Raw genomic sequence first — 72,089 nt, 5'->3', positions numbered from 1 at the left:
CCAACAGACCAAATGCCACTGGTTACCAAAACAAGATTCATGTTTTTCTCATATTACATGTCCATCACAGTTTGGCAAGGAGCTTGATCATTTCTGACACTTGGAGACCCAGGCTGATAGAGATTCTATATCATGTGTTTTATTATCACTACCAAGGATCAAGTCTGTTTCCCAAAGTTCATGTGTGGGAAACTTAATCCCAAGTGCAGCAGCATTGAAAGTGGACACTTAAAAGGGTGCAGGTCACAAGGGTTCTGCTATCATGAATGTATTAGTGACATTATCATGGACATGGTCTCCTAATAAAAGGATGATCTTGGTTCAGTCTCATCCACTTTCTGTCTCTCTTCTTGTCTTGCATGTGTTTCTGCTACAAAATGACTCAAGAGGAAGGCCCTTTACAAGATGCAAGTCCCTTTATTTTGGATATTTCCAAGCCCATTTTTTATAAATTATACAACATAGGTATTCTATTATTATTGCACAAAACAGACTAGGATAATTACAGAAATAAGGCATATATATCACTGTGACCTATACTAAGGATCTCAAAACTTCTTAATGGAATTCAGTGATGACTCAGTTTCTGCACCAAAGCAAGTGAGATAACTAAGACTAAGTCTGAGGGCCGGGATGTATAATACTCGCACAGGGAAGGACTTAAGAATTTGTGAGCAAGGATTCAGTCTACTACATTAAGACAACATGCAATCTAATGGTAGTTTTCATTAATTCTCATCCAACCTCAATTTACATATCCATTCAGTGAACATCTATTAGTCCTCTATGACTACTACCAATTGTAACTATGAGTAATGATATAGAAATCAAAATATTAATATTTGTTTTGCTGGAAAAGAAACACAAATAAATAGAAAAATGTAAAATAATTTGATCTTCTAAAATTAAGAGCTCTGTATATTCCAGAAACATAAAATCTTTAGGACATAAAAATATAGTGTATTATTGCTGTCTTCACCTCTTGAGAACATATGTATGTCACCTGAAATGTTATGTTGTGGTTATGAATAACAAAAAGGAAACCTCAAATTGTTTGGATCAATAAAAAAGATAACAGTGCTTGATGAACAAAAAACAGTGTTACATGTAAGAGATGCTAATCTGTCATGTCTATTTGTTCAGCTGCTCAATGAAGTCTCTAAGAATCTAGCCTGCTCTGTCTTCCATTCTGCTGTTTGGGTAGTCTGCTTCATTCCAAGATTATTATCTCTGATAGTGAACAAATGCCTACATCAAGGTTCCACTATACATCTGATTACCTCAACAACCACCAAGGGAAAAGATAATTATTTAACTCTAGAATTCCCCAGCATATATATCTTAAAATTTTATTTGGTGGATTTGGGTCACAAGTCTCTTCGGGATCTAATAAATACTGCTGATAGAATTATACTAAATAACTTCGACCTAAAGCAAAGAAACAATTCTATTCTCCTAACCCACATAAGGCTTATGGCAAAAAGGTAAATTGCCAATGAAATTTCAATAGCAAAAGAAAGGAAATCATCACTAAGGCTAATATATTATCATTATTTTTCCACCTAATTTTTATCACATGGTTTTCTTAATGGTATCTAAATGCATTAACTATCTTAGACACATTCGATTCATATCCAAAAATTATAAAACACTAGGACATATTTTATATTTTCAAATAAATGCTGCATTTGCTTCTGAAAATAAGTTATATTCTACGCTAAAATATAGGGAGAAAAAATGATTATATATTTGGCTAGTGAAAACTTGAAATGTAAATACAAAAATCTTACATCTATTGTTTAGATGAGGCTGAACTCCTGTATGATGATGAAGGTGAACAATGAGGGTAAGAATCTACCTAAAGTGCATGGACAGTGAAACAAAAATCATGTATTTTGGAAGAAAGTGGAGAAATGGAAGTATGGAGTGATTTTTTTTTTCCTGTATTGATTGCATTAACCTGAGGGAAGATCATGGTCACAGCATAGAATATGTTAGCTAAATATTTCATATAAAACTGTCATTTCTGGCTTGAAGAACTAAAAAACAGAAACCAAGAAAGTACAATGACTAAAAAATGGTGGTGGAGAGGCTGAAGTGGATGCTGGAAAGGAGAGGGGGAGGGAGAGAGAGAGAGAGAGAGAGAGAGAGAGAGAGAGAGAGAGAGAGAGAGAGGTGTGAGAACCCAAAATTCTGTATATATGCTATTAAATTCTCCAGACAAATTTCTTTGCTACTTAGGTCTGATTGAAAACAACTTGTAGCTAGGAAACAAAACAGAACAAAATAAAATAAAGCTTTCATGTTTGGTTTGCCAACTATCTTAGAAAAAAAGAAAAAAAGCAGAGTATACTTTTGGTTCCTATCAGGTTACTTGCCTCATTAGACAAAAACTAACAACCCTCTTAAGAGGAATGTAACACTATCTGAAATCTAACACATCAATAACAGTAAAGGTACAGCTCAAAGTTATGCAACAAATACATACAAATAAAGTCAAGAATGCCATATGCTCAAAGGAAAAGGAAAATCTCATTCCAAGATGACAGAGTATTGAAATCATTAGAAAAAGGAGTAGTTGGCCGCATTTTAACAAGAAGAAATGTCAGCACAAAGGGTGTTTTAGTCGTCTTTTTTCCCTGTTGTGAACAAAAAGGCAGACAAGAATAATTTTAGAGGAGAGAAAGTCTATTTGGGGGCTCATGGTTTTATATGTCTCAGTCCATAGATGGCCAACTTCATTTCTTAGGGACTGGAAAGAGGCAGAACATCATGGAAGAATAACTATGGAGAAAAGGAGCTAGCAACTTCATCCCAGGAAGCAGACAGAGCTCAGCTCAACAAGGACAAAATATATACCCCAAAATATATCCTGCCTCAGGGACCAAGCTCCTCTAGCCACATCCTACCTGTCAACTACTCAGTTAATCCCTATCAGGGGATTAACACACTGATTAGGCTCAGGCTCATCTAACCCAATCATTTCACCTCTAAACCTTCTTTCATTGTCTCATACATAAACTTTTGGGGGCCACCTCACATCTAAATCATAACAAGGGATGAAAATACTGAAAATCTAAACAAAAAAAATTAGAGTAAAAACAAAGTAGAAATTTCAATACTGCTAGGAAAATGCATTATACACATTTCCATGTTTATTTGAGAGCAGATTTAATGAATTTATTTTTAAATATATTCATATCAATATGTTGTATACACTTATCAAATTTACTGTAAATATAAAATATTTTATTAAAAGTGTCAACTAAGAGCTGGGTATTCACTCAATTTTTAATTTAATTTTATTTAGAAATATATGCAGTAATCAGTTTGTGCAAATAAAAAAATTTGGCATAAAAATTATGTACTTCTTTATATTGTTTGATATTATTCTATAGTGTGTTTTTAAAAAGGGATTTTTGTTTTTCTAAAAGAGCTCTCACAACTACTTTATAAAGTTCAAATCATATACATTTCCAAAACAGTGTTCATGCTTTTATTGGTTATTACTACAGAGTCCATAAAGGGTCTTAGCACCATGGTAGTGTTTTTAGAAAGCAGAGACATGTAATATAATCTATACCTTGGCATTGCCTTGTTCAGAATTTCTGAGCAAAACTTGTTACTGTATTCTGACTTGGTTTCCTTGTCTTTAAAATATAGACAATGTTATCTTTTCTAACCGTACCAACTTAACATGGTTATTAGGATGAGGAAATAAAATAATGCCTGTGAAAATTGATTGGGAATTGAAGACTATAAAAATCAGAATCAGTGAGTGCCCCATTGACTTCTCACAAGGTAATTTTAACCAATATAACTCTAAAAGGAAAACATTTTATGTTACATTCTATACGAGCTGTCATTTTAAATGCTCTAAAAAGAGTAAAGAAGAATGCCTTATTCGCAATGCTCAGCAAATATTGAACTGCTATTTCTCCCACGATACACAGAAGAAATATATAAGTAGTCTAGTGAACACAAGCACAGATAAGTCTTCCCAGGGAATTCACTATTTTATATGGCAAGGAAAGTCAAAGGTGGTGGGAAAACCCAGAACTTAAGAAGCATCTTGAGAAGTTGTGAAGATGAACTAGCAGAAAACTCAGCAGGTAAATGTGAAAGACAAGGGCTAAGACAAGCTATACAAAAGAAAATTGGAGAAAAATTTGGAATAAATCAACTGGAAATAATCTCCAGAGGAAGCAATAATCAATAAGCACACAAAATGTGCTCCACAAACCTTCATTTGTAATGCGCACTGGATAAAACTACCTTGAAACTTCCATTTTTAATCTTCCTCTCACCCTGACTCCAAAGTAATTTTTTTTCTTTTACTGAATGGAAGCTTTATGTTATCAGACTATCACAGAAAGATTTTATATAGGAAAACAAAGCAATAACAACCAACAAAAATTTTCACTCTCTTTTGTCCAGTAGCTTTCCCTACTAATATTGGAGAGTATTCCATCTGAACCTTCCAGGGGAAAATGGGGAAGAATTTATAGATATTTTGTAACTCTCTGAAATATAGTTGAGTGATTATACATGGCCACTATGTCAAAAACCAGTCATCAAATTAAAAGAAAATTATGTTTGCATAAATTATTTTATGTGGTATCTGTTGCATCCCTCTTATTTCTATCTTAATATTTTCCAGTGTTCTTCTTTAGAACTTTTTACATCTATATATTAAGTACTCAAAAACTTACCTGAATTTGGTTAAATATTTTTGGAGTTGTATATATTTTCATATGTTGCCTGAAAATTTAAATACTTTCTGTTAAATAGAAAATAATTAATAAGGGCTGGGGTTATGGCTCGGCTGTAGAGCACTGGTTTAGCATTGTGAGGCCCTGGGGTCAACCCTCAGCACCACATAAAAATAAACAAAATATTGTGTCCAACTACAACTAAAAAATAAATATTAGAAAAAGAAAATAGTTAATAATATCTGTGTTATTAAGTGATGCTTTAAATCTCTCATATTTTTATGGTCACTACAATTATCTAGATTATATAAATGTCTGAAAATTTGTGGACTATTCACACATAATCATGAATTCTACATGGAAAGCATGGTAAATTACTGTCTAAATTAATATTTGAAAGTTTCCTTATATAATCTTTCTTAGCCATTCACTAAAATAATTATTAAAAATCAAATGTCCATAATTTCACAGAAGTACCTCCTTCAGAATGATCTAAAAGACAACTGTAAGAAAGCAAAAGGTAATAAAATAATGTATATGGTGTGTGTGTATTAAGAAATTGAAATGTTATGTTACAACCTGGAAAGTAGAGCTTCTAACCATACTTTTGCCAGGGAACAAAAGAGATGGATACCTTGGATATTTTAGGGGTTACAGTTTAAATGTGGAATTTTATTTATTGCTGTCAAGCTGGTAAGATGTATTTTAAGCTACGTAATTTTGACATATTTTAATAAAAGATAAAATACCCTAAACTTGAGAGATATCCTAAGACATAAAATACATATAAAATTGTTAGACACAGTGTCACATGCCTGTAATCCCAGCAGCTCCAGAGTCTGAGGCAGGAGGATCACAAGTTCAAAGCCAGGCTCAGCAAAGAAAGGCATGGAGGGGAAGCTGGGCATATATTAACAACCATGAGTTCACTCTCTGGTACAAAAAAATAAAATGAAATTGTTAAATGCAATGTTTATGGCTTTAAATACAATGTTAAATAAATAGAATCACCTTAAAATGTAGTTTTATTAAAAATTACATATTCTTAGAAATATATTTATAACATTATCAGCTTTATAAAACATTAAATAACACTCTTAAATTCATAATAATGTTTAAATTATTAATTTTACAATTTTGGGTGAAGGGAACCAGAGACCTTAAACATGGCAAACATATAATTATAATTACTTAACCTTATTTTTAAGTGATATAGAAGGAAATACTTTCAAATGTGTGTATTACTTTGACTAGTGTGGATATCAATATATTCCCACACACATGACACATATGAAAGATACTACTCTTAGAAACACATGGTTAGATATCTTATATATGTAATTTTACACAAATATGTTAATTTATATGAATGTATAGACATAACTATAAATACATATATATGGATACACCCACACACACACATAATACACACAAGAGGACCTCACACACACTTCCCCCAAAATGGTAACTTAATAATGAAAGTACAATAATATTATTTTTTAAGGTAAATTATCAGTTTATTTTAACTAGTATAAGAGTAAATATTACTTATTAAGCATGGATATCAAGAATCAATGTAACATTTTTGACGAAAAAGAGTATCAAAAATTAAATGAATACTTGTTCTTGATCTGAGAAATACATTTGTAAAAATTTGAAAAAAAATAACGCCTTTGTCTTCATAGTTTTAATGAGTTTAAGTAGGCAGAATTGTTTTCTAAATGGCAAATTATTGAAAAGATCAATATTTTTTCTAGAATAAGATGTTGAATATACATGTTGAGTTAGTTTGGCAAAACAATGACTATAAGAAATGATTCAAACATTAAAAAGTTTGGATTTTGGTAGATTTACATTAATAGATTCACATGAGCAGAGTTTTTTCTTTTTCTTTTTTTTTACTATTTTCTTCTGAGATAACTATCCAAGTGTTTTTATTAACACCTTATATAATTCTGTGAAAATTGTGTAACTTCCTGAAAATATTCTCAAAGTTACACATTTTAAAAAACTTATTATAATTTATAATGCAACCTAAGATAATTTAAAATGTTTTCTCTTGTAAATCATCAGCTACTGCACAATTCTGTGAAAGTGCTTCTTTGCATGCAATTAGTTAACTTAATCACAATAAAATTATTCTGCATATCTAAACAACAGATTTATAGAATAAAAACAAATTTAAATTGATATGAATATTAACACAATGTTCTGCTAAGCATACTAAAATTCTTTATTCTTTTAGGCAAAATACATTTAAAAAATGAAAATTAAACAAATAATACATTATTATCCTAAAAGATTCAAATATTTATTGAAATTTTATCCTTTGTAATTTGATAATATGCTATAATTTAATTTTCATTATTCACAATTTATCAATGATAACATCTGCACATTTTTAAAATTTATTATTTTTTTTAAAATAGTAAGTTGAGTATTATGTGTTTGCTTGTTTTTCATTTGATTTACTCTGATGTGTTTTCCAACTAGAAAATAAAACATTAGTAATATTGATAAAAATAAAGCACATATATTAGATTTTGATCCTCCCTGAAGATTTATGCTGTGTTTCATGAAAGCCAACAAAGTACTAGTTTCAGTGATTTTTAAAAGGAATAAAAAATAAAGTATGGTTCTATATTTAATAAACATTAGAAATATAATGGGCATACTTAGAGTTTCTCTGAGAGAAATCTCATGTTTATAGATGAGTTGTTCATTATATTATTTATTGATTAATATGGTATAATGTTATAAATATATTTTTAAAACATTATTTATATTATGCTAGTCAAAATCACTGAGAAAACTCTGAAAATCTAAAAGAAACAGTTTACATTTTCATAGTCATAAAGAGAAGAATCCTATGTGGCCCTTTTGAATCTGCTCCGTCTCTCAATTATCTTTTTTGGTAAAATTAACTTTTAAATAATGCATTTATGCCCTGAAATCAATGAAAGTTCTGCATACTTCATATAAAAATTAAGCAGAAAGTTTTCAGAGGTTTTTCATACTACTCAGTTAAAGGCTGCTTCTGAGGCTTGAAATGATGTGATATTTTTTAGCCATTCATCTGTGATGAAAAGGGATAGAAAGGGAGCCTGGGAGCATTTTTTTTGTGTGTTCATTCTGCAAAGGTTGTGTTCAAAGAAAAACTGAAGTTTTCAGAATCTCTGTATGAATTTTCTAAGCTTCAGTTAAAAGGTTATTCTGAGTTCTCGGCTTAAAATTGAGGTCAGTTAATACACCAGCAGATTTTTTTAAAATGGCACTAATTTTCAGAATATAAAATATATTTAAAAATACAGTGTGGCCCAAGACAAAAACATAAAGCCATAAGTTATATTCCTAGATATGATGTGCCAAAATCATTATTCATTTTATGGATATACCTATCTTTATTTTTAAAAACTCTTTGAATAGTTTAGATAAGTATTCGTATGTGATATTCAAGAAAAAGTTAACAATAATTTCACCTATAGAAAGTCATTAAATATCTATATTACACAATTTTAAGTATGTCAAATTTAAGAAAATTATGGAAAGCGATAGAACTTGTATTAAGAATAAGTAAATGTGGAAAAAATTTCTACATAAAGCCAATTTTTAGTTATGCAAAGTTAATGGACACCAGAAAATAGAAGATTATGGTTTTAATCTAAACTTCACTGTAACTCTGACCCTGAGCAAATAAAGTGTACTGAACCACAGTTTTCCCAATTAGAATAAATTAGAATAGTTAAATTTATCTTGTGATTGTGATGTTTTTCTCCCCTAATACCATTATTAAAGCCTATTGACCAGGCAAAACCAAATTTATTAGACTTATTGAGGTCAGGGTGAGCACCATTTTGACAGAGGTTTAGGAAAATATTAATTTGTGAAAGTAGATGAAGATATTTTTGGAGATTTGGGACCTGAATGTGGTAGATTCAAATTTTGTTTAACTTACACATAAAAATGTTATATATTTATTGTGTTTGTGATGCTTTGAAATACGTATACATTATTGGAGTGTCTAAATCAAGCTTATTAATCTATGCAATAACTAATGCTTATCACCTTTTGTTGGCTGGAAATTTAAAGAAGTATTGTATAAGGAGGAAAACTAGTTGCACTTAGCCAGAATTTATGATGTAATAATTTTGCATTGTTGGCCATAGCAAAGCAAATATCTTACAATCAATCCATCACAATTAGAAAGAAGTTAATCTCGATAAGATTTTTGATTGGTTTGCAGTCATTCCACAGGCAAATACATATTTCTTAAAGAAGACAATGACTAGGTTAATTTTTTGTGGTTACAGGATTATAAAAAATATGAACAGAGAATGCCTGGTCTTGGTATTTTCAATACAAATTTCAGAAATAATATTATTTGCAGATATTATTGTTTTTGGAGAAATTTATATGAGAACACATATACTCAGAAATTTATACAAAACATGATTGATAATAAATGCCAAAAAATTACTAATTTCCCTTTTCTAAGTCCTGACACAGTAAAAATCAGGACTGAATATTTAAAATCTTGGATTTAACATGTGATTTTACTATTAACCATCTATGTGATGTAACAAAAACTTATTTATGTACATAATCACATGAGCTAATTCCTGTATTTTCTCTCTCTCTCTCTCTCCTCATCCCTCCACATTGCAGGAATATATTATATATGTTCATATTCATAAAGTTATTACACCCATAAAACAAGTCAGAAACTGGGCTAGTCAGCTTTTCTTTGCTATGACTAAGATATCTGCCAAGAACTGTATAAAAGGGAAAAATTTTATCTTGGGTTGATGATTTCAGAGTTTCAATCAATGATCAGCTGACGCACTTCCTTTGGTCCTGAGATTAGGTAGAACATCACAGTGGAAGGATACGGAAGAGGAAAACTGATCAAGTTGTGGCAACCAGGAAGAAGAGAGAAAGAGGGTGGAGAGAGAGAGAGGGAGGGGAGAGGGAACTCAGAGCAAGAGTGAGCACACATGCAAGGAGAGAGAGGGAATGTGATCAAGAGTGAGCACACATGCAAGGAGTCAGAGACAGGAAATAATCAAGAAGGGCACAATGCCAGTGACTACTTCTTGCTGTACACTACCCACCTGTGCTTACCATCCAGTAGTTTCTTTAAAGTATTAACTATTAATTAAATTATTAATTCATCAAATGGATTATTTCACAAGTGAGGCTACAGCTCTTAACCTAACCATTGTACTTCTGAACATCTTGTGTTAACATATGAATTTTTTCAGGGACATTTCCAGATGCAAACCATAACAGGGAATATGGATTATATCTATAGGTAGGATTAAGTTAAAATCAATTAATCCTTGACCATTTTAGTGCTATGAATATTCCCATCCCTAAGTATGAATCATTCATTTTCCAAATGGATATAATTTTATTTGTACTGAACAAACTATTGATATGCCTACCATAATCATGTAATATTAGGTGAAATTAGTTTTGTATTACTTTTCTAAATAGAAAAAAACTTGCTTGGTTTTGAAAAGAAAGATAATATATATAATTTCCAAAGTGTAGTTTGTTTTTTTTTTCTTTTCTCACCCCTCTCATTATCTCCTTCTCTTTTTCAACAGTGTTGTTTCAGAGATTTCAATCCATAGACAGCAGATTCCATTTCTCAGGAATCAAGGTGAGACAGAATATTATGGTGAAAGAGTGTGGTGGAGGGAAGCAGCTCACATGATGATCAGGAAGAAGAGAGAGAGAAAATTCACTCTCCAGATATGAAATATATACCTCAATTCCCACCTCCTCCAGCCACACCCTACCACTTCAATTACCACTCAGGGATTAATTCATGGATTAGGTTAAGGGGATAGCCCAATCATTAATCCTCTAAACCCCTTGCCTTATCACACATGTTAGCTTTTGGGGGATACCACATCTGAACCATAACAAGTAGCAATAAGGTATATATGAGCAGTAACACTAGATAATGGAAATGACATGATAAAAATGGCCTATTTTTCCAAACGAACAGTTAAATAATTATACCTAAAAATTTGTAAATAACAGTTCAGCTGGGAGCAGTGGCACACAACTGTAATCCAAGCAGCTCAGGAGGCTGAGGCAAGAAGATAGCAAATTTAAAGCCAGCCTCAGCAAAAGAGAGGCACTAAGCAATTCAGTGAGACCCTGTCTCTAAATGAAATACAAAATAGGGCTGGAAATGTGGTCAAATGCCCCTGAGTTCAATCCTCAGTATGCCCCCCCCCCAAAATAATAGTAATTCAAAAGCCCAAAATGACCTTTTAAAGATGTTTTTCCCTTTGCTTTTGCTACATCAAGTTTTTCTCATTGCTTCACATACTGTGCATTACCATGGGCTCATCAGGTATGCTTCATCTCCACTTATTTTCCATCTTGCTTCTGCATCAAAATTGACTTGTCACTGATACATTCTTTCTAATCTATTCCCCCTTATCCTTTTTCCCTTCAGCACTTACTTTAGATACGTTATATGAGTAGATTTACTAATTAACTTTAGCAATGAAAGACATCACAAATTCCTTATCTGAGAAACATTTTAGAAACAAATACTATTTAGATTTATTCTTTTATTTTATTTTTTTAGTATTCCATGATTTTTCCTAAAATTTGTTCTGGATGATAACTGAAGTTCTATATTGAAATAAAGACATGTAACATATTATTTCACTGTGCCCCCTAATAAAGGGCAAATGTTATATAAGTATGCCATATTAATTAATTAAATATTCAAGTTAATTTAACAAATGTGCTAGTATATGGGAAATTATGATAATGGAATATGAATGAGAGTGACATTACTATAATTAGTTTCCTAGTTAATTACAAAGCAATTAATAACTATTATGACATTATTTTAAAGTTCCATTTTTGTATAATATTAAGGTAAAAATTATTAGAAATGTTGAAACATTTTATGTCAAAATGTTATGGCTACATAACATCAGTAATCTTTCGTTTTTAAGTTCATTTTAGTATTGTTAGTAATTAAAATCATTTTAACTTATGTGAATTAAAATAGAATGTCTAATTTGTTAACAATCACAGTTAAGGTATGTATAAATTACAAAGCACTCTATTTTTCCTTTAGGTTTTTTTTGTTATAATTTTGGTATTCTACTATTTTGTAGATCTCTGTTTCCCTTAAACAATTTTATGTAGTAATTTTGAAAAACTAGATGTTGAAGAAAAAAAAACTAAGAATATTTATTTCTTATTCATCAACTCATTCAGCAAACATTTATGGAGCTTGTAATTTTCAATGCCTATGATGCAGTTACAACTGAGTTAGAGTCATACATTGTCATTGACAAATTAATTTAGAATCATACCTCTATGTAGCAATGGAAAATAATCATAACACTTTAGAATTGGACTGAAAAATTAGTAGGAATGAAAGTTCTCAAAATAGGAGAAGACGCCATCTTTTTTCCTCCTCCGAAATTTCACTGGTCCTTTCTTATATTGCTTAGGGATCTGACAATCATGTTTTGCACTGAAAACATTTAAGCTGGTGATTTTCTTGCTTGGATTCTAAAACTGGCTATTCATCTATATTTATGGATAAAATGAGTCAAACGTATCAAAATTTCTACACAAAATATAATGAACAGTTTCAGATAGTAATAACTTTTATTAAAAGAGTAATTCGTTGGCAAATATTTAAATAACTAGTATTAATTATTTACAGTTCTTCACTAGTTATTAATATATAATTCTTAGTATTTGTTTCAATTAAGACAATGAACATACATTTTTTACTTTAAATCCTCAAATATCTGTGTATTGGCTAACATTTTCATGGGAGTTAGTTGTTATTATACACATTTTGGGTGAAAGGAACAAATCTTAGCATTGTCTGTCTCATCAGAATTACCACACTATTTGATTATAAAACCCATGATTTCTCTAGAAGAAAATTTTGGTAAGCAGCAGCCAGCAAAGAATGGAGTCAGATGTGTAGATTATTGGATATGTTGTTTTTATGAATCATGGAAAATAGCTGTTGGAAATGCATTCATATTCCAAGAAGGTTCAATGGGTTAAGACAAAAGCAGGCAAAATACTGTGATAGGAAAATAATTCTGAAACTAAGAATGAGTCCCTAGTTTGTAATCTCAGCATATGTACTAGGAAGAATAAGATATTTCTTTGTTTTTATTTTAAAAACCTGATGGGAAATGGTATTGGGGAATGATAGTTTTAACTATGGACTGAACTATCAATTTGTAAATATGTAAACATTATTATGATTATGGTTCCTTACAAAAATAGAATGCATTTAGCAATATTGGTCACTTGCTACTTAAGATCCTGGATTTCTCTAGCCTTCTAGAAACAATGGACCCTTCTTCCTATGTTCGCAATCACTCCTTCCCCTACCCTTGATTCAAGTTCTTCTTACATTACGTTTAAGGTTCTCATTACAATCACCTCACAGATTTATACTGGATAAACTCCTTTATGTACCTCTCTTCCCTTCACTTCTTATTAACATGGTAATAAAATATTTAAGCTTTCTGCATCTTAAGTGCCAGTCTCAATAGGTTTTGTCTTTGTATATCATGTAGCATAAACATTTCAACAATCATCCTTTCTCACAAACTTGCTCAGTTACCACAGCAAGTCTTGGCATTCAAGAAATTATGCATGATCAGTGATAACATCACCATATATGCTGCCATAAAATATCAACATATTAATGAAACAACACAGATAAGATGTCTCTCTTACCATGAATATCAGAATATTGATTTTGCAATGAAATTAAACTTCTGATGTAATCTTTAATTAAAATTATTTCTCATAGTTTACATGTTTAAAGTGTATATCAATATTGAAATAAATCATAAGAGAAAAATGTTGCAATGATTAATGCACACTGGGAAACTGTCAGATTTATAAACAAAAACAATAATTAATGTCTTTCAAATAAATACAAAGGTACAGTATATATTCATAATGAATTCAAGTATTTGGAGGGTGATAGGTGAATATTTTTAGGTAAGTTGTTACATTCATTTTGTGAGAACAAGTTTAAAAATGTAAATGCAATTATAAAATGAATACAAAGGATTTTGAATATAAGAATTTAGATTATATTGAATTATTCAGAGCATTAGTATTCATGACACTCTTCAAAATAACCATTACGATTCATGTAGAGTCATTTAATTGCATGTGTGTCAGCATGTGTTTTACAAGAAACTAAAGATTATTATTTATTATTATTGGATAGAGGTAGTTAATAGATATCTTTCTCTAGTATAGGTCACAGTGGGATACAGGCATCCACTTAGGATTAAAAACATATACTAACATAAATATAACCTACAGTGAGGATAGGATAAACTTATGACAAATGTTATGAGAATTTATTACCCCTGTATCATACCTTAACATCGTAACATTTTAGACTTCTTCTAAATATTACTTCAAAATATGCCTAAAACAGAATTTCAGATCTGTGCATGTCTCTCTCCATGATGATAAATTTGGGACTTAGAAGATTTTATGGTTTGGATCTGAAACGACCCACCAAAGCTCATGTATTGAATGCTTAGGGCCAACCTGGTAGTGCTAACACAAATGAACACTGATGTTCATTCTTTGGGCATTTGGCTTTTGGTTGAAATGTTAATTCTCTATATCTCTATTATATACTAGCACAGTACCCCATTCTTAACAATAACGAGACTTATATTTGCAAAATTCGTCAATTAAGAACAAGTCTAGCCTGGGCACAATGGTGTACTCCTATAATCCCATGCGCTCAAGAGACTGAGGCTGGAGGACCACAAGTTCAAAGCCAGCCTCAGCAAAAGTGAGGCGTTAAGCAAGTCAGTGACAACCTGTCTTTAAATGAAATATAAAATAGGGCTAGGGATGTGGTTCTGTGGTCGAGTGCCCCTGAGTTCAATCTCAGGTATTCTCAACCCTTGAAACAAAAAGAACAAGTCCAAATATTATATTGGTTAACTTTTAATTCTACTTCTTATAGGTTTTAGCCCTTATAAGTTATAGGATGCTAAGGAATTACTTGCTATAGCTGTACCTGTTTCTGTCTAAAAATGATAATAGTAGACTGGAGAGAAATTCCATCTTTTTCATGTATAATTGCTTGTTCAAGTGTTACATAAACAAAAATTTTAAGTTCAAATAAAATACTCGAGTATCTTATACTTTTGTAGGTCCAATACTGTTAAGATATACTGCCACTGACTTTATAATGATTCTAGTAACTAAAAATCTTTTGCTAAATCCAGTGTCATTGTTATATTTCATATAAGTAGCAGTCTAGAATTCTCACTGAACTCTTATCATTTCCAAATCTATGACTTAAATCTATAAAATAAACAAACAAAGAAATTCTTTAGCTCCAATTGCAAATTTAAAGTAAAGCAGAAGAAAATCAAAACATAACAGAGTTTCATGGAAAAAAATAAATGTGGGAAAGAAAAGAGAACTTTGGCTGGTCATTCTCAGCCCCTCATCAAAAGCCATGAGTCAATCATATATCAGACACAGGGGCCTATGAGAAAAAAAAATAGTATATTATATTGACTCTTTTAATCAGCAAGAATCCTTCCACACCAAAGGAAACATTCCTCAATGCAGTTTCTCAGATACAGTGGAGAAGTAAGATCAGATGTTCCACTGTGGCCATTAATACATGCTATAAGATCATCCAAACTGAATGTATGTATTATCTTGCATCCAAGATATTTGCCCACATGTAGATATAATTTTACATTAGTTTTCATAGATACATGCCTCTAAATGCCTGCTGAAAAATTTATTCTAACACTAAGCAAAAAAGAAGAAGAATCCTAATAGGGAGAGGTACTAGTAAGAATAGAATTCACTTGGAAGACAGGGTAAACAAAGAGAAAGTACTCAAAACATTCATAGGATACAAAATCCCTTCCTTTTCCATCCACAGAATAACAATGTAAAAATGTAGAAGTACCTTAATTGATTCATATGTATGATTTCATTCCCATTTTGTTAGTTGCTTGCCTTACTAAGGGAAAATTTGTTAAACATTATTGGTTTGTTTTTACCAATTAGTGTCATAATAAGTAATTTGAAAAGTTAGATACCTTTTATAAATATCAGAGGTTTAAACCTTTGTCATTTTGCAAAGATTCATGTTCTATATAAAAATCCTTGTTTGATTTACCTCAAAACCTATGTATATTCAAATAATAATTAACCTATTCTGGTATCCCACAATAAAACTACTACTAATAATATTCATAATAATACAAATTGTAATATATTTTCAGTTGAGTGTTCCTGATACAATTACTTAATACTCATAACAATGCTTTCATATAGGAAAAAAAAAATATTTGGAAATATCCCCATTTGCTCAAAGTATTATATTTTCAAGCCATTATATTTTCATCAAATTGTTCAAACCATTATATTTTTATCAAATATTTATTGAACATCTTTGCTAGAACTGAGGGCACAACTATTAACATAAAATTGTTGTGTTTCTAGAGATCACAATTACATGGTTTTTCTGTGTACTACTTTATAAATTAATAATATCATCTTTTTGTATTTTCCTAGAATAATATATAATCTTTATCATTTATTTTGAAACAAGATAGAGAATAGGAGGGTGGGGGAGAAGGGAAGCATCAATTTTCCAATCAAGTTTGCAAAGTGTCTTGTGTAAGTACCTCTGGAGTCAAAGGAGGTCACTAATGAAACTTTTAGTCTAGTCCCATCAAATCTGATCACACTAGCATCAAATGGATCATTTTTTTTTCCTTTCCTATCTGAAATAAAGCACTCTTCTACAGCCCAAGGCATAGTTTAAAGAAAATATTAAAATGTCCACTAAAATCAGTGATGGGAAACATACAGATTTTGTTAAAAAAAACACTAAACAAACAAAATGTTATGAGCTAACATGAGGTAATTAAGAAGACTATTATCTGAAAGTTTCAGATTTTGAATTCAGATAGGCAGGCATGCATTACCTACTATCTTGTAAATCTTCAGTTGCAGAGGTAATACTCTGCTTATTTATCTAAACTCAAAATCAGACCCTAAAATTGAATATTTGTACAAGATGCAATATCTGAAGCATTGAAAAGTGGTGATGGAGTCTTGATAATAAAACTGCGAGTTACTATAATTCCAAGGCCTTGGGGTAGAAAACTAAGCAAGAAAAGAACATAATGTTTTTAGGATATCTGAAATTGGTGCATTTATATACTATTTCACTAAATTAAATATAAACTCTTCCATTAAAAGTAGAAAGAAAGAAAGAAAGAAAGAAAGAAAGAAAGAAAGAAAGAAAGAAAGATAAATACCTTTTTTTTTTCCAGATTTAACCTGAGTTTGAAATTTTACACATGGTCTTATGGTACTTAATAATATTTCTCAGTCTGTTTAAAAATTATCTGAATTATCATTGTTTAAAAGCAAGACACAATAAACCATCCTGAGAAGAAAACTGTATGCTTATGACCCATGGGAAAGGAGTTTTCAACTTCACTCTTGCTATTAATATTTAAGGTCTATTGCGTTTGGGGATCTTATAACTTTTGGAGCTCTTTTCTGATTGTGATGGGTTTTGGATTGCTTAAGTAAACTAAAGAGGAAGAGATTTGGGGAACATTTGTACTACTTGCTCAGGATGATCCCTTTCTGTCCCATTGTCTTTCTCCTTTTTTTAAAGTTCCAGAAAAGGGTTATTTGATAAGGTGCTTCTGTCAGAGATGCAAGGACATGAAATGAGATCCTCCAGGACAAATGTTTGAAATGCCCTTCATTAAAAAAAAAAAAAAAAAAAATTCCTATTCCCTCACTCTCACAGTTCCAATATCACACCTGTCCCACTAGTGTTCTCATCACCTGATTCCTGAGAGTTAGGCTCAACTGAAATCCTCACAGTATAAAGAATAGGTTGTCGCGACCCCTTGCCCGCAAGGAAGACGCAACTCAGGAATCTTCTTTCAGCAGTTTATTCAGGCCCTTGATATTTCTTCTTCTCTCCCTCGGATGCCCCTCCCAGCCTTAATAAAGCATCTCAAGCCCCAATGCGAAGCTGCCACGTGGAGCTTTCTCATAGGGTGGTAAGGGATTGCGTGCCAATTCTCCATATAAGGAGTTGTTTATCACAGGCCACAATGGAAGCCGGCGCCATCTTCTAATGGTGGCCACAGTCTATTAGAACGGCTCACCACAGTTCCCCCTTCTGTTTTATAAAACAACGCAGGCGAAAGTAGAGGTCCTATCCCACTGTGCAGAAGTGGCTGCAATGTATGGTTCAGTCCTAAGGAGGCGCCTTCCCCAGACCTGACCCCATATCAGCCAACGCCTTTTTTCATAGGGTGGGGCGTGGACGTCAAACCCGCATGCAATAGGACATGCTTTCCTTGAGGTCCGTTGAGGGATCACTCAAGTGCAGTGCCTTGCCTCCCATCCTGCATCGTGACGACGGTGAGAAGTAGGATAACACAAGTAGCCTGGTAATGATGACAAAATTTAAGTTGGCAACACAATCCCTAAACCCCAGAGGAAGGTAAAGAGTCTGTAGCCGAGAAGAAAGACCAGTCCTGAAACCCATCTGCGTGCAATGGTAACAAGACCTGCAGAGTGCAAGGGCTATTCAGCACTGTGAGAGAATAAGGAAGAGGACATGCCAATCCCAGTGCAATGTGAAACTCACTTGGGGTGCAATGGCCATGCCCAGAAATCACTGTTTAAGATGTGCAAGCCAGATTTGTGGAGAAATGCCATTTTCTAAAGCTGCAAGAGCTTGTATGATCATAGCCTTATCGTGAGCACTGCGGGCCTTAAGGCGACAGAGAAACCACAAACAGAGGAACATACCGAAGCAACACATTGCACCAAAAATGCCCACTCCCACCCATTCCTTAAAGAAGGAAAAGGCAGAGGATAGCCAACTGGTGAATTGACCCAAAGTCACTGGTTCGACACGGGTACTATTCAAAACAGCAATATGGGTTAGTTGAGACTGGATCAAGGTTTCTGCTTCCATGGACCAGGTTCCGGATAGATATTCCCCGATGATGCGGGAAGCATTCCTGGAATCATTAAATCTGACAGAGGTTATACATAAATGTGCACGTTGGTCAACACAACCCAAAAGCACCAAGTCAGCCAATTCTTCTACCTGAGCTTGGAGTAAATCTATTCTTTGGTTGGCAGCTAAAATCCCTGACAAAATATGTTGATTAATTGTATTTTGGGATTCAAGTATGGTGGAAGTTTGTTGAATAACCTGATTAATAGTGGCAGCAGTTTGTACTTGGCTGGCCATGGCTACTCCAGCTGTAACTGCTGCAGCAGCAGATACTGCCACAGCTGTCACTATAGCTGCCGTAATTCCAAAATCTCTACGAGCTCTAATCAGTTCAACAATAGGAAAAGACTCTGGATCTGCAGTAACAGGGATCGGGAAAAAGGTTGGAAATTTCATAACCATTGCCCTAGTCCAGGAGCCATTCCAACACTCAGACAAATAACAGGTAATATTAGAACAATTAAGCATCCCCTGTAATGTAACATTAGCCAAAAGAAACAGGAATGGAGATTGGAGACAGACTGCTGTGGAGGGTAATGTAGCATTAGACAATTGTGAATTATTTGCAGAAATTTTAAGCCTCCTACCTCGCTCCGAGTCTTGGGTACTGCCAGAAACATTAAACAGCCAACTTTGGACTCCTAATATTTCCCTGGGGAAACACAAGCGCGGACTAGACTAGCCCAATCTGAGGGAGTCATGCAAAATCTAGTAAGTCCCTCCACCTGAGTGAGAGTGAAAGCGGCATCTATGCCATAAGTGCGGACAGATTCTGCCAAGGTTTTAATTATCTTAAAGTCTAAAGGCTCATGATATCTTCCCCTGTTATTGTCCTGAAATACAGGGTATGCAAGTCCCATATCTGTATTAACTGTCCTCCAAACATGTGCATGAAAAGATCTCCCGGAACCTTGGCTCCCCCCCACATACGGAGGTGGGGCAATAGGCACCATATCTTCTTCTAGATATTCTACCTCCTCCTTCTCAGAGTTTTGTTGACCGATGTTAACTCCCTTCCCCTTCTTACAGTAGGCCTGCGTTCCCTGTGTCTCCTTTTTCTTCTTTTTCATTTTTATCTTATGTAGTTGTTGTAACAATATATCAAGGTCCTCAGAACTCTCTGAGTCGCTTGTGTTCTCAGGCGTTTTTAATTCGGTCAAGTCTGGGTAGAGCCTTCTCCTATTTTTATCTTCAGGCTCTTTTGCCTTCTCACTACTGTTACTTTTAATACTCTCTGCCACTTCACTACATGATCCTTCAGATTTTTCCTCATGCAGTTGCTCAAGAATAGCTTGACCCTCACTCACAGCTTCCTGGCATTTACCATCTGTTATACATCCTCTAACTAACTTCCAAAGTGGTATAATGCCACCCTGCAAGGTACCTTGCTCATGAGCGAAATCTAGATCTTTCCCTAATTTGTCCCAGCTGGGAACCGTAAGACTCCCTGAAAAAGCAAACCAAGGAGCCGCTATATCAGCTTCTCTTATAAACATCTGCAAAGTACTCTGCTTTATCTTAAGTCCTTTTGAATGTAACAACCCATCTAGGGCCAACAAAATTGGGCTTGAAGAAGCAACGCCCATAATGTTTTTAGAGCTATAAAGAAAGTGAAAGTACAAAAGTCCCCGCTCTCTTCCTTTTACAGGGGAGCATCCCTGTCGTCACAACAACAAAAGAAGCACAAAAAACAAAATCGAAATGACACAACAAAAGAAACACAGAAAACAAAAGCGAAAGTAGAAGCGAAAGTACACAGTGCAGCTGCAATAAAATGTAATGCTCTCTCTTTCTTTACAGAGGAGCTGCCCCGCTTTGGTCGTGGATCCCACTTACCTGTGACTAACCCCGCTTTGGTCGCAGATCCCACTTACCTGGGACTAACCGGTGCACCACCCCTGACTGCTGAAAGTTCTGGTTCCCGGGTCTCGGCACCACTTGTCGCGACCCCTTGCCCGCAAGGAAGACGCAACTCAGGAATCTTCTTTCAGCAGTTTATTCAGGCCCTTGATATTTCTTCTTCTCTCCCTCGGATGCCCCTCCCAGCCTTAATAAAGCATCTCAAGCCCCAATGCGAAGCTGCCACGTGGAGCTTTCTCATAGGGTGGTAAGGAATTGCGTGCCAATTCTCCATATAAGGAGTTGTTTATCACAGGCCACAGTGGAAGCCGGCGCCATCTTCTAATGGCGGCCAGAGTCTATTAGAACGGCTCACCACAATAGGTCTTTAATCCTACCTCAGGATTGATTACCTGGGCGATTATTTAAATGTGAAAATTCAGATCTTTCCTACAGAGAAGCTCATCCAGTAAATTTTAGTAATTTTAGTAACAGCCACTTGTATTTTAGCTAATTTATTAATTTTAGTAGCACGCATTTGTGTTTTTATTCCACCCTTTACATTACTCTGTTGCACTTTAAAAGTCACATCACAACCCATCTCAGCCTCAGTTGTTTGTAAAATGAAGATAATGATGCTTGTTGTACTATGTTACAGTGATCATATTGAAAATCAAAGAAGGTTTATGCAAAAATGCAGTTAGTGGGCTGTATAGTTGCAACAGTTTGTTCCCACAATAAAGCATGGTATTCTCATGCTTTTAAGTATGACATGTCTGTTTTAGGATGAGTGCCTACTGTTTGATCAATTCCAGCCCAAATGCATTTAACATAAATATTTTAGTCTCTCCTTTCTATTACACCCATGACCATTTTACAGAGGTAATCAAAAGATATCACTCTTTTGCTTAAAGTATTTTAAAATATGTATGAAAAAAGGAAAGCAATGATCCCTCGGTCGATTGACAAAATCTATTACTCTATTTGTATCATAAAGTCAAAATTTAAACCAGACTCTTCAGACACCAAGCTTATTAAACAATTGAGCAACTAAACTCCATTACGACTGCTCGTGCGGAACTTTAGAATATTCTTACTACATGTTCTTTAAAACACCCTTAACAATGAAGTAATTCACATATTATAGACATTCAGTCAGAAAGAATAGATGGAATGGAGGTTTTCCATTTTGGTACATTATATTTAATCAGGCCGCTAAGTCCATAAAGCTGATATGGCAAATTAGTTCCAACTGGCTCTTCTGGATTCTGAAGTGAGAGTGAGTCCAAGTATCTGATAATGACATGAAAAAACACAATGAGGGCATCTCACTGTTAGGCCACAAGCAGTGACTGAGGCTTCCTGGTTATGCCCTATTAAAGAACACAGGCTTTTTTGTTCAAAAAGGTTCAGCTCATTTAACACAGTGAAAGGAACTGTGATAATGATCTAATGACATTACTTTCCATGGAGAGGATATTAGAAGCAATGGCTTTTTTTTCCCCTATCCTTTTTCTTTTCTTTTTCTTTCTTTTCTTTTTTTTTTTTTTTAAAGCATGGACACCTTAAAAGTACGTTGAAAAGGGTAATGTCTTTTTCCACATTATAATTTCTCAATGGCCAAATAATATAGATACTTCCAGTTGAGCACAATTCTTGAGATAGGAAAGTAACAAGAAAATATCTTGTTTAAAGCAATGATGGGGCAAAAAAAAAAGTAACTTCATTTCATTCTTGCCACATGAACACTATGTTTTCTTAACATTTTATTCAGTAAGGCTAATAGTAAATATTTTGACAAATATTCATCTGTGTTGCGATGATGATTGATTTCTCCCTTTCTCTGTCTCAAAACAACTTCTCAAATAAAAGCTCAGGGGTTGAGAAAAAGCTAGATTCTTGCAACTTTTATGAATAAATTTCTTGCAACATAGGACTGAACATTATTTCACTTCATGACAGTCTTTGTCTTTATCAAGATTGGAAGCTTAATTTCTGTACTTCCACACTCTTCCTGCCACTTTTTACACACTCAAGCCTTTCTCTTGTATACTTTTCATTCCTGATTTTAAACAATATATTTTTTCTTTTATTCTGTTAACTATCAATTTTCATATTTTCTATGAAAGTAAGGATCAAAAATCTTTATTTTGAAGATTAAATATGATAATCGCTCAAATATATCTTCCTATTCTTTTTGGAACAATGAATGTGGGCATTCAACATATTGTTAATATATTGAATAATTATAATGGTAACAAAAAAACCCCACAAAATATTCTGACATCTTTCCTAAATGCCTAATATGTACGGTCTAATTTATTCCTCACAATCACAGTATGAGAAGGGTAATTGCCATCCTTATTTCAGAGCTTGAATTTAAACCCACTCATTCTGATTTGCATGTCTAGAATCTACCTATCAATGGATCCATTTTTTACCTTAATCCACTTAAATTTTCATCAAGAGCAAGTGGCATTAAAGAAATACTATCACTGAAAGCATCTCTCATTCCAAACAAAATCCAAACCTCAATGCCTTGTTTAACCAGTACACTAAATATATCAGTTGAAATCAACACATTGCTAGGCACTTGTTCAAAATTTTTAACAACCCTGATGTGAAGTACTCTGTAGAGTTTATTCAGTAAAGTAGAATTTTTTTTCTATTTTTTTTTTTATTTTTAGTTTACCCCATTTCCCTCCATAGTGGCAAGTAGACTTGGAGGAAAGAAATGAACCCTCATGCATTTTCCCTTTCAAATATTTGGTACACATTTTAACCTTCAGAGAAGAGGGAATATTCCCAAACTGTGAAAACTTCATGGAAGATTGTACAGGAGAGATGTTCCCGAGATTACAGCAGAAGGTAGGGTCACGGCCAGTAACAAAGTGGGAGTCACAAATCAATATTATATTTCTTGGGGATCAGGTATTGCTAAATTTGAAATAGAAGTTGTTTTTAGTACTTTGTAACTTACAACTTTTCAATAAAATTTGCGACTTCTAAAGTTTCAACTAAGAACATTACATATGTGTGAGCAGCTTGGTGGTTTGACAATTGAAGAGGGTGTTTAGCTGAGTGAGTATCTAGTGTAGGGAACAGATATGGACAGGAAATATCAACCAAAGGAAGCCAAGGACAGATTCACAGAAGCTAACAGCTTAGACAATCCCTCTCCAAAAAGGAACCAAATGAGTGGGGAAAATTGAGTTTACCATAGTGCAAGGAGGGCAGGAATGAGCCACTTCTAGTTAAATCTCAGAAAATAGAAAGTCTTATAAATATCTGAGCTAGAACTGTGGAGATTGTATATACTGTTAAAATGAATTATTTAAAACATAGAAATATGGCAAAAAGATTATATGTATTCTTTAAAATAACTCTTTGACATTAATATCTAAATTCTAAGAGATTTTAAGAAACACAAGAGAGAACACCAAATGCTTTCTTGTAGAAAATTAAACAACTTAGTATCTAATTTAACAATCTTATTTCCCTGTTTTGTTTGTTTGTTTTTCTTTGTTTCATTCTGGTTTTCTTATCACAGACTGCATAAATTCATATCTGAATTCTCTTTGCAAGTACATTTATTACATTACTGATTTCCTCACTAAGTAGATAAGTGTTTTGTTTGTTTGTTTTTTCTCTTTCCATACTGGTACATTATACTTGTACATACTTATGGTATTGTTGTTACATATTTTTACCTGCATACAATATAACAATATCATTTGGCCAATATCACTTCCCAAAACTTCTCCTCTACCTCCCCACATCCCAACCCCAGGTTGTTTTGGTCTACTGATCTCCCTATGTTTTAATCAAATCCCAGCTTTTCTCGCTACTCTTCTTTTGCTTTTTATTCTCTAACTTCCACATATGAGAGAAAACATACAACTCTTGACCTCCTGAATTTGGTGTATTTCACTTAGCATAAATGTCTCTAGTTCTGTCCATTATCCTGCAGATGAAATAATTCAATTTTCTTCATGAATGAATAAAACTTCATTGTGTACATTTTCTGTATCCATTCATCCACTGATCAACATGGAGGCTGACTGCATAGTTTGGCTATTGTGAATCATGCTCCTATAAACATGAGTATATTTGTATCACTGTACTATGATGACAGGAGATAAAGAAGTCTTTGATACATGACATACTTACATGTCATGTATTTGACTATTTGTAAAGAATATTTTACAACATACATATTACTCCTATAATATTTGCTATTAAAAATGTATAACATGTAATAAATATTATAGATGAATATTCAAAATATTTATAGATGAATATTCAAAAAATTATAAGACACCTCCAAGGTGTCAGAAATAAAAGAAAATATCTTTTTCTTATTAAAGAAGAAAAGAGAAGAAAATCATATTAATTGACAAGACTGGAGATGATATTTCCTAAGTTTTGGAACACCAAAGAAGAAATATGCGGGTATTCCTAAGATCTACTCCATGTCACAACCTCAAATCATTTAGCTTCAATAATTGGCTTTATGTGGAACGTACTTTTAATAGTCCATCATTATCATGATTATAATATGCAAACTGAATATTTACATCTCATAGCTATAAATGGTAAAGCACACACAAGAAAACTGTTCATTCTCAGTGGGGCCTACCTAATATCAGTTGAATGACTTTGTCATCTTTATAAAATAATATTTAATACATCAGGGATGACATGAAGTTGTACCACACTCTTGTTGATGAGAACACATTTTTATTTTTTATATATATTTGAATATTTGAAGTTTCATATGAATTTGACTATGGTTCTCTCTCTCTTCTCATGGCATCAACTGATGCAGTGGGATTACACTTTATAAAATAATTTCTCTGTTTCCCTATAAGAAGCACAGTCCCTGGAACTATGTGGCTTGAGCATAAATTCTTTGTCTAAGCAAGTTATGTGTTTAACAGGCATAATCTTCATTTCACTGTGTTGCATGCAAGTTATAAAGAAATAATGGAGTCTGTTCTCCTAAAATAGACAAAATTAGAGGTCAGAAAACTCAAAACTCCTAATAACACAGTGCCTGGTCATTGTGACTTTTTTGCAATATAGAATAGTTCCTTCTACGAAGAAAGCATAAATAATGCCTTGTCAAACCACATAAGCTCAATATAAGCCAACAATTTTAGATATGGAAAATAAACCTAGCAACACATTCCATGACTAGCCTGAGATGCTCTCCAGTGACCACTTGACCGAGACTGACATCCAGGCTTTAAAACAGCTGTTGACAACACTGCTCCATTGGGTTCTGCCCTTACTCTTTCTTATTATATTCTTCTGATTTATTTTCTACTACCTTGCAACCTAAACCTGGATTTTAAAATGAACCCTATTAGGTTGAGTTCAGGCCTTTTTTTTTTTTCTTTGTAATTCCCATGCTTAAGTTTTAATAAGGTAAAATAAAGTACCCCAAATTAAAGAGCTGTGGTATGATTGAGATCAGATCTCAAAAGGCAGTATCATTACCAAGCAGACTTTTACCTCCTGAGTGCCAGATGTTTGGTTAGTGAGAACCTGACATGGACCATATTGTATGTATAAAGGATATTTGGATTACAATATTAGGCAACCATAGGTTAGGACAGAAATCACTAAGCCAACAATTTTGATCAACGTATTGGTACTGGCTTACTGGAAGTATATTATTTGTAAGCTCTGAAAATTCACACAAGTTAGCTTTTTTACTATGTAAATAAAAGTAGAAAGAGAGTAAAACATAGTTGAAACTTGTATTTCCTATCCATAATGCCACTTTTTTAAAAAAATTTTTTATTGTTGGTTGTTCAAAACATTACAAATTTCTTGACATATCATATTCCACACTTTGATTCAAGTGGGTTATGAACTCCCACCTTCACCCCATACATAATGCCACTTTTTTATGATTTTTAAATTTAGAATCATTTTGAAAACTAAAAATGTAGAATGAAATAAAGTAACTCAGTTTAGACGTATTTCAAGTAAAACAGCTTACTTGGTCATTAAGATAACTCAGGTTTTATATGTTTGGGCTTTATTTTAGGATACTAGGCACCACATTTTTCAGATTTTTTTAATTTAAAAAATCCTAAAAACATATTAAAGAAGAATTTAGAATTTTGTGATCAAGGTTATAGTGGTTTTCTAACTATATTTGTAAAATCATTCCATAAAAGATCATATTAGTGAATAACATTTCATTTAGGGTATCTTATAAGAAGTAACATGAAATGTAAAGATTCTTGTAAAAAAATCAAAACTTTGTCATTGAAAATATTATATACTAGAAAATAGCTGTATAATGTTAAATAGCAATAGGGCATGACCACAAAAGTAATTTTTTTCTAATTAATGGTTTGACAATTTCTAAATCATTTACCCCTGCACTCATTTATAAAATGTTATAATATATGCTAAAGTATCAAGATTAGAGAGTCAGCCTGTGTATGTCTTTGCCCATGAGGTGAATCTCTTGAAGACAGCATATTATTGGGTCTTGCTTTTTAATCCAATCTGCCAGTCTGTGTCTTTTGATTGATGAGTTTAGGCCATTAACATTCAAGGTTATCATTGAGATATGATTTGTAGTCCCTGTCATTTCGATTTATTTCTATTTTTTTATTTGTCTTAGTTTCTATTTTGTTGAATGTCCCTTTAGTGTAGATCCTCCTTTCGCTGGTTTTCACTTTTTTTTTTTTTTTTAATTTCTTGCTCATGGAATATTTTGTTGAGAATGTTCCACAGTGTAGGCTTTCTAGTTGTAAATTCTTTTAAATTTTGTTTATCATGGAAAGTTTTAATTTCATCTTAAAATCTGAAACTTAAGTTTTCTGGGTATGAAATTCTTGGTTGGCATCTGTTTTCTTTCAGAGCTTGAAATATAATATTCCAGGACCTTCTAGCTTTGAGGGTCTGGGTTGAGAAATCAGTTAATATCCAAATTGGTTTACCCATATACATAATTTCATTTTTTTTTTCTCTCACAGCCTTTAAGACTTTGTCTTTATTCCATGTGTTAGTCATTCTCAGTATAATGTGTCTTAGTGTGGGATTGCTGTAATTTTGTAATTTGGGGTCCTGTAAGCTTCTTGTATTTGATTTTCCATTCCATTCTTTAGGTTTGGGAAATGTTCTGCTATTATATCATTGAAAAAATTATGCATTCCCTTGGTTTTATCTCTGTTCCTTCATATATTCTGATAACTCTTAAATTTGGTATTTTCATGTTTTCCCATAATTTTTGGATGTTTTGTTCATGGTGTTTTTTACCATCTTCTCCACATGTTCAACTCTACTTTCAGGCTTATATATTTTGTCTTCATTGTCTGAGGTTTTGTCTTCCAAGTGGTCTAGTCTGTTGCTGATGCTTTCTATTGAGTTTATAATTTGGTTTATTGAGTCCTTTATTTCGAGGATTTCTCCTTCTTTCTTTCTTTTTCATGAGCTCTAACTCTTTATTGAAGTGGTCTTTCACTTCTTGTATTTTTTCTTTGATTTCACTCCTTATTCTATCCTTTACTTCATATGTCAATTTAACTGTATGCAGTCTGAACTCCTTCTTGGACATTTCTTCTCCTGTATTATCAGTGGCTTCTGTTGTTGAAGCATCTTGGTTTGTTTGGGGTGCTTTATTCCCTTGGTGTTTTTTTTTTTCATGTTGTTAGTGTGTTTTCTCATCTAAAATTATGGATCTAAGGCACGATAAATTTTACCCTGTAGATCTGTTGTGTACCTGAAGGTTTCCAGTGCTCCACCTTTACTGGTGAGACCAATATCAACAGCACCCATTTTAAGCAATGTATAGCCTTAAACCTAATAGTTCCCACTAAGGCATCTTACTGCTTTCTCACATTAAACCAAAATGATGAATTTACTAACTATAGTACAAACAGAATATTTGTTAAAATGATTTATAATCTCAAATGGTGGATGAGAGAACAGAGGAAATGTAGTATGCAATATTCACAAGGGATGAAGAGAGAAGCTAGAAGTAAAAATTCATAGGAAGAGTGGAAGAGGAACCAACAGAGATTGGCTGTTGGTTGGAGAAAAGCTGGAAAGAAAATCCAAGAAAATAGACAAGAGAGAGAAAGAATCCAAAGAAAGAGAAAAAAATAATAACATAAGAATACAACAAAAATGCAAAACACCATTTATATATCACTGTCCTCCATACACTTATGCAAAAAAAAAAAATCTTGTTTCAAATATGTTAAAAAGATTAGTGAGTGAAAAAATTAAAATAAAATAAAACAAATCTTGCTAGAAAGCCAAACAGTCTCTGTGTTCAACAGTTTCTCAGCCCTTTCTCTGACATCTCCTTGGATCTCCAAACCCAGATCAGCCCTCACAAACCCAGTCTCTATCCCACCGATCTCGGCTTCAGTTACTTCAGGCTCTGCCATGCTGCAGTCTCAAGATCTCAATACTGCTTCCACTTGCAGAGAGACCACCAGGGATACACTCATGCAAAGGAGTAAACCCAAGATGCAACTGCAAGACAAGGGCCAACAGCACTCTCAGCAGGAAGACCCCAGGTTCCTCCAAACCTGCAGGCACCCTCACACTAGACCTGTAGGTCCCAGCTGGAGTCCCCAGACAGAGGCTTTTGTGGTGGCAAACCTGTTACCCAGGCCTCAGACCCTGGCTGGTGTCCCAAATGGGCACAGCCACATGCAACCAAACCTGGAGTTTCCCCTGAAGAAGTCCTCTAGGTTGTTGCAACAGAGGTACTGGCAGTGGCTGTTTGAAGAGGCAGCTGGCCAACAGCAACAGTGGCTGCAATGGCAGCTGCACTTGCAGGGGCAGCACCACCAGAGGTATCCGGGGGTCAGCATCAGCATCAGCATCAGCCTCAGTGGTATTGGGACATCCATCTGCCTGGGACAGCAGCATCCATAAAGAGGATTCCCCAGGTGATCCCAGGGTGTCAGCAGCAGAACCAGAGGCAGCAGCAATGGCAGTAGTGGTTGACCAACAGGAGACCTCTGGCTCAGTGGCAGCAACCCTAGGGTATCATCTGAATTTGCATTTGCAGCAACCCGGACCATGACAGAGATGAGACCCCTGGCTTTGGCAGAGGCAACCATGGCAGCAGCATCTGTGGTAGCATCATCCGCCATATATTGTTCTTAACAATGGAGTGTATAGGACAGCTATTTGACTTTCAAAATTTACCTTGCATTGTCATGAATAAGTGAATAAAGAGAAGAAAACAATTAAGCATGCTGCAATAGATGTAACAATGACACATATATAGCACATATTAAAGAACATCCTGTAAATGATTTGATACCTTCAATGATTTGTTTAGAAAAAATAAATAGACTTTAACATGCATGCACTAAAGCAATGGTTTCTGTGGTGGAGTCAGTGAATACCATACACGAAGGTCTTCAGGAATCAAAAAGTATGCTCTAGGAATGCTGCCAACAGACATAAAAGTAGAAAATAGGGAAAAGAACTTATAGACTTGGGAGATATAACAAAGATTTTATATATATATATATATATATATATATATATATATATATATATATATATACATATAGTAAAATTGCAAAATTGAAGGAATTTTTCAAAAAGGAGGAGAACCATTACACAAAATGACTGTGGTAGGCAGATTAATAATACCCCAAAAATGTTCACATCTTATTCCCTGCAACCTGTAATCAGGCCACCTGCCATTACCAAAGAAATACTACAGATGTGACTAAGGCTACAGACCATGAGATTGTGAGGTTATCTTTGCTTATCAGAGATTGTGGTGAGCCGCTTCTGCCGTTTCTGCAGACTATGGTCGCCATTACAAGATGGCGCTGGCTCCGCTGTGGTCTGTGACAAACAACTCCTTATTTGGGAGAGTTGGCGCATGGTTTTTCACCACCCTATGAGAAAGCTCCACGTGGCAGCTTCGCATTGGGGCTTGAGATGCTTTATTAAGGCTGGGAGGGGCATCCGAGAAAGAGAAGAAGAAATATCAAGGGCCTGAATAAACTGCTGAAAGAAGATTCCTGAGTTGCGTCTTCCTTGCGGGCAAGGGGTCGCGACAAGAGATGTTACAGACTAGTCACATTAATCCTTAAAAACTGATTCCTCTTGACAGCTATGGTCAGATATATGTGAAATAACAAAAGGGTTAGAGAGATGCTACCTTTTAAAGACAAGACCCAACCTATGTTGGCTTTGAAGATGGAGATAAGAGGCTATAAATGTTCAACTTCTCTAGTAATTAGTGAAATGCAAATCAAAACTACTCTAAGATTTAATTTCATTTCAGTCAGAATAGCAATTATCAAGAATACAAGCAATAATAAGTTTGGTGAGGCTGTAAGGAAAAAGATATACCCATACATTGTTGGTGACACTGCAAATTGGAGCAACCACTATGGAAAGCCTTATGGAGGTTTCTTATAAAACTTGGAATGGAGCCACCATTTGACCCATCTATCCCACTCTTGTTCTATAATTAAAGGATTTAAAATCAATGCACTATAGTGACATAACCACATTGATGTTTATAGTAGCTTAATTCACAATATCTAAAATGTGGAACCAGCCTAGATGCCCTTCAACAGATGAATAAAGAAAGAAACTGTGGTATATAAAAACAATGTAATATTACTCAGAATTTAAAGATAATAAAACTATGGCATTTGCAGGTAAATGGATGGAGTTGGAGAATATCATGTTAAGCGAAGTAAGCCAATCCTAAAAAAAACAAAGGCCAAATGTTTTGCCTTGTAAGTGGATGCAGATCAATAATGGGGAGGGGGTGTGGAGAGAATGGAGGAAATTTGGGTGAAGGGGAGGAAAGGGAGAGAAGAAGGAGTGGGGGCAGGAAAGATGGTGGAAAGAGATGAACATCCTTACCCTAGGTACATATATGACTACACATATTGTGCAACTCTACATTGTGTTTAACTAAAGAAATGTAAATTCGTGCTCTATTTGTGTACAACGAATGGAAATGTACTTCGCTGTCATGTGTAACTAATTAGAACAGGTTTTTTAAATGTAGACACCTTTAGGTACATAGAAATGCCTTGAGCTTTCAGTCACAATCAATGAAATAGTGGGAGCCTTGATCCTGGAACTGACAGAAACTGCATTCTGTTCACAGTCTTATTTCACAGAAAAGTGTTCTTCACCTAGAACCTGCAGAAAAGATAGCAGCCCTGTCAACATTTTGTTTCTACAGAGTGATATCCATGTCAGACTTCTAACCCACAGAATTCTAAGATAATGTATTTATATGGGTTAAACTCATGAAATGTTTGGTAATTGATTATGGCAGTAATAAAAACTAACAAAAAAAGTTCATATTCCAAAATGGAAGCATTGTGTGGCTCAGCAAATCATTGCATGGCATAAAGTTGAAAAGCAAAAATTCAATTCAGAAACCCTCAAAGAAGGTCTCTTAACTTAATAAATTGCATTATGGTGGTCACTGATTCCCTAAAGAGTAAACACTGTTTCCAAGTAACTAAAAACATTTCCAAGCATCTATAGTTCTACTTCTAATAAGATCTTAAGGCAAAAATAGTGAAAAGCATAAATTACCAGAAAAAATTCAAAGTGAAACAATTATTTATAAATAATACTTTGAAGCCTGATCCTGTGGACCCACAGCAGTTTCAGCTCTCATGAGATTGAAGCAGCAGGATCTCTTGAGTCCAGGGATTTAGGGTAACCTCAGAACCATAGCAAGACACCATCTCCAAATAAATAAATAAATAAAATGATATTCTTAAGTACCAGACATACAAACAGTATATAAATGTACAAAAATTCAAACATGTTTTCTCAAAGATAACTATTGGAAAAACAAGTATCAAAGTTATAACTGCATAGCATGAATGAGTTATTAGAAACAATTACTGTCGGAAAATCTTATTTGACTAAAAATACAGACTTCCTCTCCTGCTTTAAAAAGGAGAAATGAATGTTATAAAACTGATGATTTCAAGACATGGCAAGCCTTGATTAGTTTTAAAAGTTGCAAATTGGAATATTAATATCCTTGAGGAAGAGAAACTGGCTTTAGGCTCACATAACACTGTAGGTTTTTATAGTGTTCCTTTATGTTCAAAGCTGGTAACCTGAATTTTGGATCTATAAATGCATCCTTCTCTTTGAAAGGATACTAGAAAACATCTGGCCATTGTGAAGAAAATAACAGAAACTTGTGTTATGTCCTAGATAGATGGGTTAAATAAAAAGTCACAGTCAATTAGTGGCAATGAATTATGTATCAACATATTTTTGAATAGCATAAATTGAAAAATAATGTTAAAAATAATATTAATATTATGTCTACATCAGAGATATCCCAAAGATCTAACAAGAAACATTTTATACAACTATGAAGCACTAATGTTTCTATAACCCAGGACCTACTAATTTAAGTCCTAGTGGTACTCATTTATAAAAATTTTAAAAAAATGATTTTAGAAATAAGGCTATAGTTCAGTGTCAGAGCATTTACCAAACATGTGAGACCCTAGGCTTGATCCCCAGCACTGAAATCAATCAATCAATGACTTTAAATTTTAGAGAGATTTTAGGCCCACAGCAAAATTAAGCAGAAAGGTTTTACATACCTCTTCTGCATTACTGCTCCTCCAACAGCACTACCTTCTTTCAGAATGCTGCATTCATACCATTGATAGATGTAACATTTGTCACCACACTGACATCTTATTATTACCCAAAGTCCATAACTTACATTAAAATCCAAATTCAATTTGTATATGCTATTGTTTTTTTACAAATTTATGAAGATATGTATGCATTATTATAGTATTATATAGAATATTTACACAGATTTGAACATCCTCTTTCCTCTACCTATTCATTCCTCCTTCCCTCCAAATCCTGATAATTTCTCATCTTTTCACTTTCTCCATAGTGTTGACATTTTCATAATGCCTTGAAATCATAAAGTATGTTGTCTTTTTACATTGACTTCTTTCACTACTAACATGCATTTAAGATTCTTGCATGTCTTGAGAGCTCCTGTCTTTTTTAACACTGAATAATATTCCATTGTTTGAATATTCCACAGTTTATCCATTACATGAGGTTGCTTCCAAGTTTTGAGGATTATGAATAAAGCAGCTATAAATATCCATTAGCTAAGGTTTTCAACCCTTAGCTAACTATCAAAGAGCATGATTGCTGGATCACATACTTAAAAATATAATAAATTTTGGAAGACACCTCTGTGTTTTTCTCTAAAATGTCTCTATCATTTTGCATGCCTGCTGACTATGAATTAGGGATGATGCTGTTCCACGTCCTCCACCATATTTGATATTGTCAGAGGGTTAGTGTTTAGCTCCTCTAATAGGCATATTGTGATAACTCTGTTTTAATTTTCAATATAGTAATGACATATGATGTTGAGTATCTCTTCTCCTACTCTTGTGCTAACCCTATACCTTTGTCGGTGACATGTCTTTCATCCATTTTTTTTAATTGAATTATTTATTTTCTTATTCTTGAATTCTAAGAGTTTTAATATATATTTTAGACAATATTCCATTATGTGTTGGCTTCTGAAAATATTATCTTCTACTTTGGCATGTCTTCTCAATCTCTTTATAGTATTTTAACAGTGCAAATATTTTTAGTTTTCCTGGAGTTCACTGTATCAGTTATTTCTTTTTAGGACTCATGTCTTTTGTGTCATATCTAGAAAATGATGGCCAAACTGAAAATCATCTAATTTTCTGCTATACTATTTATTTATTATTTTACTATTATTATAGTATTTAAAGTTTTGCATTTTATACCTAGATCTGTGATCTATTTTGGTTATTTTTTGTGAACTGCATAAGGTTTGTGTCTAGATGTTTTATTTCTTTTATTTATTTATTTATTTATTTTACAGTGCTGGGGATTGAACGCAAGGCCTCACACATTACACGCAACAGGCTAGTCTGTACCCCTGAGCTATGTTTGCAGCTCCTAAATCCATCATTTTTATATGTAGATATATTGTTGTTCCACAAGCATTATTATGAAAAAAAATGTATCTGTTTTTTTTTTTTTCTTTGCATTGCCTTTGCTCCTTCTCAAAGATCAATGGTATTATTTATGTGGATTTACTGCTTGATTTTATAGTCTATCCCATTAATCTATTTGTTTAATATTGGACCAATATCACACTGTCTTAAATACCCTTGTTTTGTTTTAATTCTTGAAATTGTGAACTCACACAGGGAAGACTTTTTAAAAATATATTCTGTATTTCAAATAATTTACATTAACAGAAAATGATCTTCTCTTTGGGGTTATAAAGGGTAAAACATAAATATTTCTATGTCTGTCAGATTTGTTTGAAGTAGAGTTCAAAATTATTTTTATTTTCATTACAGAGTTCTGCAAGGGATTGGAAGGAAATGAGGATTGACATGGAAGCATATTTTATTTCCTCTCTTTTATTAGGGAATATTTTAGCAATTTTCATCTTAATTTACTTTCTCTGGTTTTGACATGCTTTCCTGTTAAATAAAAAAATGTTGTTTATATCATAATGGATATATAATATTCTGTTTTATAAATAGATGCCAGCATGTACAATGAACATAGGTAACAGGTCAGTTAAATTCTTCCTCTTGTAAAATCCCATGAGTAGTTATTTATTCACAATTTCAGAAATTTATAATTTGGAGTTCTGAGCTTTGGGAAAAGAATTTTCTTCCTAAAAAATAAGAAGTTGTGTAGCAGCTGTTTTTAATGATTTATGTACACCTGAATTGATGAGTATTATAGTAGATTGTAGTTAAATAATAAGATATTAAAATACTTTGCTAAAAATGGAATTAAAATATGTAAGTATTTTATTCCTTCATTTATTCTTGTTGATGCCTTTTTTCTTTTCTTTTGTCATGGCAGAATATACAATTAAAAACTGCATGACCCTTATCCAATTTTTCTTAATAATTTATGAGTGTTTCTTTTTTTTAACATTTTTCTCATTTTGCTCTGGTGTCAGTTTCTGTCTTGAAAAAAAAAAGCTTTTTGGACACATTTAAGGCCTTTTCTATAGACTTACTCTTCAATACTAACCCCCCACCTTTTTTCTATCTTTTAATTTACTTTTATCCTTTAACTGTTTGCTCTTTATCTAAATTAATTTTCCTTTTCCCATGTTTTTACTTGCTCTCAGGTTCATGTGCATTTATACTTATTTTAATCCTGGTAATGTTCCATTCTTTTCCCCTAAAATTCTCAAAAATAAGTATTCTGGTTAAATTAACTCTTTTTACATATTTGGTACTTTTCATAACAAACATAAACCAAGGTTCGATAAAAATATGACTAACTTTCTCTGTGGAAATAAAACATCTAGATATTAATGACTTTGTTTTGAAAACACTTTATTTAAAAAAACAAAAGAAATATTCATAAACTATTAAAAACACTGCTTTAAGTATTTTTTTAATTTAACATCAACAGATCTGGAAAGATTATGAAGTCTAAAACATTGCATATTTGGGGTATTAATATATGTTTCAAAATTTCTTTTGTAAAAGGAAGTCTAGATTCAATAAGCAAAGGCCATGTTTACACTTCCGGCTCTACTGTTGCCTAAATACTACCATTTTATAAGGGTAATAGCTATTGTAGACATCGTAAAATTTGCACTGAAGTTTTTAAAGTCATATGGTACCAATGCTTAGTTGATAGCTGTGTATGACAAGAAAAGCAATAAAATACATAGACATTTATAAATTAATGTGTCTTTTTTGAAAGAAATTTTACCTCATCTTGATGAGATAATTTTATCATCTTGAAATCTGAATCCCGGTTACTGAAACCTGCATACCTGCATTGTATCCACTGCATTCTACCAAGTGATCATTCAGAGGATGATTAGACACTTTGTTAATGGGGAGTCCATTGATACTTGAATTAAATGTTCATGTCTTTTCATAGCTTTTTTTTTTTTAATGATGTTGCCTGCTTCAGAGATAGGACTGCTTATTGTTGCTAGAAATAGCAGAATGTCCGTGGTCAATTTAGCTTTCATTTTGCAAAATTTATGTTTTCAAATGCTATTTTCAGCTCTTAATAATTATTAGTACAGGAAAATAGAAAATTTTATGTTTGTGTAATATTTTCATGAAGGAATTTTATGTCACATTCTATAATTAATAAATGCTATAAAGAGCTTGAGGTAACTCTGATTTTTTTAACAAATTTTATCAAGAAAAGTTAAGTAAAATTTATTTGAAAAAAATTAAATTTCTCGTAAACATATTGTTCTCACATTTAGGGTTCTATTTTACATAATATTTGATGATACCAAGTTTCTTGTTTTCCCTTTTTCACATGTATTGTTTTTCATAGAAGGATTAGATCAAAAAGAAATGTATAACTTAACAACAATCTATACATATGCATTTAGGAAGAAAAGAAAACTATAAGCCTGGAGACCATGAGACTGTGTGTGTGTGTGTGTGTGTGTATTCATATTTCTATACCTGTATCTGTATCTATCTATATGTATTGTTTATGTTAGTGTTATGCTTTGGATCTGGAATGTCCCCAAGAAAGCTCATGATAGGCTGTCAGGAACAGTTGCTGAATTATGGGTTTTGAAACTGTCCTGTAGAGGCGATGCCCCTTTGGAGAACTCTCCATATGAAAGTGCCAATGGAGATAGCCTAGTTGCTGTGGTGATGACCAGTTAAATAGGGGATTCTGTTCCAGTCATAGAGCTATTCATTTCTTACCCTTGAATTTCAGGTGCCAGCTGCTTAGGGATAGAAATTTATGGGTGCAAGCTTATATTCATAATCTGGCTGCTTGTACTCATGAGCTTGGCTTCATTTACTTTGAAGAAACTTTCCCACAATTAGCCCATGTATGATAAAACTTATATAATAAATGTACTGAGTTGACTCATAGTCATGACACTTCATCAGGGTGTGCTGCCCACTGGGGCCCAACTTTCTTTTATTTGTGTGTCTGTTTGTTTTTTCCAAATTTCCCATAACCTCTTGTCCAGTTTCATGAATTAACCCCCCTGAAGGTTGTGACATTAGGAAATACAGCAATGTATAAAGGGAAAAATTGTTGAATACTGAGAGCAATAACCTCATCAGGGAATTAATTCACTTAATGGATGAACAATTTAAATGAACTGGTGATAACTATTGGAGGTTCAATGGATGAAGAAGTAGGTCACATGGGAGGTGTCTTTAGGGATTATATATCACATTTCATCTGTGGCTCCTATATTTTGCTCTTTGTTTTCCAGATGCCATGAACTAAGAAGATTTCCTCAACCACACCCTTCTACTGTGGTGTTCTGTCTCACCTCTGGTCCAGTGAAATGCAGTTGGCCAACAATGGACTGAACCTCTGAGCACAGGATTGAAGAAACTCTACCAGGTAATATCTCTGTAGTAGCAATGTAGCCTCAAGGTGAGCCCAGATAAATTTTTTCTCTTCTTAGTTGTTTTGTTAGTTATTTACTTCACAGTAATAAAATGTTAACAAAGAAGTTGGTATCAAGATGTGGTGTCATTGTTGTGATTATACTTGATGATATGTTTCAGAAGCCTTTTGAACTGGTTTGAGGGATAAGTTTGGAAAAGTTTGAAGATGAAAGTTTGAGAAGTCTTAAAATGTTGTAAACAGAGTTGAATGAGAGATTCTGGTAGAAGCTGAGAAGTCCAAAATGCTGATAGAAATGTGGACAGTAAAGACTGTGCTCATGAGGTTTCACATGGGAATGAAAAATCTATTGAGAAAGGAAGTAAAAATTGTGTACCATTTTGGGAAATAACTTGTTTAGTTTTTTCATACTTTGTTTATACTTTCTTCATATTTTAAAAAATATTCTCTGTGAGGCTGAATTTAAAAGTGATGGGCTAATTTATTTGGAAGAGAAAATTTTAAGGTAGCACAACAGTCATTCAGTGGCATGTGTATTTCTCACTGATTTACTGTGATAGTTGGGAGCTGAAAATGGAGTGGAAAGACTTTTAAAACTTATAGTTTTGCCAGAAAAGTACTCATAAAATTGGGGCTGAAAACAGTGTATTTGCTGAAGAGTGCTATAAAAGAAAGAAAGAAAAGAAGAACACTTTGAACAGAGACTATAGGAAAATGCTAAGGCTATCTCATGAAAATGCCACATCCATAACAGGCTCAAGGGTTTAAAAGTAATAACTTCTTTGACAAAACACTTTGAGGATACATTGCTACTATAAGGGTATTACCTGGTGGAGTTTCCTCAATTCTTATCTTACTAAAATTAAGATTCAGTGAAGAGATGGTTAGAAAAACATAAATGGTTTAGATAATAAAACAGAAGTAATGTTCTGAAGTGTGTGTAGCAAGCTACCTCCAAGAAAGAAAAACTGCCTGGTGTTTCCTACATGACTTGGACATGTTCTTCCTCATGTAGTATACATTTGAGGTAGTTTCCTGTCATGTCTTAGGGTATTTGCACTAATTTTTCCATGTTCAAATTTTTCCATGTCTATCTAGCTACCTACTCTAACAGGGTATCTAAAAAAGTTATTTCCCCAGGATTAATTTCATTGAAGTCAGCCATTCAGGCATGTAGAAGCTACTACAGTCAAGATCCAAAGGACCTTGAGTATTGCAAAATATGGTGACAAATCTTGTAATCTGCATGATGCTGATTCTGTAGGAATGCAGGATTCCAGAATTAGGAGATCATGGAGGCTTCCACCAATATCTCAAAGGAAGGCCTGGGAGGCCAGGAAATATGTAGAAGAATTGGAATCCCTATGGACAGCTTCTGAGAGAGTAATGCATGAAACTGTTAGAAGCCAAAGTTGCAATGGAAATCTCAGGAATTAAAAAATTCCAGGAATATGGACCATGTTGTGAGTCAAGCTTTGGGAAATGAATAGCACCTGGTCAAGAGAGAAATCATGAAGGCTTCACTGGGATAACCATATAGGCAGTGTTTACCAAGCTCTTTGGAGACTATATCTTATCACCACAGGTCCCAGATGCTGGACATGGAGCTACAAAACACAATATTTACCCAGGGTTTCATTATCTGCTTGATTTGATGCTTTTATTTTATACTCTTATCCCTCCCTTTTGGAATGGGAGTGTTTACTCTGTGCTCTTGTACATTGAAAATATGCAACTTGCTCTTGTTTTTTCAGAGGGGTTCATAGCTTAGAGTTTACCTATGTCTTGGAAGAGAATATAGGCAAGAACTTTTTTGAGAAATGCTGGAACTCTTAAGACTATGTGAACACTTGGAGAGGAGCTGAATGTATTTCTTATTGTTAGGCATAAACTTGGGGGCCAGAAGGAAAATGTTATGGTTTGTATCTTGAATGTCCCCCCAAAACCTCAAAAGCTCATGTATTAGGTAATGTAGCAATATTTGGAAGTGAAACGATTAAATTATGAGGACTCTCACCTCAGCAGTGGATCAATCCATTTGATAGGTTAATAACTTGAATGCACTAGTAGGTCATAGCTTTAGGGAGGAAACAGGTCACTAGGGATGTTCTCCTGGAGTCTAGATCTTGCCCCTGATGTACTTGCATGCTCTTTCTCTCTTTTTTTTTCTCCAGTTCTTAGCTGCCATTAGTTGAGCAACTTTCATCTATCATGCCCTTCTGCCATGCTGTTCTGCTTCATCTCAGGCCCAAAGCAATGGAATTGTCTGACCATGACTGAAACAAAATTTGAAATCTCTGAATGAGTAAAAAAAAAAAAAAAACAGATACAGTAGAATTTATGATCTCCTTTCTTTATATCAATTTTGCAAGCTCTGGTATTTTTGATCATTGATGGGGAAATGGGTTGCCAGCTTTTGAGCCTTACTCAAGGACACTTATGAATATTAACTGAGTTATTCTTGATATTTTATATTTATTGCTTAACTAGCCAAAGTTCATTATTCAGTTTTCTACCTTAATTTCTCTTTATACAGATGCTTAAACATCAGAATTTAGTGTCATGCAATAACTCATATGAGGCAAAGCAGTTTAACAATATTAAGCAAAAATGCAGAAAAAATATTGATATCAGAGAGATGACAGTGTCTCTATGGCAACTAAAAATGTGCAGCATGACTCTCCTTTTTAAATATATTTTACCTCCACTTTTTAGAGTTGCATTTGTTATATATAAAATAATTAATTATTAAATTTGCATCATATCAAGAAAACATAAATTTAAGTTGCATGTTTATCTTAGCAAATAAACATTGAATATGGAATAAATAAAAGAATGAGCAAATGAATGCATATATTTTGGAGTACATCAAGATGTGTACTTAAATAATTATTATTTTATGCTCTTTAATAGGTAAAAGACTTCATTCTACACCTGGATAAAACCTTCCTTTAAAACAAATGATGATTTACAAGCCTAAATGGGTATACAGAACTCATGAAATAGCATGTTATTTCTTAGGTTTCTGTTTCTGATTATCTCACCTATTCAAGTAGATGATGCAAAGATATATGTTGTATAGATTTGTGTATTTTAAGCATTGTTTTTTTAGATGAAAAATTTTATTTATTTTTTAATTTTGATTTGTTATATGTGACAACAGATTTAATAACAGTAATGACTGCAGAAAAACCTGAAAAAAAATCTTCAGAAAATATTGAAATTTAAAAGGTAACATTGGTTAATCTAATATATGTCCTTCCCTCTTATGGAAAACCTGAAAATGGAATTATAGCCTTTATTGTGTTGTAGCCATTTTGATAATAGACCACTGAGGTGCTTGTTCCAGTTTTTATGACAGGAATAAAATGTAATAGTGTAAGTAGAATATTCTTAAGGACTATTATATGCCCATGCAGCCCATATTGCTTTGCCTTATAAGAAGTGAACACAATAGCAATTACTTACTGTAATTATTTGTTTACTTTTTCGTTTTGCTACCCTCTGAAGTTTATCCATCATTGATAAAGGATATTATATTTACTAGAAATCTCTGACACACAGTTGCAACCTGTATGTTAGAAATGCAAAAATTGAATAGTGAAGGAATTAGCAAGCATGAATACATTTCTATTTTCTTCTTTCTTTCTTGAATGCTTAATTAAAATCATGTTTTTCATTCTTTCTACATATGTCATATATGTCATATATTGAGAAACACATGATAGAGTAATTGAATAAGAGATAATACACTAGCAGTAAGGTCTATATTTAAAAAAAAACAATGATTGTCTGGGTGGAGTCGAACTTGTATGCAATGCCAGTGATTCCAGAGGTTGAGACAGAACCATCTCAAATTCAAAGGAAAACTCAGCAAGTTGTGAGACTCTCAGCAGCTTAGCAAGACCCTGTCTCAAAAAAAAAAAAAAAAAAAAGACTGGGAATGTAGCTCAGTGGTAAAGAGCCCCAAGTAAAATCTTCAGCATAAATAAATAAATTAATTAATTAATTAATTAATTAATATAATGATTCCATGACTGAGTAATGTATTATATATTATATACATGTATGTATATGAAATATGGATATATAAATTTTACATATTTTACTACACATTTTGTATAATAATGCATATTTTATATAATGTGTATATGTAATATGTATTATATGTAATATTTTATGTATATATATGTGATAAAATATATAACATGGCATAATAATTATATAATAAGTATATAACTTGGCATGTCTTTACCTTAGTGGGAATTTTGTTGAAAATAACTTAAAATAAATTCCTAATGCATTATAAGCAGGTTTATCTACCATTTACATTTTGACAAAAGTCAGGGTCTCTTAAATTCATATACAACAAAATGAAATTAAACCTCTATCTCTCACCATGAACAAAACTCAACTCAAAGTAGATCAAGGACCTAGGAATTAAACCAGAGACTCTGGGTCTAATAGAAGACAAAGTAGGCCCTAATCTTCATCATGTGGGATTAGGCTCCAACTTCCTTAATAAGACTCCTATAGCGCGAGAATTAAAACCAAGAATCAATAAAGGGGCGTATTCAAAATAAAATGTTTCTTCTCAGCAAAAGAAATAATCTGTGAGGTGAACAGAGAACCTATATCCTGGGAGCAAATCTTTACCCCTCACACATCAGAGAGAGTACTAATCTCTAGGGCATATAAAGAACTCATAGGGGCTGGGGATGTGGCTCAAGCGGTAACGCGCTCGCCTGGCATGCGTGGGGCGCTGGGTTCGATCCTCAGCACCACATTAAAAAAATATATAAAAATAAAATATGTTGTGTCCACCAAAAACTGAAAAATAAATATCAAGAGATTGTCCCTCTTCTCCCTCTCTCCTTCTCTCTCTTTCTCTCTCTCTCTATCTTAAAAAAAAAAACTCATAAAGTTAAGGACCAAAAAACCAAATAACCCAACCAACAAATGGGCCAAGGTCCTGAACAGACACTTCTCAGAAGAGGATATACAATCAATCAAAAAATATATGAAAAAATGTTCATCACCTCTAGCAATTATAGAAATGCAAATCAAAACTACTCTAAGATATCATCTCACTCCAATCAGAATGACAGTTGTTAGGAAGACAAAGGACAATAAGTGTTGGCGAGGATGTAGGGAAAAAGGTACACTCATACATTGCTGGTGGGACTGCAAATTGATGCAGACAATATGAAAATCACTATGGAGATTCCTTGGAAATCTGGGAATGGAACCACCATTTGACCCAGCTATCCATCTCCTCGATTTATACCCAAAAGTATTAAAAACAGTATACTACAGGGATACAGCCACATCTATGTTTATTGCAGCACAATTCACAATAGCTAAAATGTGGAGCCAACCTGGATGCCTTTCAGTGAATGAATGGATAAAAAATCTGGCATATATACACAATGGAATATTACTAAACAATAAAAGAGAATAAAATCATGACATTTGCATATAAATGTATGGCATTGGAGAAGATAATGCTAAGTGAAGTTAGCCAATCCCCAAAAAACAAATGTAGAATGTTTTCTCTGATATAAGGAGGTTCACTTATAGTGGGGAGGGGGAGCATGGGAGAAATAGATGAATTCTAGATAGGGCAGAGAGGAGGGAGGGAAAGGGAGGGGGTAGGGGATTAGCAAGGATGCTGGAATGTGATAGACATCATTATCCAAAGTACATGTATAAAGACATGAATTGGTGTTAACATACTTTATATATGTTAACCAGAAATATTGTAACCAGAAATATGAAACATTGTGCTGTATACATGTAATAAGAATTATAATGCAACCTGCTATCATTTATTTTTAAAAATCAATAAAAATATCATTTATCAACATAAAAAATATAAGCAAGTATTACCATCGTAAGATATTAAAAGTATTCAATTTTCTCAGTTTACAAATATTTGCTTCAGGAGCAGTTCAGTGGTTTAAATAGAAAGGGTATTGGAAACGTTTTCATTAATATGCATCAAATAAAACAATCATTTGTGTCTTTGATTATCCCAATGTACCTATTCCAAATATTATTATTTCTGTGTTTAAATTTTCCATACATATTATCTAGCATAATATTTAACAAAAGCAATATCTTTACTATCAATTTTTTAGCAATAAAAATAATTCCATAATTAAAACCTCTCACTCTTTTATTCATATTCTTCATTTTGTTATATGTAAAATAATATATACTACTCTACCATCTGACATGTCAGCACATTTACATGCCATTTTATATAAAAGCTACTACGTCTTACAATAGATTTCAAAAGAATAACAATACACTGATAAGTGTGTCACCTATGAAATTCAAAAAATGCTTTGTTACAAGTACCCTCCTTATGCATTGTTTTATTGCTGTCAAATAAAAAGCAGAGGTCCCAACTACTTAGGAAGTAACAAACTATTACTTGGAAGAACAATTAGATTGACAGTGAGATGTCTGCTCCAACTATTGAGCCACCATAAACAAACTCTGGCATTTGCAATCAGAGAGATTTTGAATCAAGAAAATGAATATTTGTATTACAGAAGCACATTGTGTGCTACAGATAAAAGTAATTGCTAAAGACCTAAAGGGATGATTATGTAGATGAATGCAGTTTTGTTTTCAAAATCTAAGATTTCTGAAGTCCAAAAATCTCTCTTCCTTCAAAGTACTAAACAGACATAACTTAAGATTATGAGCTATTTAAAAGAAACTTTAGAAATGCAATTCATCAGGCATCTATTGTTTTCTGTCTCAATCTTGCACTTGAGAACATCCAAAGTTCACAAAGTTCTACTTTTCCAGTAATTTACTAGTTTTCTTTAAAAATTATGTTTAATTATCATTATCCTCTTTCAGATAAAGAGACAATTGAACTCAAGGAATACACATATGATAGAAATAATCAAAGTTAGATGATTTTATTTTCCATTAAATATCAAAGTGGAGGATGGTAGATTGAGTTTGGCATCGTTATTTTATCCTAACATAAATACTAAAATATAGATCTCAAGTTTTTTATATTGCCCATTTTCATTTTTTTAATCTATTTCAAAAAGGATTGAAAAAAGCATTACTCCCCAATCCCCCCAAAAAACATTCGGTTATAGTCTCCTCTCATTATCATCAATTAGTATCTATTTTGTTTTAACAACAATGAATTGGGAAATTAGGTATTTTATAGAAAATGTTCATGGTTTCAGTTTCAATGAATAATCTCAATAGAGTATTAATATTACTAATAGCTAGACATGAAGAAATTAAATCTATTTCTTATTTTCAGAAGTTTGTGTACAAATTTGTGTACAAATTTTGTCTTTGTTTCTATAGACAGTCATGTACTTAGCAAAGCAACAATACTGGGTCTCCTGAACACATGTGGCAGCAAAATTAAGGGAAAAGAAGAGACAATGTTAAAACATGAGGAATTTAAATTTCCAGCAAGACACAAGGAAGATTCTCATCTCTCTTTTCTAGAATAAGTAAAGAACTTATGCAACTTAACAAAAGAATAGAAGGTACATAACATTTTTGTTACACATCTCTATGTATTAAATGCTTCACAGATGCATTGTTTTATTTTGAAAATGACTCTGTGCAGGAGAAATGATTATACTATTATACAGAGGATAAACTCAGAACCTTGGAGATCCTTTAACATCCAGAACATATGAGCAACACTTCTGATATGTAAATACCTATCTCAATCTTTTGAGTTTTTCTTTCTTTCTTTGTTGTTTGTTCGCTTTTTTTGATACAGGGGATTGACCCCTGGGGTGTCTTACCACCTACATCTCTCATCCTTTATAGTTGTTATTTTAAAATGGTTCTGGCTACATTGCCAAGGTTCTCATACTTTGCTGAGGCTATCCTTGAACTTGCAATCCTTGTGTCTCAGCTTCCCAAATCACTGGGATTAAAGGCATGTTCCACAGTACCTGACTGCAGCTCAATCTTAAATTTTGGTTTTAATTATATATCATGGGTTGTAATGTATTTAAAAATACTTTGTACATGGAAAATAGAGATTGATGTATTCTAAAGAAATATTCACATGGGGTTATCTTCTGTGCTGAGCCAAATTGACTGGTTTTGCCTTTCTGCCAAGAAAATATGCTGAGTCTATGTTGGAGGGTATGTAGGAGGAATGGTGGTGTAAGATTAAGCATGCATTTGAGTACTTTTATAACCATATCAAAATTCTTGTTAGATTTAAGGTGTTATTAATTTTGTTGGTTTTATTTTCATGCACAGAATTTTGTTAAAAAAAATCTGACCATGAACCATCCTGACCACCATTTTTTTTCCTCCCAATCTGTCAAACCACTTTGATTGATTTCCAAAATATTTTATGTATTATTTGACATAGGAAGATAATTGTGTTCCAAATTTTATCACCTGAAAGCATGCAAAAAGGGACTATTAGTAATAGTACTCAGAAAGTAATAATGACAACAAATATTTTTGTTGTTGTTTTGTTTTTAATATTGTGGAGACTGTTCCAAATAGTACTTACATCAGAGATAATTCTTATTTTCTTCAAAATGTGAAAAAAACCAGTAGATAGCATTTTCTGATCTCAAGTGACTTGTTGAAACATATTGCTTAAAATTAAATTCAGTACTTCAAAAACCTGATCCTATCACTTAGAGCCAGAAGTGATTCAATATTTTTTAATGGGAAAATAAAACATCAGAATTTCTTAGGAAGTCAAACTGTAGAGCAGATAGCATAATGCTTAATGATTTTCTTCTTTCATCAGAAAAAGCACTCAGTGGCATATCATTGAGCTCATTTGAAAAAAAAAAAATGCCAAATGCTGCAATTCAATGCAAAGAAATATTTTCCAAAGTTAAAATTAACCAAAGGGCAGGTTAATAATCTATTACTACTATCACTAAGTTGAAATTTTCAACTTCCTGCTTTCAGATCAACTTAATATGATATGCAAAACTTAAACTGCTTCTCCGCATGAAAATGTTTCAGCATTTCTCAGTTTATATAAGATTGCCATGACAGATTCACCGCATTTTCTATATCCTTTGGTTTGTGTTTTTGTATTATTGGACATAAAACTCAGGGCTTCTCACATTCTAGTAAGCATTCTGCCACTAAGTATTTGCACCCCTGTCCTTTTCTGTGTTCTCGTGCAAAAAGCACTCATTCTTTATAAACAGTATTAATTTTAAGTCCAATGTGACAACTGCTTTTAGTTGTGTTTATTTTATTTACATTTACTATGATTGCTGGTATTATTTATTGCATGTAAATGTACTTACTATTTGTTTCTTATGTTGTATATTTTATTATACCATTGAAGCCAGATTTAAAGTTAGGTAGTCAGTGTAGTTAGGTAAATCGGGTCTAATATCAGTGAAATCTAAAATGGAGGCCATGCTGAGAATGATTCCTGAAACGCAGGACAACTCATGGAATGATAATGAAGTCCCTAGGCCCAAAGTCCATCCCAAAGGGATGTTAATGGAGCCCAGGAAACAGCCCCCAACAGATTTGGAGATAGCCCATCCCAAAGAAGTGATAATGAAGTCCTTCCTGCCCAGATTACTTGTTTGGCCCACCTGTGTCCCACCCCTTGGGACTTCCAACCTACATTCCATCACGAAAGAACTATAAAAAGGGGAGACAACAGCCCTTCCACGAATTCCACCTCTTGGGTCCCCTTCTTCCTCCAGGAGAAGTCTTTTCTGCTGTCCTTTAATAAACTTCTAATTTCTACTCTGACCTTGCCTCAGAGTGCTTCTCTGGTGTTATTCTTCAACATTGGGGAAGCAAGGACTCGTCACTGGCCAACAGCGGTAACACCATCTCACCCATTTATAGCCCTAGTAATTATATGTGTTTACTATTATCATGGTGAAAACTTAAAAATTTCTACTTATATCCTTGAACTAAAAGTTTAATATAAATCAGTACTTTCATCACTACTTAGCCAAGCCATCAGAACGCTATATATTTACTGTCCTCACATATTTTGTAGTAATATGTCAAATAATTTGAGTTTATATATAATTTAAAAATATAACAAATTAATGTTATTTCATTATATTGATTTTTTTAAAATTTTTAAATTTAAATTTATCAAATTATCAATTTTAATCTCGCTCTAATTTTTGCTTGCATTTCCATATTTCCATCAGAGATTGTTCTTCCTCTTAAGAATTATCTTTAGTTACTAGTGAATCTGCCACTGACAAATTCTAACATTATTGATTTGTCTAAAACTGTTTTAACTTTCTATTATTTATATTTATTTACTTATGTCATGTATGTTGGATTTAGGATAATGCTACTATCTGGGAAGATCTCCCCCTCCCCCACCATTTCTTAAGCCATAGAATTTGCTTGGCATTTTTTGTTGTTGTTCTTAAGAATTCATTTCCTTATAGTTATAATATTTTTAATCTGGCCTATTTCCTTCAATGTCATGTGATTTTGTGAATCAATAATTTGTTTTCAATTACAATGTACACTCTCCCTATTTATGGTATTTTCATCCTTGAGTTCAACGAATCACCTATCAAAATATTCTTTTTTTTAAACTGTATCTGTATGGAACAAGTACTTTTTTTTTTCTTGCCATTCTTCCCCGAAAAATATAGTGTAACAATTATATACATAGTATTTACATTGTACTAGATATCATGAGTAATTTACAGATGATGGAACACATAGGAAATGTGTGTATGTTGTATGGAAATACTATGCAATTTTGTGTAAGGACTTGGAACCCCCAGGAATTATAAACAATTTCATTGGTTTACAGCATTTCAAAATGGGACTATGCCTTATAATTTACTCTATTAACTGTTGATCAGTATTTTGTTTGTTCCAGTTGGGATTATTTTGACAAAGCTGTTATTAGTCTCATACACACATACTCATTTCTGTTACTTACATAGGCAAACACCATTGCTGAGCCACAGAGCCGGTACATTTCTAAGTATAGAGGATGCTCCATGCAGTTTTTGAATTTGTTTTTAAGGCTGTTTGATTCATACCTCCAAAAGCAACATGTTTGAGTTTCAATTGATCTGCAGTTTCAATAGTAATTTGAGGTAGAGTGAGTCTTTAAATGTTTTACCATTATGTATGTGTGTGTGTGTGCGCGAGAGAGAGAGAGAGAGAGAGAGAAAGAGAGAGAGAGAGAGAGATTGCATTGTACTTTTATATTATACTGATGATAAAAATTGGGAAATACACTTTCACACATTTATTGTTCATTTTAAAATGTTCTTTGGTAAAGTGCCTTTTCAAGCCTTTAGCCATTATTTTTAAATTTAACCTTTTGAACCTATTTACATAGAAAAGTTTATTGTAAAATCTGTAGTAGTTGGTGTAATATTTGTATTGTGACACTTCATTTTTTCTGTGGCTTGCCTTATCTTCTTGTAATTTTATCTTTAGATTAAATAAAATCTAATTTGCATTAAGTTAAATTTTCATTTTTTTGGTGGGGGAGGGTACGGGGGATTGAACTCAGGGGCACTCAAACTCTGATCCATATCCCTAACTCTATTTTGTATTTTACTAGAGAAAGGGTCTCACTAAGTTGCTTAGCACCTGGCTAAATTGCTGAGGCTGGCTTTGAACTTGAGATCTTCCTGCCTCAGCCCTCTCACCCTCTCAACCGCTGGAATTACAGGCATGCAAAACCACACTTAGTTTTAGAGTCACATATTTCTGTGTTTGTTATGAGGTAGGAGCCAAAGTTCATTAACTTTCAATATGGAAATGATAAAAGTCAAAAACTATTAAAAAGATTTTCCCTAGTGAATTGCTAACAAACTGTATCAAGTGACTATTGTTAGAACTCTTTTTCTGATACATTTTATTATCTGGTTTTGAACTAATGCAACTCTTTTTTTAGTTCTGGCACTTCAGAGTAAATGTTGATATCTAGTTATCTGAATTCATTAGTTTAGCCCCTGTTCTTTAAAGTTTTATTTATTAATACAGATCTCGGCATTTTAATACAAATTTTAGAATTAGATTGCCAATACCATACACCAAACAACATCAAGCACAACAAAGGTGGGTGGGGGATTTACAAAGATTGCATAAATTCTCATCTACAGATGTTCAAGACCTTATTACCATTTTCTCCAGGCCATAAATGATTAACTTGAAGCAACTGACTAACAGCTTTGATGATATTACAGACCAGCAACCCATTTCTTTTCAGTTTGAGATAAATAGTGTGACTAGGATTGACACATCAAAACTCTCAATGCCTTCAGTGTGAGACTAGCCTTTTCCTCGTCTATCATTCTTCCATCACTCTGATACAGGTTTCTATTGAAAGAAATCCTTTAATAAATCACTTGCACAAAAATCTCCATCTGAACACTTAATTTTAGGGAATATAATGTAAATTAATTAATTTAGTTGTTTATGCAGATTAGAATAGTATTACAAGTTTAGTAAGTTTTAATTTAGCAGTTGTTTTCCAAGATTTGTTTGTGTGCATTGAAGACCACTGTGAAAAACTGTAAGAACATACTTTTACACAGCAAAGATTTTGAGTTTAGGAATTTAACCTATTGTGTGGAATCAGAAAACTCTCCAAGTATCCAATGAAGAAATTTCCTTTTTGGGTGAAATGTCTCTCTCTAACAAGACTCATCTGTATATACCATGAGATTGCATAGAACTTGTTGCAGGACTTCCAGATTGATGGCTTAGTGTCCCCAGTTTTAAACACCTTCTGCTGCTTGGAATAAGTTCCGTAGGGGGAAAAAATTCATGTGGTCTGAACTTTTTTCATTTCTAATCGATCACACCAACTTCTGTTTTATGTACAATGTCAAAAATGACACTGGTTTCCCTTTCCATCAGTAGAATCTCTCTGACCAGGATTACCTTGAATCTTTTTCTATGCTCAGAATCAGCAAATTCTCTACTCCATCGAATTGCTCGTGAATATTGGAGCACCTAGGAAGAATTTGTTCTATGTATAATTTTAGTTAATATAATTGTCATTCACCAGCTATCTTTTAAAATATAACTTAAATATAATCCTTTTAGACTGAGGATATAGCTCAGTTGGTAGAGTGCTTGCCTGGCATGCACAAGGCTCTGGGTTCAATCTCCAGCACCACAAAACAAAACAAAACAAAAAAAAAAAAGTATTCTGGTTGTTATAGTAGGAATATTGTCCTTCCTTACCAAGAAGTGCATATAGTTCTTTTATTTGGAAATATATAACCACTGGGTGCTACGCTTTGAATGCATGTGTCCCTCCATGTGTATGAAATGATAATCTATGACAGTTTTTCTAATAAATATAATAAATATTCTTGCCTTACACAAATAAAACCTAATGGTTCCTAATGTCTAATGTTTCTTTTATATTGTTATTTATGTCTATCAATATTTTATTTAGGATATTTACTTCAGTAATTATGAAATAATTTGTCAAATAGAGATAAATATAATTTCAAAAACTTTTATAAATGATTTAATTAAGTACCTAAGCATCATTGGGATTCTTTGTCTTGAAACTCTTGGGTGAAGTTACCTTTTAACATTAATTGTGTTGTTTTTCAAGCGGAGTCACAGAAAATTGTTGACATCCTTTTTATTTTCACCTGAAGAAATTGCTCTGAACTTTTTGCTTCTTCTAATGGCATTTGTGAGAATCATATTTTTCACCAAGTATTCTATTTAATGAGGCTTTGAGATTCATTTGCATCGATTTGGTCAGAATTTTGTTTTAAATTTCCTTCTTAATGAAATTGTTTCTACTATATAATTGAGTTTGGGGACAGTTTCTTTGTAATATAAACAAAAGAATTAAGCAAGTAGCAGGCACACCAATCACTGGAGCAGTATGCACAAGGGGAAATGAATATAGAATCAGTGGCAGATTTTCAGGTCACTATTCACTGTAAGCGTCACACAAATGTCAAGGAAAGATGGATGCCAGTTGCCAGAAAAAGAAACCTGTCCCATGGCTGTGAATTTTGAATTTTCATTTGGGATAGGCCAGGCCATCTCTGGTATGAATAGGGTTTAGCCAACAATAGCATGGTTGATATTCCCTAAACTTTCAAATCTAGATTTATTTAGCATTAAAACATTGTTTATGATGGTCACTGCAATGTTTAAATGTAAAGGCAAATAAAGACATTGTTGTGGAGTCTTTCTTTAATCATTAAGTATTTTTTTAAATGATAGCCATGTTTATTGAACACTTACTTTGCCAATTATTTTGAGCATAAATTAGTTAAATTTGATTCTTTCAACAATTCTACAGACACTTCTATTATCCCCATGTCATAGAGGGAAGACAAAAAGCACAAGGTAACTAAGTGACAATAAATAAATAAATAAATAAACAAATAAATAAATATTTGGGCATATTAAAAAAAAAAGAAAAGAAAGCTTAATATTACTTGAACCATAGGTCAAACAGCATAAGGTTTTCAGACTACCTTTTCCTGGATTGGATCATCAGGATTTAATTTCACTATGCATTTTTTTTTCCTTTTTTTTTAAATTTTTTATTGTTGGCTGTTCAAAACATTACATAGTTCTTGATATATCATATTTCACACTTTGATTCAAGTGGGTTATGAGCTCCCATTTTTACCCCATATACAGATTGCAGAATCACATCAGTTACACATCCATTGATTTACATATTGCCATACTAGTGTCTGTTGTGTTCTGCTGCCTTTCCTATCCTCTACTATCCCCCCTCCCCTCCCCTCCCCTCCCCTCTTCTCTCTCTGCCCCCTCTACTGACATTCATTTGTCCCCCTTGTATTATTTTTCCCTTTCCCCTCACTTCCTCTTGTATGTACTTTTGTATAACTCTGAGGGTCTCCTTCCATTTTTTTCACATATATCTTTATGAGTTGAAGAATCTCCTTCTTTTTGTAATTTGCTCAAATTTTTATATGGAATTCATATTGGATTTCTTCAGATGGGTTTGGTAGTTACTGAATATCCAGAGAATATCAGTTTTCTAGTTTTTAATTTGAGAATTTCACATTCTGGAGAAATTTTTGATTTTGTAAATATCTGGGAGAAGTTAAAAGTTATTTCTTCATGCTATGGCATTCCACTCATTGCTTTTAAAATTTCAAATTCCACTTGGTGCCTTTTCATCCTTCCAATTTTTTAAATTATTTTTCATTTGTAAATGCACTCTCCTGACACGTACTTCCAAAGACTCACATTTTATTCATTAGCAGATAGAGATAAAACATACAAGTCTTAACCTATTTTCTGTAACTATAATAGAATGTCTGAAACAGGGTAATTTATGAAGAAAAGAAGTTCTTTTGGCTCATGGTTCTGGTGACTGGGAAATCCGAGATCTGGAAGTCACATCTCCTGAAGCCCTTCTTGTTGTTTCTCCTGTGGTGGAAAGCAGAAGAGAAGTGAGTGTATGAGGAAAATTCAGAATACAATTGGCAGCCTTGCATTGTAATCTCATGCAAATTAATGTATTTTTGTGAGAAAAATAAATTCCTCTTATTGACCTGTCACTTTTATCAAGCTCTAAGACCCTACAACACCTCAACATTGAGAGTTAAACTTCAAAATGAAAGTGTAATCACTTGGAAATCCATATGAATATACACGTGACATTCTTTAAACTCTTTTATTTGAGTGGACTGCAAATATTGAGTCATACCTCTCTTTGTCTTAAAAGGTTGTAAAAAATTATCCACATTTTGAGATTTATAAATACTGTTCAGACAAACACTGTCATTTTGTGCTTGGATCTGCTCTCTGAATTCTTTTTGATTTTCTTAATAGTTAATTGGATTTGATTGGGTATTTTTTCTTTCTTTCTTTCCCTTCCTTCCTCCCTTCTTTCCTTCCATTCCTCCTTTCTTCCATACTCAGAATTGAACCCAGGGTCTCTTACATGTTCAGCAAGCACTCTGCCACTGAGCTATATTCTTAAAACTTTTCACTTTATTTTGATACAGGGCCCTTTCTATATTGCCCAGAATTGTCTCAAGACTTGATCCTGTTAACTCAGCTACCTGAGTAGCTGGGATTACAGATTTCTACTACCAAGTGTAACTTTTTATTTTGTCTTTAATATTAAAATATTTAGAAATATATCTTGCAACATTTTATGCATTTTTGAGAGAGAGAAAAATAGAGCATGCTAATCTGAATAGCCCAGGCTCTCATATTCAGGAACAGAAGTTATCTGTATCCTCCTTTCATCTATTCCACTCAAAGCATTTAATACAATTTTTTTTACATTAGATCCTTGATAACTTGATAAATACACGAAAATGCTTTTCCTTTTCTATTCTCCATTCTGTTCTTAAAAAATAATATTTATTTCATCATGTACATGTTTATAAAAGCAACTTATGTTAAATCAGAGTTATGGATGACTATTGGTGCAAGTGATAAGTTATATTCTTAGGTTAAGTATTTAACTAACTTGTATGTAAATATTATTAATGACTAATAAATCACCAGACTATTAAAATTCAGTGCAATAATATGAATAAGCAAGAAAATAAATTGTATATGTCAGGCAGTATCTCATTTTTTATAAGAAATAATTTTACATTACTAGTGAAGATGCAGTATATTAAATGGAAGCATGAGAGACTGGTTTCAAAAGCACATAATTAATTAAAAGGAAACACTCATTTATATTGACAACTGATGATAAAACATAAATAGGCTAATTCAGAAAAAAAGGGTTATATTCAAAGGAATAATTTACCAAAATTAATTGGTAATTATGTGAAAAATTGTTTTGCAATGGCTTCAGCTAAATTATGTCTACAGCTGATAGAGATGAAGAAAATAAACAAAGGGGATTTAGAAAGTACATGTGTTTGTTTAATATTTGTCTATCAACACCTGGCTGATCAAATTTTCAAGTAATAATTTTCTTTTAATACCCAGTAAATGTTGGTTAAATATACCAGAGTTCTTGGTTTTGAAAAGGAAAGAATACCTAGACTGGGATAATCTCTGTTATGGAAATATATTTTGTACTTAAACTTCAATTCAAGTATCTATTTTTTCTTATGTTGAAAAGAAATTAACACAATATAATCTTAAATTCTGCAATACAGTTCTAATGTGTATGGATGTTTTAGCACAATTTATTTAATTTAAACAAATTAAACAGGAGGGATAGAAACTGTACTAGTTTGTACTGTATTATTTTGATTTTAACAATGGTAAATCATAAAATATATTAAGCTTTTATCTAAACTTTGCTTTCTTTGACAAATAGAACCCAAATAATAATTGTAAAAGAAATATTCCAATTTCATTAACAATATTTTCTTCTTTAAAATGATTATTTGGTTTCTATACTGCTTGCTATGTTAAGTATTTCTTTTTTTTTTTTTTTTTTTTTTTTTTTTGTAAGGCAATGTATACTCTACATTTGAGCCAAACTTCTGTGGCTAGTCATATAATTAACCAGTTCATGCTTTGTTAGATTGTAATTTTATTTCATATTCATTATATAAAATGATCACCAAGGAGATGATAGAAAAACTATAAAAACATATAAAATCATGTCCAAACAGAGTACTAACAGAATCTCCTTTTCCTCTTCACATTTTAATGAGGTACTCCAAATTAATATTAAAATAATTCTTCTTAGTCATAAAACTAAAGGAAGCACTTTATTAGGTGTGTTCACTCATTAAGATGTGGCTTGCTTAAGAATAGGTAGAGAAATCTTTCCAAGTTTTTGCTTTTCTTTTTTTGTTTTTTTAACACAAAATAATGAGAGGAATTGAAAATACTCTAAAAACATGTTATACTGTGAACTTTTCTTGACAAAACTTGATGTGGACATATCTCTAGAACCTATTTAAATGTTCTGTTTGCATTCAAATTAGAATATATTGAAATTATTTGACTATTGTTATTTCAATTATTCCTTATACTTTTCTTTTTGGATTCCTCCTGCATAGGCAGAAGAGTATGAATCCCTTCTCTCAAAATAGAGATGAATACTGTAGCACCAAAGTAAGAAAGATCCTTAATTGAGGCATGTCATATTATAAGCTTTCAAGTTACCATGAATAAGTATATTATTTATTAAATACACACATATATATTACTTTCATCATCTACGTTTTAGTTGTGGCCATTTAAAATATTTTGGAATCAATGTAACAAAAGAGAGAAAGGACTCTACAATGAAAATTATAGAACACAAAAGAAAGGACTTGAAGAAAACCTTAGAAGATGGAAAGACCTCCCCTGTTCTTAGATAAGCAGAATTAATATCGTCAAAACGCCCATACTACCAAAAACAATATACCCAGTCAATGCAATCCCCATCAAAATACCAATGACATTATTCAAAGATCTAGAAAAAGTAGTTGCTACTTCAAGTATTTAGAACCAGATGGATAGTAAATATCTTAGGTTTTAGATATCAGAATTATAGACATGGTTAAATCTAAAATTTATACCATATATAAGCCATTATTTTAATAATCATACTTGAGAATGTCCTATTATGATTTACTTTCTGTTATTTGTATACAAAAATTACCTCATTTACTAACTCAGTTAGCAATGATCCATGAATTAAACATTCTAGGATTATACAAATATGGTCTTATAAATCATTTTTTGAGGTAAAAAGACGTAAAGGAGACTCTATAGAAAATTGAATCATTATCTTATCCATAAAAATTTTAAAAAGCATAATGTACTTATAAAATAAAAACAAAGAAATAAAGCCAACAATTTGCTCAGCAGTAGTTGATTATGAATACCTCTTATACACATGAACATGTACACACATACACACCATTATGATAATTACTATTTGTGATCATGCTGTACATACTATTTTAAAGTTTATTTTAGGTATATTTTTCACCATTCTGAAACCAAATTATAAAATGCGAGACTGGATACATTGTTTTGATTCATTATTTGTTTCAAGTATTTCCTAAAGAGACTAATCTATTATATTCATATATCTTTAATCTTTGTTTTTTTAAGGATAGTATTAATAAATTTTTATATTTTTTCACATTCATATAATTTTGCATTTCCATATATCAATCATTTTTGCTTAGATATATAAGTGAAAAATTAATTTCTGTTTGGCTAATATTGTTTTTCTGATCAAAAAAGTCACTTCAGTTATCATACTTTAGTATGCTCTCAATAATATACTCTCTTTGATTTGTACACAAATTGAAAAATAAGTCAATTTCTTATGACAATAATCTGATGTAAAATCAAGTTACTATGTACACATGTACTAAACAAATATTAGAAAAGGAATGAGCAGTTATTCAGGAGACAGAGTTCAATCTTTCTCATAAAAAGAATAGATATGATTATGCCAGCAAAATAATAATTCAATCAGAGTGACATCAGGTTGTAATAACCTAAAGTCATTAATAGTCAGAATATAGTTGCATTTTTTTTATTGGAATGGCTCATGAGACTGAATACTAGTAGAGAAATAGCCTTCATTGTGGGGTTAGGTTAGAAACTGACATTTTAGGAAAATATTTTTAAAGTAATTCTCAACTTCTGTCCCCAAACTTTGTTACTCATTTAAGAAAAACCTTGATTAAATTTCACTGAATAAATTGGATTTTAAATCAAGATTATATATGCATGTTATATACATAATTTCTCTAATGTACAAATGTTCTAAGTATCGCTACTTTGAAATATACATAGGCTACCAGAGAACCTGTATGTAAGTGTGTTTCTTTTTGAAATTATGCATTTTAAGCTTCAGAATTAAAATCAGATAAAGATGCCAGTTCAGTCATCATCAGACAAGCTTTCCATATAGAAGAGATGAATGAAATTTAGATGCATATTAGGATGTGAAGCCAAAACTTTAGACAATTTAAAAAAATGTGCTCAGTTTTCAAATGATAACCAGCCAGACCTGGGGAAACAGTAGAGTTTTAGTCTGTGAACATAGTTTCTCATGATGATAGATACATTGGAGTTTTCCTTCTAACACTAATTAGTTCTTTTGTTGTTGTTGTTGTTGACTGTAAATGTTCTATAGTATAATGGTTGGGTAAGAGAGTTACAGTAGTTCTAGAGTAGCAATCAGGAAATGAAAAACTAGAGTTCTTGGGAGTTGACAAGAATTGCCAGTTCTGAAAGTTACAAAAGAAGCACATCAAATATAAATCTTTATGTGTAGCCTGTTCTTAAATGTGGTTAGAATTCACTTTTATATGCACATAGTGTATGACTTGTGATCTGAAGCATATGCATTCAAAACTTGCCATATAAGAATTGGAAACCTCCATTGAGCTATAAGAAAAAATTCCCAGTGGTTTCAGAATTCTATCAAATTTAAATTATCTGAGGAACTGAACAAGTCGTTCTACTGGATTACTAACTTAACATAAATTATTATATTTAATATTCCATAGATACTTATGTAAAAATAGATAATTTTATCACTTTATAAAGAATAATTTATTTTTATACTGTTGTCCCCTCTGTTTTAAAACCCTAGAGGAAAAGCCGGGGTTCAGTAAGTCACATCAAGAATTTTAAGAGGGCTTTATATTTGCAGTGATTTATGCTCAACTAAATATTTGAGGAGAGGTCTAATGGATATATACAGATTTCTGGTGACTTTTTAGTGCAAAGTGTTGGCAAAAGTTATGGATGAGTCCTGAAAGCTGATGAAGGGAAGATGATTGTGATGAAGTGCTGGTGGGAATCCCAAATGATTTTTCTATAGAAACAAGGCTCAGGAATTTTGGAATGCAAGGACCAAAGACCAGGGCTGTAGATCAAAAAGTTCAGATACCTGAGTTGTCACCAGTTTACAAGTCAGCAACTTGATAGCATCACCTCTACATCCACACTACCCCACTAACTGTACTTGGAAGGAAAATATGTATCTCTCTCTCTCTCTCTCTCTCTCTCTCTCTCTCTCTCTCTCTCTCTGTGTGTGTGTGTGTGTGTGTGTGTGTGTATTTAAAGAAGAGAGTGACTCTCCATCAACCTAAGAAAAAGAAACACCATTTTAGTAGCTCCCATTATCCCCAAATCTCCCATCTAAACTCTTTCTGTAATGAGTGGAGGATACAAATGTAAGGGACGTGAGACCCCACCTTGGAAAACTAACAAACCCCATTACAGTTTTTATAGATACTGACCACAAGAATCATTAAAAGCCCAAGATCCATAGCAAGCTCGTCCCATAGGACTCAGGGAAAGTGCAGTCTTGTCAGTACATGTTTCATTCTGCATCCATTTTCCTGGGAATCCAAAAGAAGTATACCCTGAGTTTTGTAGCATGGTCACTACTTGGATCACTGAGCATAACAATTGAAAACTATCCTGTTCTAGAAGGAGCCAGGACAGAGCCTTGCTTAGTCTGTAGTTTCTTCTTATCTCAAGTCATGCATTCTCTGAACATCATGTTATCACTCTGAGAAGTAATAGTAGGAGGCAAAGAGGCATTAGGGCCAACTCTCTCTTTCTGCATTCAAAGATCTGCAAAATTTTAAAAAGGAAAACATCTTGTGCAGGCTGAAAGGATTAAGGCTGTCGCCCTCACATATTCTTTTCCTTCTGGCTGCTGGCACTAGGGTAGTGTCTTCTTTGGCTCATGTATTTGCATGAACTTCTGATAAAGGACAGGCAAATGGTGGGAACACGAGATTAATGGAATAATTCTATTAAATGGGCCCACTGTGCTGATCCCCACATACTTTCTTTTCCAATAAGCAATTTACCTGCATCCCTTCCTGGTTTAAGTGGACATGATATGTCACATTCCTCAAAAAACTGCCTGTTATCTGAAATAAAAATACAGGCCCCAAATGATGTTGATAAGAGGAATGCCAATTAGCCTCAAGGGGGAGACTTTAGACTCTTTTCCCAAACAAGATCCCAAAACTTAGGATAACAAGAATAATTACTTCTAACCATCAAATCTGTAAAAATTTATGGTTAAGAATCCAATTAGAACCAGATAGCATGGGCCAAACTGACCTAGAATTGTCATAGAAGTAGGGACTTGAAAGTCTGAAGTCATCTTTCTATCAGTCCATTATTCAAGAAGTGGAACTGGGCAGGACTCTCTGGAAACTACTCTGGGATCCCCAATAAAAATGAAGTGCGGGAGAGGCACTGTCCCTTAGGAGCCACCCCTGAGATTGGCCCCTTTCCATTTTCCTATCCCTTCAATAATTTCAGGCCAGTTTTCTAAGTGAGATGTATGAAATCTTTCTGCCTCAATTGTAAGAATCAGGGTTTGAAGCAGATGGCTCTATGCAGTGCCTCAGTTTCTCAGAAGGCCACAACCTGTAGCACTTCCAAGATTAAACATACTTATATTTTGTTTCCGTTGAACTGGGCTTTCCCATCCAATCCAGGAAGTATGACTATCCTATCTGTCTATGGTTTCTAAGTTAGAGGCACAGACATTTCTACTGGTCTAAGTGTGTAACATATCAGTGTCTTTCACAATGTCTGATACTCTCTCCAAAGTTGCACTTACAAAAGAGGAAAAAGGGACGCATGACTCTCTCTGCAATCAGGCTCTGTGAGCTCTGAATGTGCCAGCTGCATACAGAGGACCATGGTCAGTGTCCACAATTGATTTTTCAAATTCAACCATCTTGCTAAACTCTCCTACTAAGTAAATCAATGTACTTTTAGATTGCTTTTAGATTTGAAGGAATAGATAATATTATCTCTGTGAATAGTGCTGGTTTAGTTCCTTTTTTTCCTCCATCCTTATCCTATACCTTACCTTATTTCACTAAATCTTTTAGGAAAATTGAATGGATATAACAGCAGGAGTCTGAAGAAAGAAGAAAATCTTTAACAATTTGACCATTAAGTATAATGATTATAATGAACATTTTGTATTCTCCATTTATCAGACTATAAAACTGTTCTGTTCTAAGTGTTTAATCGCAATGAACATTCAGCTTTCACAAATGTTCATCCTGAATCTATGGAGATCATAATATAACATATCTCTTCTATTTTTACTATTGGTAATCTTTCAATTTATAGCAATTTTGAATTTTGCATAAGATTTATGTAGCTTAGTATTTTGCATATTGCCTAATTGTATTTACAAAAATTTAATTATATTTATAAAATAGGCCAATAAAATCCCCTTTTTTATACTAGTCTTATCAGGTGATGCTACCTGTATTATTCAGGGTTCTCCAGAGAACAGCGCCAATATACTGTACATATTTGTACATATAGAACCAACAGGATGTGTGTCTTTATATGTGCATATATAAAGAAATTTATTATCAGCAATCTACTCTTATGATTATGAGCCTGATGAACCCTAATCTGAAACAGATATCAGCAAGCTGGAGATCCTAGAGTGCCAATAGTTTAGTACCACTCTAAACCTAAAGGACTGAGAACCAGGAGAGTTGGGATTTAATTTAATTTTTATTTATTTATTTACTTTCAGTATCTGGTACTGAATCCAGCGATGTTTAACCACTGAGCCCTTTTTTGTTTTTTACTGAGATAATTATCTAAATTGCTGAGGCTGCCTTTGAATTTGCCATCTTCCTGCCTCAGCTTCCTGAGTGGGCTGGGATTATAGGGCAGTGCTAACTCACTTGGCTTATTTTTAATCCAAAGTTTAACAGCCTCTAGTTCCATCAATAGACAACATTTCATTTCCCATCCAAAGAAAGTAAAAGCCAATTCATGGTTTGAGGAACATTGAGTGATTGAGTGAAAAGAATTTTCTCTTACTTGGAGGAGAGAGCATTTTTTATAAAATAAGCCATTAACTGATTGGATAAGACTCACCCATGTTGTGAATAACAATCCGTTCTATTAGCTCTATCTATTAATCTTTTTTAAAAAAACAAACTTACAGAAATATCAAGAGCATTTGTACAAGTATCTGGGCATTCTATGGATCTGTCAAGTTGACAGGTAAAATTTATAGTACATTATTATAATGGCACCAATAAACGAGTTTACCCAGTATTTGTATACTTCTATTATCTTAATTTATGTCAAGACTGACATGCTTTTTAAAAATATATGTTTAGTAAAGTCCCATACAATGAAACCTTGTAGGACCTTTATATTTGCTATAAAAATTATTTGACCAGGGATTGATGTATTGTTTATAGAATAATTCTGATGTTTTCTTATGTCAATTTCAATTAGAGTTCATTTTTTTCTAGTAATATGAGAATTAAAAGTAATTTTTAACTCTTATTATCATTTTATGCACTTTTACCATTATTAGGATTATTGGTGATGTCACTTTTTTCATATACAGTCAGCTTTCTATATCAGCAGATTCTGAATTGAGGATAAAACTTACTGTGAATAGAAAAAGTATTATTTTTAAATTATGTCTTCTTTCCTTGTCATTCCCTAAAAAATATAGAAAAACAACCTTTTACATACCTTTATATTGTATTATTTATAATTTCAAGTATAAGTAATATGAAGATGATTTAAAGTATATGAGAGGCTGGGCATTGGTTATCTACAAATACTGTATCATTTTATAGAAGAGAATTTAACATCTAAGGAGCTTGCTATCTTAGAGGGGTTCCTAAAACTCACCCACCCTGGATTCTGAAGGGTGATTATATTTTATAAGTAATTCATGTCTGAAACAAATTTTTCTTGATGAACTTTTCAGCTATTCATTATTGTATACATGTGTGTGTACTAACATTCCAAGGTGAAACTCACTCTTCTACATAATTAATATGCACCAGTAAAATTTTTAAGAAAGAATTTTAACCATTTAATATTTAGCTTTAAGATTTTTGAATGTCTTGTTTGCCCTTACATTTCATATATTTGTACAAATATCTTTGTTTTAAATCTGACTTTGCTTTTCTATGAATTTAATAATGTCTTTAAAGTAATTTTCTCTTTGACTTTCAAATTATTTTTTCTAATATATTTAAGTACAACAATCCTTTTTTTTTTTTTTTTTTTTTTTTTGGCCTAACCATGGCCAAAAAAACAAAAAACAAAAAACAAAAAAAAACAACAACATAACATTAGCCCTTTTAAAATTTTATTTTGAGATGGGTCTCACTAAGTTGCTGAGACTGACTATGAATGCCTGCCTCAGCCTCCTGAGCTACTGAGATTACAAGCCTGCAACACTGCAGCCAGTTTAGCAAACCCTGGATCTATATGAATTCGGCTGAACCCTACAAATGTAAGACATTTCTCTTTTCATCCATTTAAAATTAATTTCAAATATATACTAAAATTTCTTCAGCGCTATTGAGAAATTTATAAATGTATTTGTTATTTTTTAAAGATGAAGATTTTCTAAATGTCTTTCAAAATAGATTTTTAGATTAATTCTATTGTGGTCAGAAAGTATTCTTTCTATAACTTCAATTCTTTTTATTTTTCCTTTCTGTTTGTTTTGCTGTTTATGGCTCAAAGTGTGGTCAGTGTGTATAAAAGTTCTGTGGGTGCTTAGTGACAATGTATATTCTGCAATTGTTGGATACAATGTCCTTTAAGTCTTGATTATGATGGTTATGTTGGTTATGTTAATATTACTTTTGAAATAAACTATATTCTTATGAAATTTCTTGATTTCTATTTGTTTATCAATTTATAAGAGAAGTGTGTTAAAATATTCAACTATTGCTATGCAATACTCTGAATATATATATATATATATATATATGTGTATATACATATATATATACATATATATATATATATATGTATATATATATATATATACATATATATGTATATATAATTTATTTCTCCTAAAGTTTAATTTGTCGTGAATTATTTTATTATAATCAACTGCCTATTAAGTATTGTTTGCTTAGTATAATTTTGTCTTTATTAAGTCACAATTGCTTGCTCATTTGTTTTCTTTAAAAATTCACCTCCATAATTTTATATATTATGTATCCAATGTTCACTTAGATTTAATTTCAGAATTTACCAATTTTTACTCTTCAATTTTTTTCCTGAGACTTCATCTGTGATCACTTTCTCTCTACCTGAAAAAATTAACTGCTTCCTCAAATTAGCAATAATACTTCAGTATATCTTGGTATAAAAATTTATTTATTTCATGTGTATTCATGTATCTAAAACCTAGGTAAGTACTTTTTATTTTTTGAACACTTTAAAAATATTTCATCATCATTGACTTTAATTTTTACTATTCAGAAATAACATTTTAGTTCTACTATTTATTTAAAGAGAATCTATCATTTTTCTTTTTCTGACTTTGAGATTTTGATCTCTTATGATGAATATTAACAATCTTGCTATGAAATGCTGTGTTATTTTTTGTAGTTTTTCCGCTATAGTGCTTCTAAAATTTTAGACTTTATGTTTTAGAAAATTACCATCAATTATTTTTTACAATGTTTCTTCTGTCCTATTGTCCATCTTTTATTCCTCTAAATCTCTATAACTGAAAAGTTAGAAGGAGGGCTGGGGATATAGCTCAGTTGGTACAGTGCTTGCCTTGCATGCACAAGGCCCTGGGTTCAATACTCAGTATCTCTCTCTCTCTCTCTCTCACACACACACACGCATACACACACAAACACACACACACAAAAAAAAACACGGACAAATGTTAGAACTAATTCACAAATTCTCTCTCTAGTTCTAGTTCATCTTTTAACCCAGGTTTATTAAATAAACTGTTATTATTAATTTCATTATAGTATTTTGGGTGGGAATATAAATTTTTTTCCTGGTTTTAAAGTTGTGGTTTCTAAACATTTGCTGAATTCAAACCACATTTTATATAGTCAAGTAATAAACATAATTCTTACAATAATAACATTTAGAGTACTATTGCTGTTTTTTTTTTTCTTTATATGATACAGTGTTGTTTTGGACATTGATTATGCGCTGGTAAATATTCATGAAAAAATTCAAAGGTAATTTGTGGCTTAGGTTGCACTCATCTTGAGATACACACACACACACACACACACACACTTATTTATTTATTTATTTATTGATGGAATTGGAAAGTGATTTTAGTGTTAAGGCACTATACCCAAATTTCCAAATAATTCTCCAGGTCCTTTGGAAGTGAAGAAAAAAGCTTTATTTTCTAGCTAGGGCCCAAAGTGCAGAAAACCAAGTAGTTTTCTGCAACCCTTGACCCGATTAGGGGTACGTACAAATATGCTATCATGGCTTAAAACCACAAAGAAGGGCGGGGGGCAAGCAGCAGAGGCAATTATAATCACAAGATACATTTCATAAAGTGGAAAAGTAGCAAGCTACATTTTCTCAGAAATTACATTTTTAGTACATTTTCAGAAAAACAAGCTTGCATTAGTTCCACAGTTCAAGGATATTGTGGTCAGGGTGCAAGTGGGTGATGGTGGAGGTGCTAGCTTCAATGCAAGTGGGCTCATGTGGAAAGAGGGCCAACTTCACACAGGGTGAGGTGTTTGAACAAAATGGGGTAAATCTGGGCTAATTTTCAAATCGGCTATAACATTAACCATATTCTAAAGCAGGTTTTTGATTCTTTGAATCTTACTTTCAGTTTCTGTGAAAGATATCTTTTATTTATCTTTATAATAGAGCATTTTGGATTTCTAATCCAGAGTTTTAGGATTTATCAGACCACATTCTCTGGGACACTGAAGTACAATTTTAATCTCTTTAGCACCACGAGTCTTCCAAAACTTCCACTCATTCACTTTTCTACACAGTCTCTTCTTAATTATTTAAATTTTATTATTATTTTCTGCCATAGTGCAGAATTGAAACCACTGTCCTTTAGCCGCTTCACTCTTGGTATGTCCTTAAAGGCATAGGTTTACCCATTATCTAGAAATTAAGGCAAGAGAAAGTGAGGTCAGAGCACATGGAGAAATGAGGATGCTGTTTAACCACTGAGTAGTCAGTCTTTCCCTGGGTTATATTTGGTATTACTGGCTTATTGTGTGAATATCAGTCCATATAAGTGGCATATTAGTCCATATCCCAGAGACACACCACTCTTATATACCCACATGGTCTAGGTAAATTGATACAACCCTCAGAGGGGACTGAAGAAAGTTCTGCATAACTTTGACAACACTGTTCGAGAACATAGAAGTCCCTGTGTGCAATTAGATAGTAACGTAGGTGTTTGGAGGTCAGTTGTGAACATGTTTGGTTGAAGTGCTCTTGAACATTACAGTACATATATTCAGTAGATCACAGGATAGCTGATTCAAAAACAGTCTGAGAATCACTATAAGTAGTTAAATTTCATCAGTGCAAATGTCATGGTAAGTCATGCTAGAGGTGTAAACAAATTAGAAAGAGAAAAGTATTGAAGGGAGATCACTGAACTACTTCAATATTTATGATATTCAATGAGGAAAACATGGCTTTATGGCAAGAGGTTATAATGAAAACAGAGATCTGTTTGTAAAAGAAAGACGACAATAATTCAAGGAGAAGTGAGGGTCTGGTCATACCAAATGTCAATGATTATGCACATCTGGGCAACTTTGAATGAACTCAATGAAGCGAAATAACTCAAATCATTTTGCTAAATGTAGGTAAGTTGCATTTAGGACGAAGCAAAATGAAAATTTTCAAACAAATATATAAGCTTACAGAAAATTAGGTTTGCCTTAGAAAATATGAGCATATTTCTAGAATCACTTTTGCAGGCAAATAAAGCACAGGAGTCCCTTGAAATTGCTCTTCTTTATTTTAGCACATAAAATTGAGGGCATTGGATTAATTTGGAAAATAAATGAGAAAACACAAATGACTTGGATAATAATCAAATGATCAATCTTTTGAATTTAAACAGTTTTTATTTTTATTTTTGAATAAACTCTATAAAAGTTATATGGAAAGAAAACAGTAAGATTTTTTCATAAATTAATGCAATCTAAACTAATTCCAGTGTCCTGTGTATTTAAATTTAGTTTAGGACAAGTAGCACAAGATGATGGCAAAAACATATTTCTCAAAATGAACAAAATTCATTTTAGACATAGAATTATCCATATTGTTTGATCACTATGACTTATTTCTATAGGAAATGCTGATATGAACTTGTATATAAAGAAATTCAATAACATTGATCATCATTGATTGTTTTTTATTGTCTTTCTTGCTGCTAAAACTGTTATACTTTGCAACTACATTTTAGGTTCACAACTACATCTTCATTCCCTTTGGCTCACGTGACAGTGTGACACATGGTCTTCCTAAAGTCCCATAATTATACTAAGAATACAACCAAAGTTATATACACAGAGAGACTCACTTAGGAAAACAGCCAACAAGGCACGTGGATCTGTAGATAGATTTACTATTTAGAAATGCCTGTTACTTAAGTGAGAGCTTTATTGAGTAGAGCAGAAAACAAGGATTAAATTAAGATTTATGCATGAAATAAATCATGCCGAACCTTCCTCATTCTCTTTTCTTGAAACTCAGACATGAAGACAATAGCAATTATAGCTTTCACATATATTTCCAGCATAATAGTTACCCTCTCTTATAGAAGTTTGCTCCCCACTCCATCAATCTAAAGTAAATCTTCTCACAAGACAATCCCAAACATACAAAACTCTTATGTGTGTTTTTCTAAGAATTAAATTTGAAAAATAAACAACCATCCCCAGTGTAGTGAATTTTTATTTTTTGTCATTTTTATTCCCCAGGATGTAAACTGTTTCTATCAGAATCATTCCTACACACACGCTTATAAGTATCTCCTCTCTCTCTCTACCTCCCCGACTGCTCTCTGACAGTTTAGATGGTTATTGGTTAACTTCTGACACAGAAGTATGAGAAATTATAAGACAATGGTAATAATAAACCAATTCAGTTTAGAGGTATTTATTTTTGAAATCAACACAAACTTTATATCCTCAGCCTGGAACAAAGTTTTGAATTTAGTGACTGGTTAATGAACAATTATTTGCTTAATCATACAGAGTAGGCTTTGATTGTTTACAATTAAGGTCACTGATTGATATAAAAATTAATAACTGGTTTAATTTAGGCAAGAAAATTTTAGGACCACTATAGGAACCTAGGTTTGATATCTGGTTTGTTTGTGGATAAAAGCAGAGAATATTCATGTTGGGTTAAGACATGGGCTTCTGGCAGCCTGTGGCACAAAGTGGCAAAACAGCTAGTTAAATTATTACCTGTGGTCACCGAGAATGAAATGTCTATTGATGACAAAAATATGAGAGATGGAGTCACCTCTCAAAGAGAACAGAATGAAGAGCATAGGAATTTAAAGCTCTAGGGTGGGCTGCTTGCTTTAAATTTTGCTGGGCAGCTTAAAGAAAAGACATGACAAGCTCAAGGTCTTAAATTCTCAGCTAAAACCTCAAGAAAGACAACCAAGGATTTTCAGCATCTTACATTTCTTTTTGCCTTTAGGCTGAGATAGATGAAAATCAACTAAAAGTTGCATCCTAAGGGTTCCAACTTATATAGGTTGAATTAACAGTCTGACAATACATCAAATGTGACAGAGCTTTGATAAGAAAAGAATGTAAGTACTGAGTGTAGGTATAAGGACATATTGAGGAATTTGGGTGTCTTAAAATATACCAAATAGCCATACTCCAAATCACCCTGTTTCCAACTGAGACATGTCTTATGTGATATACCTTCCCTACCAAGAAATGCCTATGATTATTTGACCAAAGCAGTTTCTTGCAAATAATTCAATCTTTCTTTTACTCTTCAGACCTATAGCAAAAATCAGATTTCAGCAAATTTATGTCAGTACATATTCAAACACAGAAGGAAATAAAAAAGCTCTCAATCCAAAAACTACAGGATTTGGTTAATACATATCTTAGAAAACTAGAAAACACATGAGAACATTTAATTTATGCATGCTAAAAAAGAAGAAAAAAAAATGAAGACCATGATTTTAGGGAAAGCTGAACTACCAGTGTGCTAAATAAAGATTCTGAGTTTATTGTGCTAGCTTGCCCTTATGTAGTCATTTGCTTTTATAGTTATTTTAGTTTTGATTACAAGACTATTCTCACTCACATAAAGGGCAAATCTAGAAATTTCTTAATAGAGAAAGTGCAGAACTTGAGAATATAATTGCCATGTGTAAGATTCTAAACTAGTTCCTAATCTATGTGCCATCCTTCACCTTGAGTATGGTGAGACCATATATATGTGAATAGGATGGGTTTGGCAATTCTTGGTATCAGATTGTTGATGGTTAATGATGTACCATTTGAAATTATTGTCAGTTACAAAGTAGACACTATACCAATGAATTCAGAGAGATGATCAGAATGATGTGATACATAGAAATTTTAGGTCTAAGATTGATATTTACCAAATATATTCTTCCTTGTTGTTAATAACTATTTGGTACATTAGATACAATGTTCAAGCCACATAGTTTCATTCTTTATGAAACTCCTGGGACACCAAAGTTGAAGGTATCAATGGTGCCACTGAAGTTGAGGAGTTCCAACTTCCCCAATTATATGTAGTAATCCTGATGCTATTAGTGATGATGATTGATAATTATATAATGGAGTAAAATTCTGTTTAATTATGTGAAAATTTACCAAGTGGAATCTAAGGCATATTCTGCTACAGTTTGGGAGCAAATGTATGGTCTCTGGGGAGAAAAATAAATTGCATTTATCATTTCTGGACAATGAAAAAATCTGAATGCTTCACTCAGGATTCCAGGTGATCATAATACTGAATATCCATCATGACTTGGTTTTCTCTGATCTTTGAAGACAAAACTACAGATAAATATTCACTATTGAATGTTATAGTTGGGACTAGATTCAAATAGCTCTTGAAGGCACAAGTAATCTGCATGAGCCTAACATAATTGGCCTACCATTATTTTCCCTATCTACATTTATAGTTTCATAGACATTGCACACAAATAGCTGGCTCAGGGAAAAAAAAAAAACTAAGATTATTTTAAAGCTAGATCAACATTTTGTTGCATGTGTATTTCCAGTTTTTCCAGCACCATTTGTTGAAGAGGCTATCTTTTTTCCAATGTATGTTTTTGGCACCTTTGTCTAAGATAAGATAACTGTAGTTATGTGGATTTGTCTCTGTGTCTTCTATTCTGTATCATTGGTCTACAAGTCTATTTTGGTGCCAATACCATGCTGTTTTTGTTACTATTGCTCTGTAACATAGTTTAAGGTCTGGTATAGTGATTCCACCTGTTTCACTCTTCTTGCTAAGGATTTCTTTAGCTGTTCTGGGTCTCTTATTATTCCAGATAAATTTCATGACTTGTTTGTTTATTTCTATGAGGAATGTCATTGGGATTTTGATTGGAATTGAATTAAATCTTCATTGTGCTTTTGGTAGTATGGTCATCTTGACAATATTAATTCTGCCTACCCAAGAACCCTAAGTACATGTATGAAAACATGAATGGTGTGACTCTACTTTATGTACAATCAGAGATATGAAAAATTGTGCTCTATATGTATAATGTGAGTTGTTATGCATTTTGCTGTCATATATAACAAATTAGAATAATAATTTAAAAAGCTAAGTCAACATAATTTTCTAGCACTAGCAAAGAATGAAATGCTGTCATATTAAAGCTCTAGTATGAAGGTAGTAGAGAAGTCTTCTTGAACTGAAGATGTTATTGATATATTTCACTGCCATTTTTATTAAGAAAAAAGGAAGAGGTGAAGATATTGACTAATCAGGGTTAATTGTTCAACTACATTTGAATGAGTTAATAATGGCTATACTGGAGTTTCAGTGATAAGCTTTGAGAAACAGTTAAGAAAATGGTCTGCTTAAATGTGCCAGAAATGTGATATCTGTGTGCTGTGCTCATTATTGGCTCAACTATGAAGGATCCAATGGTGTCAATTAATCTTTTACACTGTTGCCCTCATTCTCATACAAAGAATTCATGAATTAAGTTACAGTGATGATAAGGCAAAAGTCATACACAGGATCAGCAAGATTAATGTACTATTTTTTTTAAAGAGAGAGAGAGAGGTAATTTTTTATTTTTAGTTTTTGGTGGTCACAACACCTTTATTTTATTTTTATGTAGTGCTTAGGATCGAACCCAATGCCCTACGCATGCCAGGTGAGCACACTACCGCTTGAGCCACATCCCCAGCCCAAGATTAATGTCCTCTTATCAAGCCTGATTTGGTTAACATTACTAGTAGAGGTACAATTTGCCATGACATGAACCAATCCTATGTGGCATTTTACCCTCAGGGAAACAGCAAGTACAATGGTAGTTTTTTTTAATCACTAAATATTTTTCATTATGGGGGAAAACCCCCCACTGTTAGTTTGAAATTAATGTTCTACATATTTTAGTTAACTTACCCTTAAAGAAATTAGCTGAAAAGTTTATTTAACATCTGATCTAATCCATAATATTGATTGTAACCAAAAATAATTTTTAAGTTAAAGAAATATTCATATCTCTTGGTCATGGGATATTTGATCTTATTAGGTACTCCATCTTTCAGAAGTTGTTGCCCTTAGAGTATATCATAAATTATATAAAATATTTAATATTACCTTGATGTCTATAAGTTGCAATTCTTTTTTTAATAAAGATTATAAACAGACTAATGCAGAATGTCATTTCCCCTTCCACCAAAAATATATGAGTTCTGCAGTGAAAACTGGAAATGGAAGAGGTTTCTCTCACAATCATTTTCATGACCTAACTAAAAATAAGTGGTTTATTCTATGTGAGCCAATACTCTGCTTATTCACTAGTGTCATACCAAAGAAAGATTATATGTATAAGGTAAAATATCTGGGTTTCCTTTGCTCTGGAACACCATTTTAAACAATACATGCATTTGTATATCCAGAAATATATGATGTATAATAATTAATCCTTACTCTAAAGGTGGTAAATATTAATATGAGAAGGGAGTATAGGAAAACCCCCAATATTCCCAAGGTATATCTGTTTCTGCTATATCCATTTAATTGGATACCACATTCATTCCATGATGGCAATACCCATCAGTTGCTGAGGA

The sequence above is a fragment of the Marmota monax genome, unplaced genomic scaffold (assembly GCF_021218885.2).
Source record: "Marmota monax isolate L192 unplaced genomic scaffold, Marmota_monax_Labrador192_F-V1.1 WCK01_AAM20220418_F8-fsc00410, whole genome shotgun sequence".
NCBI lineage: Eukaryota > Metazoa > Chordata > Mammalia > Rodentia > Sciuridae > Marmota > Marmota monax.
Note: the sequence above shows the minus strand (reverse complement) of the source record.